We start from the raw sequence: 61,482 nt of genomic DNA on the forward strand, positions 1-61,482 counted from the left end.
AGAATTAAGACATTGAAACGACTGATGAACTTTTTCAGAAATGCAGTTGGGCGGTCCAAGTGCATGGCAACATTGGTGAGTGGATCCTTGTTGTTAAGGCGCTCTAGATAACATAAGCTAGCTGACCAATAGTACAAGATTGTAGTGTTGGTCTTTGGGAATCTGTAAGCCCAGCCATCAGGACGAATAGCACCACGGCGTTTTACAAGACCGTATTTCCGTCCCACGTCTTCAACTTCAGGGCTCTCTTTACCACCAGTGGCCATACACATCAGAGATTGAAATTGTTGCCGGCCCAATGAATCTCCTACAAATGCTATTGTTTTGTCCTGCATTCTAGATTCCGCCTCAAATTAAAGACCAGCAGACCACTCACAACCACAGTCCAAATTCTCCAAAATTTAATGTTCAAAAAGAAAGTCAAACTTTCGCACCAAAGAATCAAAATAACTGGAGAGGCTTAGGAACTCTGACCCCTCATTCTGATTTCAAAGTTTAACTACCTCATTTCAGTGCTTCAAAGTACATATCACCTTCAAAGTTCCTCAGGTTAAGCTCGTCAAAAATTTCTATCACGTGTGATGTAGCTTAACATGAAGTTGATGAGGTCATTAAGTTGACAGAACAACTATGACTAAAACATCCAAAACAAAGCATCATATTTGGTAGCCATGATGCCAACATTATTTTGGTATTCCGTCGTGAAATTTTCCACAATAATTAGGCACTTTATGGCTTTATTAGATTGACAATATACCATATCACCCATCTATCTTGAGACGCTTAATGTGTGGATGAAATTGAAAACGAGATACTTTTTGAAGGATTAGAATGAGAAATTCAAACTTCGGTAGATCAAATCGACACAGTGAATCCTTCAATGACCAAAACTGTCAATTCAGTCCAAAAGGGGGGAAAAAGTCAATTGACAGAGCTGAAGCATATAGAGGATATATATATATATATATATATATATATATAAAATCAATAGGCAACTTATACTGAAGGTCAGTACGTCAGAAAAGATATACATATATATATATATATATATATTATAATGCGAGTTCTGTGCTCTGAGTTTGGAGAAAAACTTCGCTAAACCACAACAAACAAACCAATGAATAATTAAATTATAAGACAACCAAATAATAGTGTTGTAATATACATTCATAACTAGATGAGCCAAAAGATTAAAGGGTTATACCTACTTTCTCAAAAATGCAGACCGGTCAAACTCTGGCATGTCACAATTTTCTGGCTGCCAACGGTATCCCTCATAAGAGAAATCTGGTCGCGGTGTCATTCTACATGACCACATTGGGGATAACCATTTTTTGCAGCCAAATCCAGAATATAATGGTCTTCTCTTGTCTGCAACCCATCTACCCTTTGCATAATTACAGACTGCAAATACAAGAATACATTAGCTCTTACATTAATGAACACAGAGAATCTCCATTTAGATGAAACCAGTAAAATAAATCTGGCTAGTTAGTTCAATTGAAGATAAGAAGTGGAGGATATGCAACCACAGAGAGGAACTTCAAACATAATCAGCAGAATAGTATTCTAGTTTCTTAATGTTCAAACAGGTGTCTCTTGACCGTTGGCCATTTATATTTCTAGTTTTCACAGGATTGCCTGTTACTGTCATAAAAAGGAGAACGGATACAGAAATACCGAACTATAATAATGAACACGTTGCTAAAAAGCATTGACAAGAAGCTTCTCTTATCAAGAGCTTTCCTTTTATTTTCTATCATTTAAAAATATGTCCTGCAAAATCAATACAATTCAGAATGCAAATATCAGACTTGAGGTTGTATAAGAAAGGCTCTCCATATTCAATTCATGCGGGCCATTGACAAAGATGGAAAGAAAGTACACACGGCGGAAGGAATGATACACATTACATGACTTGAGCGAGGGAATGGAAAGGCAAACGATCAAATATTCCAGCAAAATAATGAGTTATGAAATTCAAAGTCAGTAACAATCATGCAACTGTGCAAGAAGAAGAAGAAGAAGCCAACATATGTAATTTCAAATAACAATAATAACAGCAACAGAGACAAATAGATGCAGGAGAAAAAATGTTCCACTACAATTTCTAATTTTGAATAACAATACAAAGAATATACCTTTTCTTCCTGAAGAAGACCTGACACCCTGACCGTGTTGTATTTCGGGAGAATATGAAGGGACAGAATGCACAGGAACTGCATCCGCATAATCAAGTTGCACTTTGGTTTCATTTTCATTGCTAGTATTTAAAGATATCTCCTCGCTTTTTGCCAGCTTTGGACCTCCCACTGAATTATTTGGGGCTTCTACTATCACTCCTAAAAGGAGGGGGGAATCAGCACAATTTGAAACCAACAGGAGCAGGTTTGGAGTAGGATAAAAACAGCAATATGAACATGAAATGATACAGAACCTATTGCGGGTGACAGTAAAATTTAGTTAACAGCCATTGGAATAATGACAATCAAATTCCACAAGAGATGCAAGAACCGCAGATATGATATAATATATTAACAATATCAGCGGGAATCCGTCTGATTTTTCAAGAACCGCATATATAAGTTAACAGCAATACGTCTTCTTGCAGATTTTGTGGATTAAATATCTTATTCCTCTTAAGCACATCTACAGTACTGAATCTGCTTCCGCCTAAAGTTTTTGCTGTCAGTGGTTGAATTGAAACATGAATGGTTTAAATCATATGGCATTCCCGCATCACCCAATCCCAAAGGCACCACATCTGTCGTTTTTTACTTATATACTTTCTAGGGAGACATACCTGATAAAGGTTTGTGATACCACTCTTGAGCTGAATGTAAAGTTATAGCTAGTGGATTTTTCTCCCATGTCCACAGTAATGTGGTCATTAGAACAAGAGAAAGAAGGACTACAAAAAGATGCCACCCTCTCAAGCCATACGTGGGTCCTGCTTTCATCTCTGCTTATATGCTACAGAAGATGCAGATATTTGGCTCGGTCAGTACCTTCAGAAAATATCCAGAAAATAATATAAACTATTCTTCCTACGAAGGCTTATCCGTATTAAGAGAAGATAGGAAGAGCAGGATCAGAAAAACAAATGGAAGCATATAAAAATTAGCAAATATGCTGGAACTGATGAAGCTGCACTCATAACAAAAGCACATTTGTCTTTATTTTTTACGTTATTGTGTCCACATCAGTAAAAGCATGCAGCCATTTTTAAGTACCAATATTTAAAAATAAATAAATAAATTTTAGAAATTAACTTTCTCTTTTTTCCTCATATAAAGCTATAAACCACAAGACTCCAAACAGTTGCCAGACTAAAGATTTAATAAATCCAGACCATGGAAGAAGTGGTGTGAAGTATGATCATAAACTTAGAGCAAATGGAAGCTCAGCAACCACCCCCCCCCCCCAAAAAAAAGAAAAATGTATATCCTGGGGCCTTGCCCACCATGGAAGGGATAAGGATATTAATATAAAATACTACATAGCCCTTTCCTATCAAGCTTGACCTCAGTTTCGTCCTCCCCTTAAGCACGCCCCACCATCATGCTGTCTAATCTATTGAGTTGAATAGAATACACCATACCGCAAGCAAAAATGATTTGATTTGAATTATTGTGCTACACTTACACACTTTGATTCTTGCCAAGGTTCACAGGCATCCACTCGCCAATGTAAATTCAAAAATTGAGTGTCAGCACAATTAGAGGTAGATATATAAATAATCACCATAGTTTAACAGTTCAAACTTCAGAAGTTTTGTTGTCAAAACAATACCTTCGGATGTTCCAAATATCTGACAGACTAATTCAAAATATTCATAGCATTCATAATGCAACATTCATTGCTTCTGATACTGAAGTAATGATAACTTTCGTATGTGTTCTGATGTAAGTTGTAACTGGGACATATCACAGTAACTTTAAAATATAGAAATTCGCTTTGAAAGTAAACTTACAGATCCCAGAGGAGCCGCTGGAAAGGTAATTTTGAATTATTACAGTACCGACACAAGATACCCAAGGAAATTTGAAGCATCAGTTCCAATTCTCCTCAGAAATGACTAGAAACGTTGGGCTTCAATGCACTGAACATCAATGCACTCAGCCGCAATATTCTGGTGATAAAAAAAGCTAAATTTCAAACAAAATTGCGCATAAAAAGAAATCATTGATGTAGAAATGAAACGAGGCACGAACTGTAGACGAGAAAAACCAGAAAAAAAAAATAACAACACAAACCCGCACAGTGGAGTCGCTTCTGAAATTACCTGTGTGACTTTGTTGGGGTGAATCGGCTATCACAGTCGCAGATCCAATTCGTGTTTTGAGAGGAGAAAGAGTTGAGCGAGTGTAAGAGTTGCTTGTTAGCAAGTGCTGTCCTCTCGACGCGGAACTTACTGCCCAGAAGCTCACGGGATGGGGTAGGGGAGAAATATTTGTAAGGTGAGGGATATTTTCGACATATAGCCAAATGAAGGGAGGTTATTTTAGGAATTATGGCTTGCTGAAATGACCAATAATTTTCCCGAGATCTGGTGGCGCGGCGTGGCAATTGATTATTGAAAGGTTTGCGGGGCATGTTCCTACTGACAACATGGTTATTGTTAATTAATAATTTAAATATTGCCCATAAATCAAGAAGAACTGTCCAAAACAAAATATTGCAGATAAATAAGTGGGAGATTGTGAATTTCATTTAATTTATAATCTCATGTTGTTTCTGTTTTTCTAATTAAAAACAAATACCGCAGAGAAAATCACTTGTATAGTTTATTCACTATGCTCTTCTCCAATCTAGGACCAGAAATTAAAGTCATTTTTTTAATCAAAGAAGGGTCAAGTCATTAATTTAATCTTAAAATAAGAAAAATTAATTTGCATATATTTTTGAAATCAAGCTTTGAAAATAAAAATTAAGTACTCCTATAAAAGAAAAGCAACAAACAAATTACATCAAATTTCAATAAGAGTAATTTAAGAAAAAAATTTATTGTACTCCCTTTATTTCTTAATATAAGACCTACTTTATACTATAAAATGAGTTTTATATTAAAGATCAAAAAAATATTATTTCACTGAGCAATTTAAAGGATTCGGAGAAATCTAGTACTATCTCTGGTCCTAATTATAAGAGCCAGTTGACTAATTTGAAGAAATTAAGAAAATAAGTTGAGTTAGTTATCTGTCCTAAATAGGTATTGTCTTTCCTAAAATATCTTTACTAATCAAGCGTATTGACTAGAACTATTATTGTTAGAATGATTACTTTGGAAAAAATGTATAAATATGAGAAACAAAGTGGATTGGGGTTTTATATTTAGGATCAAAATAAAAGTCAAATAGGGTCTTATATTAAGGACCGGAGGTAGTATGTAATATTAGGAATATCCACACATAAATGGATTGCCACCTGAAATCGCCAGCTCATTAGCACTATTGATAATGCGATGGCATCTTATACCTAAAAGATCGAATTTTTAAATAATTTTTCTCTTGAATTTTTATTTACATTTTTAGTGAATATGTTATCATATGAGGTCAATTTACATTTCATTGCATGAAACTCACCCGACAAGCAAATGGATGACTAACTAATTTTGTCATTTTGATGACATGTAAAATAATAAGACCTGAAACAATAAATTACAGGAATAAGATGAAAACCTATCCACATAGTATTTACGCACATGACACCACCTAGTTTCTTTGATTGCAAAAATGTACAAGAAGATTTCAAAATAGTGCAAAAATATGTGTCTGTTAATGTGACCTAACTTTTGTTGCTTTTTGCAGCTGGACAATAGTATGGGCCTCATATGAAAATTAATAATATTAGTATTTTTATATCATTTTGAAATCTTCATATGTATTTTTTACACTTAACAGAGGTTTATAGTGCCAAGTACACATTTCCTTGTCATGCGTAGACTTACACCTTAATTTTAAATTAAATTAAATTATTATATTATATTACCTCAGTTTTAATTTAGATGAGTTTTATCCAATGTCCACCCATTAAAAAATATTGGGTGGTTTACATTTTGAATTTTTTAAAAAAATTTTATCATTATTTAATAGATCACATTAATGAAGTAAAGAAAAGTAATTTCGATATATCCTTGCAACTTGTGAGCATTCTAGTTAAAAGAAATATCCTCGTATTCTTAATATAAAATCATTAAGGATTGGAAAAGTATTAATTATCTCTAACTTTAAGATTAATTGACCAAAACATGTTGACAATTTTTCATTTATAGGAAGAGTAGCGTCTCTTGCTGGTGGACAATTGCTCTTTTTTACCATGGAAGTAATATTGCAATGTTTTTATAATTTGGATATTATCGCGTCAAAAAACATGCTACATCCAATCCTAATTTTAAAACTCCATTTATAATCTACAAACAAAATTTTATAATTAAGACGAAAGGTAGTAGGATATATACACACACTAACTTATTAACTGCTCATACACAAGTAGTCAAGGAACAAAAATGCTTTTTAATTTAATACTCATCCGGTCCTTAATATAGGACCCAATTCTTGAGTTGATTTTGGTCCTAAATATAAGGTCCATTTCTCATATTTATCAATTTTCTCTAAATTACCCCTATGAATACTCCCTCAACCATAATCAAGTAAAAGAGGGAGATGGGGTATTAAGAAAGATGATTATGGTGTTTTAGGAAAGATGTGTCACTTTTCTTATAATTAACTAACTTACCTAACTTCCTTAATCTAATCAAATTAGTTAAATGGGTCTTACATTAAGGATCGGAGGAGTATTATGTTGTTTTCAACTTTAAGTTGATGAATATGCTTCATAATAGGAGCTTTTCCGCCTTGAATAAGCCAATTGAACTTTTATTTTCATCTTCGGTGTGGGAAGCAACTTTCAGTTAAAAGAAAGTTATTCTTTGCTCTTATGAAGACGAGATATACAATCGTTGTCTCACTAAAATTAATTATTATACTCCTTTCGATTTTTAATTAGAGCTTTTCAACCAATTTTAAATAGATTTAAAAAATTATATTAATTAATTAATTTTAATAAATATGCTATGACTTATTTAAAATAGCCATGCGAGACATTAAATTATACTTCTCTGATTCTCAATATAAAAGATAATTGGAGAATTGAATTTGATTTTAAATATAAAACCTTAATTTACTGTGTTTTTTATTTTTTTTAAAATATTTCTATTGATTGTAAGGAATTAATTATCACCAAAAAATAATTCTAATCACCCACTATATATTATTAAAAAAGATATTTGGGAAAACTAACATACATTTATAACAAATAATTAGCTTAACTATTTTTTTTAATACTTTTAAACTAATTATCTAGTTTTTATATTAAGAACTAAAGATAGTATATCAGTCTATATAAACAAATTAATTTTAACCATAATAAATATAAAAGATAAAGTATATTGGATTTTAGATATAACACCAAGTCGTATGTTAACAATGGACTGAGGCCTCATTACGCTGCGTGCTGATATATCCACCCGGAACACATAGGGCGAGGCCGGCACGTCTATGATGTTTCTGCGACGAGGCTGCCACGTGGAATCATAACAAATTAATAAGGCACTCGGGAAATGAAATGTGAGTGAAATTTCTTCTTTTTTTAATTTCAGTACACAACGATTGACTTTGAGGTTGCTTTTTCTGACGACACTTTCAGTTAATTTTGATTTATAAGAGTCTGCAATATTTTAGTGGCCACTTGGAGAATAATACACTGAGGTGAATCCTAACATAGATATATGGTACAGTCTTATTCTTTAATACTTCTCTGGTCTTTAATATATGACTCAATTGTTGAGTTGTTTTTTATCTTAAATATAAAACCTATTTCTTATATTTATCAATTTTCTCTAAATTACCCTTATGGATATTCCCTTAATCATAATTAAGTAGAAGTGGAAAAGGAGGTATTAAGAAAGATGATTATGATATTTTAGGAAAAACGTGTCACATTTCCTATAATTAACTAACTTACCTAACTTCCTTAATGTAATCAAATTAGTTAAATGAGTCATATATTAAGGACTGAAGGAGTACTATTTTTGGTCCTTAATATAAGATTTTCATTTGAATTTTATTTTGGTTCTAAATATAAAATCCTAATCCACTTTATTTCTCATATTTATCCTTTTTTTAGAATAGTCATTTTATTCAGTCCTAATTTTAAGAGCTAGTTGACTAATTTGAGGAGATTAAGAAAAGAAGTTAAATTAGTTATTTGTCATAAATATGTGTTTTCTTTCCTAAAATATCCTTACTAATCAAATGTATTGGTTATAACTATCATTGTTAAAATGATTATCCTAAAAAAAAGAATAAATATGACAGGCAAAATAGATTAAGATCTTATATTTAGGATCAAAATAAAAATTAAATTAGGTCCTATGTTAAGAATTTGGGATAGTATTCAATTTGAACCCAAATACAAAACTTAGCATAGGATATGTCGGTTGTTGGTTGACTTTGCGCCCCTATCCTTAGTCAAAGCACAGGGAGGAAAAGTCAAAACATTCTCGGCTGTTTTCCATAAATCACGCCGCCCGTTGGCCTCTTCGCTATAAACTGGCAGTAATAGAATTTTATTCTGATTATAATGCAGCCAAATTAATTATCATAAATACAGTAAAACTTCCTCGCCATATAAAATTCTTGGTTCTTAGATAATGACAAAAAAAATAGTATTTTCAATTCCATCTGAACTCCATTATTTACTCGTTAGAGGGGCAAGAAAGTGATATTATAACGGAACAAATTTAAATCAAGTTGCTTAGATTTATTACATCCATTGTTTGAATCAGATTCTCTATGTGTCTTAATCTTTTCTATATCAGCATATTTGGGGTTAAATGCTGATTGAAAAAATAATATCATCTCATATCCTTAATAAAAGAGTTAGTCAGAAATTTAAATTGATTTTAAATATAAGATCTCAGTCTACTTTTTTTTTATGTTTATTTATTTCTCCCCAAATAATTTCTATAATAATTACATATGTTAAAGGATTTTTATTAGTAGTAGTTCAAATGCATATGATTAATAAGAACATTTTAAGAAATAAATCACTTATTTATTATAATTAACTAACTTAACTACTCCTCCAGTCCTTAATATAAGACCCATTTAACTAATTTGATTAGATTAAGGAAGTTAGGTAAGTTAGTTAATTATGAGAAATGTGACACATTTTTCCTAAAACACCATAATCATCTTTCTTAATACCTTCTCTCATTCTTTTACTTGATTATGATTGAAGGAGTATCTATAGGGGTAATTTAGAGAAAATAGATAAATATGATAAATGGATCTTATATTTAGGATCAAAACCAACTCAACAATTGGATCATATATTAAGGACCCGAGGAGTATTTTTTCATTTTTATACATTAGTCGTCCAATCCATATATTAAGGATAAGAGGCAGTACAAATGACAAAATTTGATTGAACCAATGGTTGTAACACTTCTATTAGAAATAACATAATAAACTATATTCAAAACTTTTGACTCAAAAAAATTATTTTAAGACCAGATTTTTGTGCATGTGTTTCAAGACCAAATTTAGCTGACCATGCAATTTAAACTAATGGGTCAGCGATTCCCACCTGTGCGCACGCGCCTGTGCACATATGTGTGTGTTTTCTTCGGTTCAAGATTCACCCCTAGATATTCAACTTACGTGAACTAGAATGCATTATTTTATAACCATGATTATTCACCTTTCCTTGTTTGGGAAATTTACATATATGTATAAGTGAAGAAAAAACAATCATGAAAAAAATTAGAAATTGTATTGTTTCCCGTAATAATATTCCTCCTGTCCTAATTACAAAACCTGTCTCATAAAGGAACGACGGGGTAGCTTATTATTACAAGTTCATGTTAATGCTTTTTATAAATACTGCACTTACTTTTAAACATAACAGATCATAAGCGAGGCTGCGTTTCCGTCTCCTTTTTTCCGTTTGACACGTGGTGATGGGCCAAGTATGGTTTTCACGTCTACGGTATCCACACCTCCCAAATCGCGTCCTCACCGACATTTGGTAATACCGTGTATATGCACAAATACATGTACTCCTCTTATCCTATTTATAAGATAAAGAAAGAAATTTTTTTAATCTTAGTTATAAATTACTTTATTAAATTTTTACCATGAATATATCATATTATCCTTCATTTATTATAGTATAGATAATTTTTTTTAAAGAAGTATATATTAAATATGGGTAAAATTGGAAAGTTATTATATTTTAATGAAAAGTTGATACAATTTAACGTTTTTTTTTGTATGTGTGAAACATGTTGGAAGTGCCTTATAAATAGGACCAGATGAGTATATTACTCATCCGATCCTTAATTTAAGACCCATTTAACAAATTTGATTAGATTAAGGAAATTAGGTAAATTAGTTAATTATAAGAAAAGTGACACATTTCTCCTAAAATACAATAATTATCTTTCTTAATACCCCTTCTCTCTCTTTTACTTGATTATGGTTGAGGGAGTATCTATAGGAGTAACTTAGAGACAATTGATAAATATGAGAAACATATCTTGTATTTAGAACTAAAATCAACTCAAGAATTAGATTCTATATCACCATTATTTATATAACGTTAAAGCCATTATAAAATATATTCATAAACATGAACTCCATGCAAACGTACAAATCATGTTGTAGTGTTTATAAAGGGTTGAAAATAATTATTTGATTCTTGGTCCAAAAAAATAATTATTTGATTATATATATGCACATTGAATGTGTTTGGATGAAACCAAACCGTAGTTTGGAAAAGTGATTCTGGAGAATAGATTCTGGAAAGAATAAATGTTATGAAAAAGTGATTTTGAGAAGTGAGAGTGTTTGGATAGTTGTTATCAGAAACACTTTTTATATATATAAATTACTAAAAAAAAGACATAAGTTAATATGATAATTATAGAAAAAATAGATTTTATGATATATTTTAATTTAAAGGAATAAAATTGTTAATAATATATTTTTTATTAACATAATTATATAATTAATAATTAATTAATATGTATATATATTTTTAAAATATAAGATTAAATATGTTTATAAAAAAATATGTTTATAAAAAATAACAAGATACATATCCTATAGGCTCTCCCACTCTCCTTTTTTCTCCAAAAACAAAATTTTTTTTACTTTTTTCAAAACCATGGTTTTGGAGCCAAAACCATGGTTTTAGTTCAAAATCACGGTTTGCCCAAAACCAGTGGGTGTTTGGGTGACTTATCACCCAAACGGTGCCTTAGTTTTGTTCCCCATTTTGTGGATCAAGGGGAAGAAACAAATGTGACGTGACTTCAAAATTACTAATTTCCTACATTTTTTTTTATTATGCTCTCTTGTGCTCCTCTGTGTTTTTTCCCAGATCCCTAGGTGATTGGATCTAAAAGTGCAAGGCACATGATCATTGATTTAAGCACGAAATTATGAGACCCCTCTCTCTTTCCCTGCAGTTCGCTGTTATTTTCACCTTTTGAGCACCTCCTTTATTACGGATCATTACTGGCCACTGCATGTTGGGGCTCATTTAATACGTACACTTCATTTTCATTTTTTTAATTATTTTCTCTTTTTACGATTCCTTGAGTATTAATCAAGACACATTTCCCAAAATATTTTCCAAAATTAATAGACTCTCTTCACCGCCAAGCCTAGCCTTTTTCCTTTTAAATAATTATTCAGTATTTCAATTATTATACTCGTATCCCCCAGCATCCAACGCACACATATTTGAGGAAGAATTACTGTGACATTCTAATAAAAAAGTAACTACAAAAAAATTTAATAATAAGTGAGAAGTTGTTATTTTGTACTATAAAATGTGTTATTATTACAGGCTATTATGTTATTATGAGACTTTTAAATAATTCTATTTTTTAGTCAAAATTTTATGACAATTCTTCTTTAAAGATGCTTTCCAAATTATGCACTGGATTTATCCTAAAGCTAAGTCATTTTTAATTAATTTATAACTCATTAAAGTTTCGGCATCCGAATCGAGTCCTTTGTTTGCATTGTCTCGTTTCACTGCATCAACAGTACAATAGTAGAAATTTAAGGCCAAAAGAGCATGCACCCTAATGCTAGGGAAAATCACTTTTAATGAGTAGAAATTTAGGGGGTGTTTGAATAGAAACTAAATCATGGTTTTAGAAGTGCTTTTACGGTTTATAAAATAAATATATGGAAACGGAATTTGCTTCGTTTTGCGGAAAAGTACTTATAAAACTATGGTTTGAATGTTGCCAAACACCTCTTTAGTTTTGACTCATGCAGATAGTTTTACAATCTCAACATGGTCTTAGCACGAGTAATGCTTCTCATGATCTTAAATACAGGAGTCTCTTAACTAATTCGTGAGGGAAAAAAGAAGGAGGACAAATTGATTACTTTTAATTTATATAAAAATTTATAATATTTTTTCAAAAATACCCATATGAATTAATAATTAAACTTTAATGTGCAGAGATAAAAATACTCCAGATAAACAGGATATCATAAAAAGAAAAAAATTCAATATAAGAAATGAGGGAAAATGTATACCCTATACTTAAGTTTGCCCTAAGTAACTTTAATTTCCTTCTTCTTTTTTTATTTTTTGGGGCCAAAAGACGCAACTTTAATCTCAAGTAGACCTTATCCGTAAGACCGGAAATATACAATACAATAACCTGCCGGAAAGCCTACATAAGAAATTGCCCTGTCACGGTTTTAAATTTTTGAGCTCGATACCAATAAGGATTGATCCAAGTGGTAAACGGTTTGGTACCGTTTAAGCGAGGTCTCGAGTTTGAGTCTCAGAGTATACAGAAATTCCCGTTGGGAGACTCACCCACCACAGTCAAATGCGCGACACGAGTCAAATTCAGATGTAGTTGGAACAAAGCTTTAGTAAATTGGATGGGCAAAAAAAAAAAAAAAGTTTTGAGCTTGACCGCTGATACGCAAAACGGTAATTTACTCATAAGATAACAGGCAAAACGGAAATTAACATACTTACGTCTCAGTGGAATCTGGAAATTGGGATTTTAATGGGTAACCTATCGATATCGTTAATGTTCTTTTGTTTCTTTCAAGCAAGACATTGTCAGCAGCAGATAAAACGAATCAACCTGCACCGGCTCAACCTAAACATGCCACATGCTTTAAGCTTAAATATGGAATGCTTCCCCTAATTATGCGCTTTTTTTAAAAAATGCCTTTTTAAATCGAGTTCTTTCATAATAAATTACGAAATTAATTTTTCAAAACGATCTACGTCATGCATTATGATTTTTGTGGTTACTTTTTTTATACTCATGTAGATATTCTATATGCCATGAGCCAAAGATATACGGTACTATTATATTATTGATTGATGATTTTTCAAAATAATCTCAGAAACAATGTCAATGTCATGATCAATATATTAATATTTAACATTTTAATGTATAAGATAAAATCTATGAAAAAAGTGGTGGGAAGATCATTTCAAAACACAGCCCCTAATTAAATACAAAATAGTTAAATAAACAGTGTAAAACGAAACATCTAGAACAGTATATAATACTGAGATGTGGTTTGTAGTTATCTTGACAGGCTATTAGTAATATTCATGGCACAGCCTCATGCAGTCAATTCTATTGGTTCTTCTGCTAATATCATATAAATAAAAATGATATAATGTAGAATTGATTATTTATTGGTTATTATTATGAATTTTAATTAATTGATGCTGGTTTTACAATTTCTGCAAAAATGTGAAGAGTTAGCCTATTTAATTATGGATCATAGATAGTGTGATTGAAGAGATTTTTCATAAGGAAAATTATAATCAAATTATCAAAAAAGAATGTAATTATAAAAAGTACCACCACAAATGAGGCACATGACAACGTTGTTCTAATTGTTGCAATTTTTTTTTTTGATAATTAGGTTTCTTCCTTATGATTTCATAGGGATTTTCTCTCTTTTATGTTGTTTTTTTACAATTTAGTTGCAATTTTTTTAACACAACTTAATAATTATTTTAATTTTCAACTCAAAATTAATGAAAACCTTTAAAAGATTATTTATATTCTGTTGTTTTTGAATTTGTTGAGCTGGCGAAGCATTTTTATCCGTCACAATTCACAACCGGTTTCACGGCTTTCCCGTGGCGGTAACTCGTCCACCGACTCTCTGTTTTTAGCTACGCCTGTCGTCCTTGGCTCTTTCTCGCTCATCATTTTACCTCTCTCTCTCTCTCATCGTTGGTATTTTATGTTGTTCCTTTCAGCAAATCCTATAGCTACTGAATCGCTAGCGACCAAATTGCCTTATTCCCATGTTCGTCCCTCTTTCCCTCTTCCTCTATATAATCCCTGCCTTCCTACTCCTTCCTCGTCTCACACTCGCGTAACCCAGCTGTCATTTCTCATCCCTCTCTCACCTTTTTGCTAGCACAATGGATTGATCATCTTCCTTTCTCCCACTCAGATCTGCTAACGAGAGGTATGCCGAATCTTTTTTCCGTGTGCTAGATCTAGTTACGCTCTCACCTTCTTCTCGGATTTGTCCGTTTATTTTCCTTGCTCAGTTCAAATATTTCCTTTAAACGCGTGATTTGAGCTTATTTTCTTTCTTTCTTTTTTTCCTTGTGTCATTTTCCGTTTTATTTTGATGCGTGTTGTTCTCGTATTTGAACTATTATTCTTCTTGATCTTCTTGTGAAAATCTGTCAATGATTGTGGATGCTGCTGTATGAATTGTTATTCTTTGTGAATGTGTTTCGGAATGTGTAGATCTGTGTAATCATTGATGATTTCGCCATGCAATTTATTTGTATTCTTTTCTTCTTTTTTCTTTTTTCTTTTCTTTCTGCGAACTGCTTCCGAACCCGTGCCTTCACAGTTTGGTGCATAGCAGTTAACCACAAAGGCGCGGGGGAGCCAGTATTTGTTTGGTTTGAAAGTACTTGCATCTTTATGACATGTCATAATCCCGCAGTGGTGATTTGCGTTGCATTACCCTTCACGAATCTCTGCTGAATTTCAATCGCTGTGATGCAAAATGATCATTGATGGCTTCGGATCCTCTCTTTCTCGTGCATAATATTTCGCCAGTCTAACCTTAGATTTTTATTTTGTTTTATTTTTTTAGAAAAAGTAGATGTGTAGAACTTCTATTAAGTATTAATCGAACGTGGTTTTTACTCAGCCAACATTTGTTAAATATCTGTGTTCAATTTTTATACTATTCTTTGCACATGAAAATTTGGGGGACATTTGAATTCATGTCATGCGCAGGTGCCAACTGATTAGGTAGATAATGGCAACTAAGTTTTTGCATTTTTGATATGCATTGTGAGTTGTATTTCATTGTTGTTATGTTCCTGTCCAGGTCTAAACTATTTGTGAACAGCTGCTGCAGTCGAACAAAATGGCGATTGGGAAATACACTAGAATAGATAATAGGAGATCAGCTTCAAGTTACTGCTCCACAGTGACTATTGTGGTGTTTGTTGCGCTATGCTTGGTTGGGATTTGGATGATGACTTCATCCTCTGTCGTTCCTGTCCAAAACATGGATGTGGCTCAGGAAAATAAGAATGATATCAAAGAACAGGACGTCAAAGAACAGAGTGGGTTGAAAGAACAGGTGAGTGAAAGCAATGAAGGGAATAATCGGCAATTTGAAGATAATCCAGGTGATCTTCCTGAGGATGCAACCAGGGGGGACAGTAATGTCAACTCTGAGAACAATGATAAGTTGTCAGAAAACCAAGATAAGACAGAGGAGAAGTCTTCTGAAGATGCCAGGAAAGAAGATGGAGATCAAAGAGCGGAAAACACAGATTTGAAGACAGAAAATTCAGGATCAAACCCTGAAGTCTCAGAGAAAAATGAAGACAGTAATGAATCTTCCAATAAGGGAGAGGTCGAAGAAAATTTGCCAGAGAAGAAATCTGATGAGAATGAGAGTGAGAAAAAATCTGAGTTAGATGATGACAAAAGCTCTGGTTCAAATGAAATTGAGAAGAAATCAGATGATACAAGTGGAACACAAGATAATAAGATAGAGGAGAAGGTGGAAGGAAATGATAACAACGGCTCTGATGAGGGCACTGGTGAGAAGAATGCCGATGGGGATGCCAAAAACCAGAGTTCCAATGAGGTATACCCTTCTGGAGCTCAGTCAGAGCTTCTAAATGAAACTACCACTCAAACTGGGTCCTTTAAAACTCAGGCAACAGAGTCAAAGGATGAAAAGGAGGCTCAAGAATCCTCTAAACAGCTAGCTGGATACAATTGGAAAGTTTGTGAAGTTACTGCTGGTCCTGATTACATTCCATGTCTTGACAATTTGAAAGCAATTAAGAGTCTTCGGAGCACTAAGCACTATGAACATCGAGAGAGGCACTGTCCTGAAGAACCTCCCACCTGCCTGGTTACTCTTCCCGAAGGATATAAACGCCCTATTGAGTGGCCTAAAAGCAGGGAGAAGGTAGGAATAGACTGATTATGCTTGGAAATTTTCATTTAGTATTTGAAAATTTATTCTTCCATAAAATAAGAAATTTTGTCCTGCAGATATGGTATTACAATGTTCCTCACACTAAGCTTGCTCAAATCAAGGGTCACCAAAACTGGGTGAAAGTTACTGGCGAGTACCTCACTTTTCCAGGTGGTGGAACCCAATTTAAGCACGGGGCACTTCATTACATTGACTTTATACAAGAGGTAAGATGCATTTTCTATTTTGTTGGCATTGACATTTGCGGTTGATGTTGATATCAATACATCTGTAAGTTTATTTGGATGACATTTTGCTTTGCTTTCCAAAAATATATATTGCATGCCCAGTGACAATCGTAGCATCTATTTCCTGTTAGATATCTAAAGCTTTTTTTTTTTTTTTAAAGCCAAATTTAAAACTTTTCATAAGCTAATTGGCTATGACATACTCTGTCAAGTGTTGGCATTTTTTCATCTCCATCTATCTTGTAGACCATGAATGTTCTTGGTCATTTTGATTAATATAAGGCATCTTTGTAATGCAGTCTGTACCTGATATTGCTTGGGGAAAGCGCTCACGTGTGGTACTGGATGTTGGATGTGGTGTTGCCAGCTTCGGAGGCTATCTCTTTGATAGGGATGTACTTACCATGTCTCTTGCACCTAAGGACGAACATGAAGCACAAGTACAATTTGCACTTGAAAGGGGAATTCCTGCTATATCTGCTGTGATGGGTACAAAGAGGCTTCCGTTCCCCGGGAGAGTATTTGATATTGTCCATTGTGCTAGATGCAGAGTTCCTTGGCATATAGAAGGTACTCAATTGCTCTAACCTTTATAGTGCTTATTAGACAAGTTGTATGGCAAGAGAAATGTTTTTGTCTTGCATGTGTGCTTCAAAAAAGTTCATGCCATTTTTTAGGCATTGAGATTTTCAGATAACCTGTATGGATAGTAATGACACGAAGTCAATGTAAAAGACAAGAGGGTTTTGTTTGGGATGCTTATCAATTTGTTCTGCTGCAGGTGGTAAACTTCTTTTAGAGCTGAATCGACTATTGCGACCTGGTGGTTTCTTTGTTTGGTCTGCTACTCCTATTTATCAGAAGCTTGCTGAAGATGTTGAAATTTGGAATGGTAGATAATCTAGAAATTCAGTTACCTCCTTTAACCATTTAAATTTTGGTGTATATTAATTAATAAGTTTTGTGCATTCATTTGCAGCCATGAAGGCACTAACAAAGGCTATGTGCTGGGAAGTTGTGTCAATCACCAAGGATAAAGTTAATGGTGTGGGTATTGCTATCTACAGGAAGCCACTTTCTAATGAGTGCTATGAGAAACGTTCAAAGAATGATCCCCCTATGTGTTCAGATTCGGATGATCCTAATGCAGCATGGTATTTTTGCTTTACTGATATGTCAATGCTATTTTGAAGCAAGGGAAACTTTTAGGAGGCATACTGTGTTCACGTATAAAAATCATTAACTTGAATACATTTGGATTGATGTTTATTGTTTCCGCTGCTAATGAAAACGTTGTTCTACAAGGTTTCATTCAATAAACTTGTAGACTTTTAATATAATGTGAAGGTCTAATCTATTTGGTGTTGACAGGAATATTCCATTGCAAGCTTGCATGCACAAAGTGCCAGTGGATTCTGGTGAACGTGGATCACAATGGCCGGAGCAGTGGCCAGCAAGACTGACCAAAGCACCATACTGGTTGATGAGTTCCCAAACTGGAGTATATGGGAAGCCTGCCCCTGATGATTTTACTACTGACTATAAACACTGGAGTCGTGTAGTGTCTAAGTCTTATCTAAATGGGATGGGAATTGACTGGTCGAAAGTGAGGAATGTCATGGATATGAGATCTGTTTATGGAGGGTGAGCAAAATTCATTGTTTCAGTTGTTGCTCATTTCGAGTTATAATGGCTTGTGATTATCATCTGACATCCTTGCTTGCTATTTCCTTTGGGTATGGTTTGCAGATTTGCCGCTGCTCTGAGGGATTTGAAAATATGGGTCATGAACGTGGTTTCCATAGAGACCGCAGATACTCTTCCCATTATATACGAGCGTGGTCTTTTTGGCATATATCATGATTGGTGTGAATCCTTTAGTACGTACCCTAGGACCTATGATCTCGTCCATGCAGATCATTTGTTTTCAAAGCTTAAGAAGAGGTGTGGCATTAGTTGCTGTCTTTTCACATTCATCGCCAACAGCATTTAATAGTCAGTTTGCTAAAATCTGGATTGATATGGTTACGCAGGTGCAATTTAGTGGCTGTTGTTGCTGAAGTTGATCGGATTCTCAGGCCTGAGGGGAAGCTTATTGTGCGCGACAATGTTGATATTATTACTGAGCTTGAAAGCATGGTGAGGGCAATGAAGTGGGAGGTTCGCATGACTTACTCCAAGGACAAGGAGGGATTGCTCTGTGTCGAGAAGTCCATGTGGCGGCCGACAGAATCGGAAAAACTTGAGTACGCTCTTGCCTAGTCATGGAGGCGCCACAAATGAGAAATTAGTTGATTTTTGGGTTTTGGTTGCTTTAATTTCTCGTGTAACTTTTGATTGCTTTTTGCCAAAAAAAAAAAGGGACAGAAAAATCTTGTGTAACTGGTACTTCCACTCAAGACATGTATCATGTTAGTTAGGCACTTTAGTGTTCCGTCCTCCTTTGGTTTTTTATATTGATATTTATTCAGAGGGTGATGTCTTCTACTGTAATGTTGAATAGTGGGGAAGGAAACCTGATAGCAGCATTCTTGCAAGTGTAAAGGCAATTGGTTTAGAAGCCTAATAGTCTGTTATTCTTGAAATCATACTGGCAGATGTATGCCAGAACTGATGGTATGATACCGTTGATATTTTGAACGTTTGGGTCCTAAAAATATTACTACCTCCGGTCTTAATTATAAGGCCCAGTTGACTTATTTGAGGAGATTAAGAAAGTAAGTTAAATTTGTTATTTGTAATAAATAAGTGTTGTCATTCTTAAATATCCTTACTAATAAGTGTATTGGCTAGAACTATTATTACTAGAAGGACTATCTTGGAAAAAAATGCATAAATATGATAGACAAAATGGATTGGGGTCTTATAATTAGGACCAAACAAAAAGTCAAAGAAGGTTTTATATTAAGGAGCGGAGGTAGTATAAATTTTTTTAATACTCGTGCTTTCTGGCCTACCCTCCTCTTATTTTCATTCATCGTGCCTTTCTTGTATAGGGCACCAGAGATTCTAAGTGGGTTACTGCTTCCTACTCTTGTGGAGTAATTAGGATTTGAAGCTAGGGTCAACTGGTAAGTTTGTTCCCATTTGTCAACTTGTTCGTGAGTTGGATGGGGGAAATCCAAATTCTATTACCGCTTATCAGTTTCAACAAACGGTGGGGACCAGGTTCAAGTTCAACGAACTCTATTAGACGATCAAGTCAGTCTCGGAACAAAGATTCGAAGTGTGCCCAATTTAGTTGAATAAACATGATCTCAGTGCATTCTTGACATCAATTTTATTAATCTATTAATCTATTATATATAAAAGTAGAGTACAAGGCATGAGCACCTAGTAGCATGACATGTGGCATCACCAAAGATCAGATAAATGTTTTTTTTTTCAAAAAAAAAAGGCCACATTTATTCACCCATGTTTCTACCCACGTTTTCAACAGTTGTTTACTATTGGAGAGAATTTTCTGGTCAACATGCTATTTTTTCTAGGATATGCACGATTATTCAATTATATATTCATCGGATAGTTAGTTTATTTTAAACGTTGGGTATAATCACAAAATCCAGATTTTGCGTGGCAGTTTTTATCATTATATATTTAAATGCAATCTTCTACAAGAAATCCGTCATAAAATCATGTAAATGTTCCCTTTAAAGGAAAAAAAATTCCCACCTTTGTTAACTATTTTTCAAAACTATTTTCTGCCCATATTTCTAATAGTCCTGTATATCCGCATTGGTGATCATTTTAGTTTAAACTTACAAACCTAGAATTTCTTCTTTTCTCAAATTATTTTATATTATCTGATTTATAAATTGATAAATTATAGGAAGAGTAATATTCCCAATATCCGGAAACATGGGCAGTTTTTTTATTATATATTTATTAGCAGTTTCGTAACTAAAATTGGTTATGAGGATATTTGGGTGAATTTATCTGATCATGATTTATATGATCATGGCAGTTTTTTATTATATATTTAAATGCAATTTTCCTACAAGAAATCCCTAATAAAATCATATAATTGTACCCAACATTTAAAATAAACTAACTATCTGATAAGTATATAATGAAAAATTGCCACACGTCTCCATATTTTGGGAATATACTTCTTCATATAATTTTTAATTATTAAGTGTCATTTTTAAATTTTAAGTGGCATAACCATATTTTACATTCCAAATATAAAATTTCAAAGTGTCTTTAGATAATTCATAAAGTCGGGATTTTAGATATCTTTTATTAATTATTAATAAACCAAACATAAATCCGGAAACATGTGGGTATAATCACAAAGTCAGGATTTTACATGGCAGTTTTTATCATTATATATTTAAATGCAATCTTCTACAAGAAATCTATCGTAAAATCATATAATTATATCTTTTAACGTATTGTTCAGTTTCATTTGACAGCATGTTTTTCTGAAACCCACGTTCGTGATGTGGTCTCGTGTGCAGATCATGCCCACGTTGTATGATGCTTGCCTTGACAGTTATCTGATGTAGTATCTGCTCATAAAAGCGTGAGCACCATTCCAATGTTCCTTTGTGTTCTTCTCCCATTCTTGATAGTGTTAGTTAGGATTTTGTGATTATAGGTGTTATGGCTCCCTTTTTTGATGCAATTCGTTCCCTTAATCCTAGCAGGCAGAATTGGCGGATTAGAGTTTGTGTAGTTCGTCTGTGGACCATGCCTGGCCGCTATTCCCATGAAGAACTCTCCTCTATTGAGATGCTCCTTCGAGATGAGGATGTGAGTAATGCTTTAGTATCATTCCCTTTCTCAACATGTAATATAAATCAATGCTTCTTGTGTGTGCAGGGTGATAACATACATGCTCAGGTTAAGAGTCCCTTCATTACTCATCATCTGAATAACTTCACAGAAGGGAAGCTTTGTGTTATTTCCTACTTCATGGTTACACCGAATTATGGGTCGTATAGGACAACTGATCACCCATATCGAATGACTTTATGTATTCCAGGGCAGTCCGTCCCCTTCCGGAAGATGACCGTATTCATCAGTTTGGATTTGCCTTCCGTTCGTTTGCACATATCTTGTCAAATCAGTTTGATGATCGCTACTTGACTGGTCTGTGTGTTGTGTTGATGTTTGTCTTATTCTAATCTCATTTATGGGTTATGTTAGGTGAATTAATGCGTTTCCTATTGTGCAGATGTCATCGGGATGTTGTCTGCTATTGGAGAGAAGGAGGAGTGCAATATCAATGGCCAAACTCAGCACAGAGTTAATGTGGAACTGATGGATGATGGGTATGCATGGAAGTTGTATCCCTAATGTGTGGCCACATGTTTTGTGTTATTCATCTTTGTTAGATATACTTCTAATGACATTTGTGTTCTTTATGTTTTTTAGAATGGAGAAGCTTGAGTGCACACTCTGGGGGGATTTTGCAGATGAGATTCTCCAATTCATGGCAGGGGATATATCCAGTCCTGTTGTTGTCATTATCCAACTATGTAAAGTTAGAGAGTTTAAATGTATGGTCAATATATTTTGAATAATCCTATAATTAATTCTATCCTTAATGGTTCTAACGTGTTTGTGTTGTGATTTTAGCCAAGAGGAGAATCTCAAACTCTATGTATTCTTCAAGAATCTTCATCCATCCCTCCATTCCTAAAGTGGAACATTTCATGTCAAAGTATGGTTTTGTGATTCAAATTTTTTTCCTACATTCAATTATGTATTAATTTTATATAGCGTGATGACTAATGCGCACGATTTATGTAAAGCCAATTAATTGCTTTTAATTTTGGAAGCAAGTGGTGACAAACTCGCTTGGTGCAGATTGAAGGCAAAAGGTGTCGATGTGGGCCAAGTTCCGGCTAGGATTGCTCCCCAATCAACAATGAGTGTTGCTGATGAGTTACTGTCTGTTGAATTAAGGCGAAAGATATCTGATCTTCGTTCTTTAACTGGGGTGTGTTATTTCCTACTTCTCTCTACTATTATTCATTGTTCACATAATGCTCTCAATCTTGCCTTTTGCTTCTCAATATTTACATATTTAGTTATTTGTTGTAGGATGGTGTGTGTGTTGTTCTAGCGGATATAGTAGACTTTCGTACTGAGAAGGGTTGGATGTATGTCTCTTGTAAGCATTGCGGAAAAAAAGTGGTGCCCGATGGGGAGGGGTTTTTTTGTGAGAAGTGTGCTTCCATTATTAAGGTGGTTGTACCAAGGTAATGCTTTTAGTACCATATGTTATACTTCCGAATGTTTGAGGGACTTGCATGACACTTTGTTCCTATTGGTTTAAATTGTTATCACAGGTATATGGTTACTTGTGAGGTTATGGATGAGAGTGGATCCTGCAGCGTTGTCATATTTGACAGAGAGTTTTCTAGGATGGTTGGTTGTTCTACAACAGAGATGAGGAACCGCATTCTCAAACAGTTTGGTGATGAAGGGGTATATCTATATTAATATATTTATTCAAGTGTTGATATGTTCTTGTGGGATATTATCTATTAATAGATTTCTTGATGTATGTTCAGGTTGGTGATGGAGATGGAATCACAGCAAGCATCTTAGAGCCCCTCACTTGGAAGAGATACTTATTTAAACTGCGTGTTCCTGAGGATTATGTAAAGACGTATTCAAACACATGTATCGCTGTGCGCTTGACCAGTGATAAGATATAATTCATTCCCATCAAATTTAATAGCAGAGAAGATGCCATCTCAGAATCTTGCTATGGAAGCTGACGTTCAGCATGAGGCTGTTGTTGGGCTCCCATCCAAGGGTGCTATTGGAGAAAATGCTGCTGTATCTTCAAAGATCGAGGTAAATGAGCAAGGTCCAGATGTGGAAGCTGATGGTGAAGGAAACAATAAAGACGATAGCTTGGCGGTTTTACGTCGTCGTGGGAAGGCAAAACGAAAGTTGACCATTGAAGATTAAACATTGGATATTGTGTCTTCTGTCCAGTCTTACATTATGTCTATTTTGTTGTTCTTGATTACTTTAGCCTTTTAATGTTGGTTTAGACTTCGTTTGGTTTTCTATGTTTATGTGCTTGGATTGGCAAGACTATGATTTGTTGCCCATATACTTAATGCATATCCCAGTTCAGTTTTTCCCTCTCTAATTGCCTTGCTCAACACATTTCCCATTTCTCATCCATAAAATGTGGTAATCTTCATTGATATATATGACTCGGTAGTTCTTGAAAATGTTCGGTTTTCATATTACCTGAGTAGAAAATTGATAATTTTATCAACAAACAGAGTTTGTTGTTTGATAAACAAACGGTTTAAATTTAACCAAAAACTAAATGTTACTTAATATAATGTAATTTTGATAATTTTTGGATACATATCCCAGTGCAGTTTTGATAATTATATGAAAACGACGTCAATATAGTACGTCAATGTAATTGGGAATGCAAACAGAAAAAAATATTATTATTATTTTTATGCATGATATATTTGTATGTATATATAACTTGAACTACTGATTGATAGCATGGGGAATTTTTTTTATTGATTATTTTGAATTTTATTCAAAATTATAATTTTTTTATTATTATTCATTAATTTTATATGCGTCATTTACCAAATTAATTTTTCTCGGATTATTTTTAAGACTGATACTTCGATTCAGAATAAATTATTTAATATTGCATTTGAAATACAAATAAAACCCATAGATGTCTTTATTTATTGTTAAATTTTTATTGATACCACATGTTTGGTTTGAAATCCGAATTAGGATATGGGGAATATATTTGTTGCTATTAATACGTCACATAATATTTAAACTATTATATATTCACCTGAAATATAGGAAGAGCTATAATCACAAAATCTGGAAACATGGGCAGTCTTTTATTTCATATTTATCAGCAATTTCGTAAAATAGATTGGTTATGAAGATATTGCGGTATATTTATCCAATCGTGCTTATAACTGTTTACTATATACCAAACAAGTGGTTATGCCACTAAATATTTAAACTACCCACTTATTATTAAAACCAGAGATTTCTTCCTCGTGCAATGCACGGATTAAAATATTTGATTAAATTTTAAATGATAATAAATTGTATTATCTAAGGCAGTTCAAAATTATATTCACTTTTTATAGAAGTGTAATTTTTTTATTCATTCGAATGAGATTTGAATTAGAGATTTGAAAATTAAGAAGACCATATAAAAATTTAAAATTATTTATTTATTTCTCTATTTAAGCCTCCAATTGATGTATTTTAATTATGGTGTTTCCTATTTAATTCAATATATTCAAATCCCAATTAAGATATCATTCAAACTCAAAATTAATTATTAATTCCTTCATTCAACCCTCAAATTGAAATCCCATTTAATAATGATACTCCTCATTTAATTCAATATACATAAATCCCAATCAAAATATTATTCAAATCTCATCAATTAAATAAATTCAGATGTCTTAATGTTATACTCGACCCGCTTTTAAAATGAATTGGGTATTACAAGTTTTCAAGAATATAATGATTGATTTATAAATTGATAAATTATAGAAAGAGATATAATCACAAATCCGGAAACACAAGGCAGTTTTTTTTAATATATTTCACCTGAAATATAGGAAGAGCTATAATCACAAAATCTGGAAACATGGGCAGTTTTTTATTTCATATTTATCAGCAATTTCGTAGAATGGATTGGTTATGAAGATATTGCGGTATATTTATCCAATCGTGCTTATAACTGTTTACTATACACCAAACAAGTGGTTATGCCACTAAATATTTAAACTACCCACTTATTATTAAAATTGATTTATAAATCGATAAATTATAGAAAGAGATATAATCACAAATTCGGAAATGAAAGGCAGTTTTTTTTTTAAATATATTTATCGGTTAATTTGATTTGTAAATTGATAAATTATAGGGAGTGCTATAATTATAAAATCCGGGAGCGTGGGTCAGTTTTTTAATAATAAGTTTATCGGTAATTGAATACAATAAATACCAACGCATTTGTATATCTAGACTAATAAAAAGCTGCCAATTACTATCAAGGGAAAAAAGTCTTTGAGATAAATATTTAAGTTGTATATTAAATAAGAGCAGTATACTTACCAACTAAATATAAAGTATATTCATATTCAGATTATTGGGAAGTTAAGGATGCGGATATATCAGAATCCAAGATACTTTGAAATCCGAATTAGGATATGGGGAATATATTTTATTTGTATTAATATGCCACATAATATTTAAACTATTGTATAAATTGATAAATTATAGGAAGAGCTGTAATCACAAATTCCGGAAACGTCAGCAGTTTTTTAATGCATATTTATCAGCAGTTTAGTACAATAAATATCAATCCATTTGTATATCTAGACTAATAAAAAACTGCCAATTACTATTAAGAAAAAAAAGTCATTGGGATAAATATTATAGTTGTATATTAAATAAGAGCAATATACTTACCAACTAAATATAAGGTATATTCATATTCAAATTATTGGGAAGTCAAGGATGTGGATATATCAGGTTAATGAAATGCTATTTTTTTCAACCAATTACAAGCTGCTCTTTTTTATAAGATAATAAATTTATCAATTTAACTTAAATTAGAATATCAGGATCATGGGAAAAATTAGAGAAAAGAATCATGAGGGAGATTGGGCAGGATAATAAAAATTATAATTACGTGAAACAATCAAACATTTAAATATAGATATACATTATTATCCATATCCATATCTCCTACATTTTCTCCACTGTTCTATCCTCCATTTTATTGTTAAAGCTAATGCATATTTAAAAACCCGTTGAAGAATATATAAACATTGTTGAGTCATGAGAAAAATAAAGTTTTTTAATCTATATAAAAAAATAAATTGTTTTGAACGATCGTATATAATAAAAGTTATATATTTTTAGTAAAAGTTAGCATTATTTTATAAATAATTATTTTGCTTAAAGAAGATTTATATATGGATAAAAAGTAGATGAATTACGGAATTTTAATCCATTTTAAAAGAATTTGTACAAGTTAGTTTTATATTTTAACAGAGGTTTACATAGCTTTTAAAAATAAAAGTTTAGTGTAATGTGAAGTAACTTCCATCACCTTTTGCCCACTTTCTCCACATCCCCATGTTATTCTTAAATTTTTTTCCATTTTTTTCCTGTTAAAGCCACAACTCGGAACTCTATCAGAAAGTCATCATTTTTAAATGAATTTTTAAATTTGAATTTTAAATCATATATGAGAAGTTACAAAACGGGGAATTTGTTGAATGATTCAAATGGCCTTGTGTCAAGCCGCTTCTTCCCAACAATTTTTATCAAATGCTCAAACTTAGTCCTGTGAGCCAAAGCCTACAGGTTCCATTGTCATTATGTCTACACTCGGTTGAATTCTTAAATACAATCACAATATCTGGATTGCCAAATCACAAGCTAAGCCTTAAAGTCGGTGCTCCTATAATGTTGATGCGAAATATTGATAAATCCATAGGTCTTTGTAATGGGACTAGGTTAATTGTCACACGTTTGGAGAAACATGTGATAGGAGCTGAGATTATCACAGGAAGTAATACTGGCATGCATGTCTTGATTCCACGCTTAACCATCACACCATCTGAGACGTCTTTGCCTTTCACTTTATGTAGAAGACAGTTTCCTGTAATGCTATCTTTTGTAATGACTATAAACAAGAGTCAAGGTCAAAGTCTTCTCAATGTAGGGTTATTTCTGCCTCGTCTTGTCTTTACACATGGTCAGTTATACATTGCTATCTCACAAGTGTGGCGACGAGAAGGTTTAAAAATATTGCTCCTTGATGACAAAGGCACTCCCACCAATAAAACTTCAAATGTTGTTTATAAGGAAGTCTTCTGTAACCTTTTGAATTGAGAGACACCTAGGTCAGTATTGAGCCATGCTTGTGCATATACAAAAATATATGTAGTAGGTAACCATTTCATATATGCAATATTTTGTGAATGTGTAGTGATTATGACTTTCTCCCTTTGAGCTGGAAGGTAAATTGAAACTTTAAAAGTGATGATATCTTCATTTTCATATCCATGTTGTTCTTTTGCTATTACTTTGTTTTTTGTACTAATATGATGATATTAACAATGAAAATTTAGATATCATTTGAATGGGGTATTTTCACTTCATATTTTTTATTTAATATGATGCCTAAATATTTGTTCAAATTTCATGGGAACACAAATTTCATTCTATATCATATGTTTGTACTTCCAGTATAAGTAATAATTTCATATAAAGTATGTTGTTGGCCTATACAATTGTTTGATTCGACTAGGGCTAATTATTATATTATTTATAATGGAGTGTTGGGTGATTAATCTCTACATTTACAATGGTTTGTTTCTCTTTTTTTTTTTATCATTTAAAGGAAATAAGTGCGAGGTGATAGGATGGAGAACACAAAGTATTGCATATCTTTCCATTTCCTGTGTTGATGAAAAGTAATCAAACGTTCTTTCATGCATTAGATTTTCTTTGTCTATACATCTTTCCTTGTAATTATTAAATAAGACAAAATCATATCAGACTCAAACATTATATTTTTTCTTTGTAATTATCAACTGTCATATTATCATATGACACTATTGCATCCAATATCTTTCAAATGGCTAGCCATTTTATTTTCATTTGATTTTTTATATGGTAATAGACCATATCACACCCGTGCATCGCACGGGTCTTGTACTAGTTAAATGAAGAAAAGTAGAAAACAATTGAGTACTTGGATTGGAAGCGCATGATGCGGTCCCGCCAACCAACAGTTTCTTAATTTGGCGTGTTAACTGTAAGTTCGGCTCTTTTTACTTAACAGTACTTGAATAAAAATTAAATTATAGTTTTAAAAGTAATTTTACAGTCTGAAATAAATATGTGGATAAATTTATTTCGATTAATAAAAAAGTATTTTTTAAAAGCATTTTTATCTAATACCAATTACCTTTTTAGTTGCGTCACTACAATCCGGTTAAAAGATCAGCATTGGTTCTGGGAAGGATCTTTAGGTATAAAAAGATTATCTTTTTTTTTATAGAAAAAAAGGGATGAATTTCGATAGTATAATCATGTATTTGAACTCGTATCTGCTTTTGACTTCTGGTCCGAGTGTAACCAAATTGACCTCCCCCCCCCCCCCAAAATTTTTTCTTTGTTCTGGATATGACCAAATAGACTTATTTTAGTCCGCCAAGTGATTATTAACCGAAACTCCTAATGCTTAGCCCTAAAGTAATTCGGGCAGCTTGAACTTTCTCAAAACCCCACGCGAGGAACAACAGTAAATATAGAATGTAGTCATGCCTTTCCTTTTCTTGTACACTCTTGTAAGAAGACATTTTAGATAATACTTGATCCGTTCATATAAATATATCATATCATCTGGTGTATCTGCTAGGTTTTAACATCATAGTGAGTAGTGAGAAGTTTAGATGCTTCCAAGGACATTCGTAAGTGAAGACACTGAAGAGAGGGTTCAGGACTTTCAATTATAATGATTAATACGCCCAACAATATATGATTATATTAGTCATTGAAAGTTGGGAATAGCTCCAAAAGTTCCAATGTCTCAGCAGCTGCGTATGTAATTAAGTTTTTCACGTTGTAGCTCAACGACAGAGGACTCAGGATTTGGATCTCCTCAGTAATTCTTCATCCCATCTTCTTCTTTTCATCCCATCCAACACTAAATTAAGGGAAAAAAATGGTTGAGTAAACGCCTTATAAAATTATGATTATAATACTACATAAAAAATTAATAAATTTTAAAAATTAAAATTTGATTTTGATAATTCACAACTGCGAACTATCTAATGAAATGAAAAAAAAATAATGGGTTTATAAAATATTAAATACATTCATTTGTTTTTTTATCCAATAATGGGAATGGGATGATGAGAAGAAAGGAAAAATAATAAAGAGAGGACTGAAATCACAGCAGATATTCTATCCACAAAAATAACTAAATAAGAACGTTATATATATATATATATATATATATATATTATATTCAAGAGCCAAAAACGAACAAAGTATATATGCTATGCCTCTCTTTAGGGAATCATTTTGATTATGAAATAAACAACGTTGGAAGGTCAGCTATACCACTTGGACAGCAAGAGCGAGTCGCTAGGTTTTCAGTGGTGAAAAAATCAACCTCTGCCTATTCCTATTTTCATGCCTCACTTTTCGTTTCTCGTTGCAACCCTTAATTCCCATTTCTCTCGTCTCTCAAAAACCTCATACCATATGTCTCTTTCTTCTCTCTCTTCCCTCTCTCTCTTTCTGTAAAAACAAACAAAAACAGCTAATAATAAAAATAATGAAAGAAGAGAGTCCTAGCACTCCAAATTTGCCAAGCACGGGCAGTCCTGAAAGCCCTTGTTTTAAATCATCATCATCAACAAACAAAGAACAAGATCGGTTTCTTCCCATCGCAAACGTTGGGAGGATCATGAAGAAAGTGATGCCTGCAAATGGAAAAATCTCAAAGGACGCTAAAGAAACTGTTCAAGAATGTGTTTCTGAGTTCATCAGCTTCGTCACCGGCGAGGCCTCCGATAAGTGCCAGAGAGAGAAAAGAAAGACCATTAATGGCGATGACATTATCTGGGCCATTACCACACTTGGCTTTGAGGACTATGTGGATCCTTTGAAATCTTACCTTCAGAAATATAGAGAGATAGAAGGAGAGAAGCTCAATATTCCCAAACAACAACGTTCTGATCATCATCATCAACAAAGGCTACAGAATCATCATCACCATCATCATCAAGAACACAATAATAATGCTAATAGTATTAATTTTAATAATAATAATCTACCTCTAAATAATAGTGTATATTCTTCAACCATTCTCATTCCTCCTCCTCCTCCTCCTCCGCCTCCTTGTGTGACCACCGATCAGACATTTTCCTTACCTTTCTCATCAAATTCAATTCAGAAACAATTACAGCCCCAAGACAAAATGGATTCTTCAGTGGGAAATTGGTAATTCATTCACACTCAAAAATATATATAACATCTTCATGTTCATTTTTCACTACATTGCAATTTTGTTATGTGTAGTTTCGCACGTATATATTGATATACATATTATGTTTACACATATATCTTTACATCTAACAAAATTGGTTTTCCTTTTCTAATGTGAAAGAGAAAACATTGGTAATTCAGACGACCTATATATATATATATATATATATATATATATTCATTTCCAGTTTTCACTTTTAATGTTGCTATATTTAATTAGTGTTGCGGCGTATACGTATATGGATTAATATATCATACATATCTATGCACATATGTGTAAATGACAAAATGAGCTTTATTCATAACATAAATAGATACATATGAATCTGTATGTGTTTCTGCATTTCTTTAACAAAAAGTAACATGGCGCGGTTTGAAATATTATTGGCCTTGGATCAACATTGTGTTACGTTGGTACTTTTTCGACGCTAATATATATATATATATATATATAGAGAGAGAGAGAGAGAGAGAAATAATCTCACACAACAGAAAATAAAACTTTATTGATCATAACTCTTATTACATGATCCCTGGGTAGGAAGGCTGTGAAGTAACAGACACACAGGAACATGAAGAAGATTATTTGGGACCAGAGGCAACATGGGAATACATTATTCATAAGGTTGGCCATCCCAGATAGGAACAGAAAGGACACTAATTAAGCAGCATTAGAAGATGGGATGGACTGATTGGTGGATTTGGAAGAGAGAAACCAATGGACAAAGTTAGGAAGAGTATGAGTATTAGGACGATAATGGTATTGGGTGAAGGTGAAGAAATCGGACCACTTGAAATCAGGGTACTTCCTCTCCTCTTTTTCTTCCAACATGAGCTTCTCAGGTGGCTTCACCGTCTTGTCCTTCTTTGGAACAGTGAAGTACACCAATGACCTCCTTTCCTTCTCCCTGTTCACCAAAGCCCTATGCAGACAACTCTTGTATTTCCCATTTGTCAACGCCTAGTATCACAATGTATGGTCATTAAAACACACACACACACACACACATGTGGGGGAAAAAAGAAGTGGTAGGTGTGTTACCTTGGGTCTAAAATCTTGATCAATAATATAAGTCATTTATTTAGTTTTCTTTATTTTTTTAAATTAATTAACTATATCTTATATTAATAACTGAAAGTAGTGTATTTTTGCAATCCCACCCCCTTATTTATTGGTGGTACACATTGAATATATGTAGAAAAAGAGGAGGGATGGGAGACAGATTTGAATAGGAGTAAAGTCGAAAAATTTCACCCCTTTAAAACAGATTTAATGAATCAACCGCTTTTTCTCGTTTTTGGTAAGTCGATTGAAAGTTGCTTATATTTTAGACCGGAGAGAACACATAATTAAGAGGAACGTACTTGAAAGGTGTCGCCGATGTTGATGACAAAGGCCTCAGGGCGAGGGTGAACGGCGAGCCACTTGTTATCGATGAAGACTTCGAGACCACCAACTTGATCCTGATGAAGAATAGTGACACTGGTCGGATCACTGTGAGGACCAGTGCCCATGGTGAGGTTCGAACTGTTGCATGGTGGGTATAAGTTGCATCTCATTATGCCTCCACCATCTTTGAAATATTCCTTCATGTATGATCTTTCCAATCCCAAACTCATCGCCAATACCTCCATTATCACTTCCGACAGTCCCTTCATCGCGTCGCAGAACCTCTGATACACCTCCCTGTCAACAATCAAACAGTTGCATATGAGCGCCACCCGTCAGATAAGGTCTCAGACTCAAACTTGGCGTTGACATAAATTGATTGTACTCTGATGATGCTTAATATAAAAATTAATTAACTAAGTTGAGTAGATTAAGAAAGTTTGTTAAGTTAGTTAATTGTAATAAATAGGTGTTGTTTTTTTTAGAATACCTTTGCTAATCAAATACATTAGTTAGAATTACTATTACCACAAGGACTATCTTGATAAAAAGTGGATAAATATGAAAGACAAAGTGAGTTGAGTTCTTATAAACGAGCTCTTATATTCGGATATAGTATTTGAAAAAATGAAGCAGTTCTTAGAACACTTTCAGAATTGCTAATCTAGTTCAAACCAAAACAGTTCTTGAACCTTATGTACATACCCAGTATGTTTATTAAGGTTGTCTCCAAAGGCAGACTTGAAATGCTCAGTGATTTGCGAATCAGAACCCTCGTTGCTATATTCAAAAGAGTAGATCTCTTTCCATGGCAAGTTGGTGGAAAACCGATCGGCATGAGCACCAGAATAGCCCTGAACGCTGCCGCGTTGCCGTTTTGCGTTGAGCTTCACGTCGAGAGGAAGCCCAATGATGGAGCCGATCTCGTCGTAAGCGGCTTGGATCAGAAGAGGGTCGACGCCATGGTTGGTGACTTGGAAGAACCCGTGCTTCACGCAGGCCTCTCTCACGAGCTCGCAAGCCCTAGCCATGGCTTCCTCGTCGCCTTTCGAGAAATCGCTCAGGTCTATCAGTGGCTCGTTCAGATCCTCCTTCGCCGTCTCCGTCAGGTCTTCCGCCGACCACACGAACTCGCTTGGCATCTCTTTCTGTTTCAGCAAGCTCGTGTCGAATACCATCATCCCATTCTCGTATTTCATTGTCTCCGCCATTGTTGCTCACCCGAAGCTTCTTTCTGTGATACAACTCAGAAGGTTTGGTTGGGTGAGTTTCGGAGGCTAATGAATCCTTTATATACCCTCAACCTCCTTCTATGGAAAGATATATTAATGGGATTGTTTCTTCTCTTTTATTTTTTTTGCTATTATTGGCATTAATTTGTGTCTGTGGTTGACTACAAGGTGCAATGAAACAGAATTATTGTCTTTAATGTTTTATGTATTTGCTTATTAGTTTCAACTGAATGAGGGGAGAATGACCACCAGATTCAATGTTAAATTCATTAAAGAGGGTGAACCTTTTTTTTTAAAGAAAATTTTTTTAAAAGATTTTTTTAATAAACAATATATAGATTTATTCCCAATTTTTGTTCTTGATAGATATTAACATTGTTGATCAGTTAATTGGATGTTTCATGGATTAATGAAAAATGAAATGGTTCATGATGAATTTCAGCATTTGGAGAGACGTTTTTGGAATAAAATAATTAATAATTGCCGGTTTCTTCTTAATCATTTTTTTTCATTTAACAACATGAATTAAAGCAAGGGAGAATCCTTAAAAAATACTTTAAAATTTTAAAATTTCAAATCAGTCTTGTTTACTATAATTTAATAACGATTAACAACGTTTAAAAAGCAAATAACAACACATTTTTGTAATAATTCTTGATTTGGGATTTTAAAATTTTAAAGGTATTTTTTTGAGATTGTTTCTAAAAGTAATACATATTAACCAATTAATTAATTCAGAAAAATAAATATAGAAGATGTACATTTAGAGAATAATACAAAAAATATAATAAATGAATGTATCAGCATCTATGACATATGCATGTATAAGTCTCTCCAAATACATGAATATGCATAAGCAAAGTAGTGAGAATTCAATTTAATTAATAGGTTCCTCTTCTACAAATCATAAATTCATGCATGTACGTAATAGATAAATATTAATGTACATACTTGCAATTGCAAACTATACGGATGCACGCAGCGCTTATATTGCCTTTTTTTTTTTAAAAAGAAAGAAAGAACCTGAACCTTATATTGCCTTATTCAGCTTCTAAATTGAAACGGGATTGTTGAGTTCTTTATGGTCCCTACACCACATTCCTGCCACATCATATATTCATATTAGGAATGTTCTTTTTGTCAAAATACACATATTTTATTTTGAACTGATAATGTCATACACACACACACGACTATTTATATTATAGATTTTTGTTTTTATTGAAAGTTATGTTTTTAGAAATTAATCTAAAACAGAAGAATTGTATATTAAAAATATTAAATAATTTATATTTTTTTAGCAAACTCTGTTATGTTTATGCAGTTAATATATATCAATATTAAAAATAACTTGTATAGAATCTATATATATTTATTCTCAAATCATCCGAAATTAATATTTATTAGTTACACCCAATACTCTAATTTTATTTATGATGCATCTATATTCGTAATATTATTTTTTTTCCAGCATCCTAATTTTATATATAATGCATTCAGCACCCCAAATTATAAATAAACTTAGGATATTGGATGTAATTAAAAAAATAACATCAAGACTATAAATAAGATTAAAATGCTGGATGCTACTGAAAAATAACATCAAGATGCTTGAACTTCTATTATATATTAAGCTTTTAATTAAGCTTAATTATTGCGTAAATTTTTTTTTTCATATTAAAAAATTAAGAAATATTTATGATATATAGGATGAAATAATTAAATACTACCTCCGGTCTTTGATATAAGAGCTTTTTTTTTTTTTATTTTGATCCTAAATATAATACTCAAAACCACTTTGTTTCTTATATTTATCTATTCTTTCTCAAGATAATCTATATAGTAATGGTAGTTCTAACTAAGAGTTTTGATTAATAAGAATATTTTAGGAAAGACAACATCTATTTATTATAAATAACTAACTTAATTAATTTTCTTATAATCTACTCAAATTAGTTAATTAGCTTTTACATTAAAAACCAGAAGTAGTACTTTTTATGATTAACAAGGAACAAATTAAAATTCACTAATTCTTCGCTTATGCTAGAGGTATAGAGGGCGATTTTGTTCCTCCCTAACCCCACGTTAGTGCCTCATTTTAGAGAGGAAATAATCCTTCGCTAATTTTTCTCACCGAATGTTTGGATTTGATGGGTTAAAATGATTTTAAGTCATATTACATATCTAGATTGAATTTGAACTGTCCAAAATTTTGATTGAATATTATCAATATCTTTATGTTCATTTTCTATCTGCATTGCAATTATGTAGTTTTGCCATGGTATGGTGTACATGAATGCATGTGGGGGCGGATAATGCTGATGCACATCCTCACATCTAACAAAGTGGTCTTTCCTTCTTTTTGTAGTGTAAAAAGAAAGTACTGATAATTCATCAGAAATATCCTCTTATAATTAATTGGGTTTGTCTCTTCAGTTTGCGTGAATTATTGACTTTGACTCTTAAGTTTTAAATGATGGGTTTTGATTCAGATTTTTATTAAATTATAAGGATTAATAATTTAGACCAAAAAAACTTGATGAACTAACCTAGATTAAAATATGATGGACCAAAACTAAAATGATGACAAATTTAAAAGACCAAAATTTGTATTAACCCAAATTAATTTTGTTGCATGTAGCATTGCGTAGCCCCCCCCCCCAAAAAAAAAAAAAAAAGCCTATGGTGTATACTGCTAGTAATAGTAACTTATCTTTCCCACGAGACTTATCGAGGAGACTCTAGTATTGGCAACGAGGTAAAAAAATGAGCTTTACTTCTTTTGTTATATCATATCAGCAAAACCGCTGGCCATACGCTATGATATTAACTAATTATTAGTTCTTTAATTTCCAATTTGTAATGGTCACTATGTTCAACTTAAAAGTAATTACATCTATAGAGAAATATGAATATATCCTCTCGCACGAGGGAAAATAAAAATTTATTCATTATTATAACTCTAACATCACCCCATGTAACAGACACACGGGAACACAGGATAATTCTGACCAGACACCAAGTACAACATATATAAGTAACTTGGATTATTCCGAGCACATATTGCCATTGATAAAAGTAAAGAGTACGATCGTTATTGATATAGGAGGAAGGCAAAGTAGTAACTAAGCATCTTCAGCAGCAGGAACAGAATCCTTGTTGGGAAGCCATGCGATGAAGCGGTTAAGAGTCTCGGTATCAGCCGTATAATAGATTTGGGTGAAGGTGAACATATCAGACCACTGGAAATCCGGATACTTCCTTTCCTCTTTCTCTCCGAAGATTAACTCAGGTGGTTTCACTGTCTTGTCCCTATTTGGAACCACAAAATAAGCCAACGATCTCCTCTCATGCTCCTTCAGCACCATTGCCCTATGCACACAACCCCTGTACTTGCCATTCGACAGCGCCTATAGTACATACAAACACAAAAAACAATTGACATGTATCGGAAGATATGATAAATCTTTACTATCACTTGCTTGTTACAAATGAAGTTATTAGCTATTAGAGCTCTTAACATGGGCCAATCTATATTACCAGTTCTATTGGGTATTCGTACCTGGAAAGTGTCGCCGAGGTTGACGACAAAGGCCTCGGGACGGCGTTGGCAGACGAGCCACTTGCCATCCATGAGAACTTCGAGACCACCATCTTGATCTTGATGAAGGATCGTGATGCAGACTGGGTCACTGTGAGGACCTTTGGCTATGGACAGGTTTGAGTTGTCGCAGGGTCTGTACAAGCTGCATCTCAATATGCCTCCACCGTCTTTGAAATACTCCTTGAAGTGTGATCGATCCACTCCCAGACTCATTGCAATCACCTCCATTACCACTCCACACAGCTCCTTCATTGCCTCACAGTACCTCTCATACACCTTCCTGTGTACAATAATCAATCAAATCACCTTCAATCAAACTGTTCAAAATTACAACTATCAAAAGTTATGTGAACACAGGTCAAAGACAAAGACCAATCTCAAACAAACTAATCTATTAAGTGGAATAGCCTCTTGAAATTATAACTTGGAATAATGCACCCCTTTTAAAAACCAACATTAATTATTACCTCTCAATAAAAGCACATTTATTATGAACTTAAGTCCAAAAGGAAACCCAATCCTAAAAAAACTAACCTATTGGAAAACTACCCTTAAAAATTTATGAACCTTTCTTCGATTGTGAGGGTCCAGAGACATATAACATCAAGTTTTATGCATACATACATACATATATATATGTATGTATAAAAGAACCTTACGTACCCAGTACGATCAGGGAGGAGATCTCCATAGGCAGACTTGAAATGGTCGGTGACCTGAGAGTCAGATCCCACGTTGCTGTAATGAAGAGAGTAGATCTCCTTGAACGGTACTTTGGATGAAAAATTCTCATCGAAAGTCCCTAAATAGCCCTTCACGGCGCCGCGCTTCCTCGCCGCCACCATCTTCTTCTCATAAGGCATTCCGAAGATGGAGTCAACCTCTTCGTAGGCCTCTCGAATCAGAAGTGGGTCGACGCCATGGCTGGTCACTTGGAATAGCCCGTGCTTCATGCACGCGTCCCTCACCAGCTCGCAAGCCCTAGCCCTGGTTTCGTCGTCGCCGTTCATGAACTCAGCCAAGTCGATGAATGGCTCGTTCAGATACTCCTTCGTCTCCGTCGAGTCTCCTCCGTTCTCCATCGCCTTCACCGCTCCGTTCTCATGCTTTGCTGTCGCCATTGTTGCACACTCTAAGCTTTGTTCTGTAACTGCAGGTTTGGTTGTGTGGTTTCCACAGGCTAGTGAGTCCTTTATATACACTCATCGTCCTCCTTTCATGGAAAAAAACATTTATTGACATTAATTTGTTCTGTCCAATCTAATTAATCTCTGTATACAGTCATTAGTGCTAGGTGCAATGAAACAAAATTAGTTTCAGGATTATTTTTGGATGAACTGACCAGATTCAAAGTTATATTCATTAAAGAGGGTCGATTTCTTTAATGAAAATACCTATTTTCTTTTTTTTAATAGCTAAATACATTTATTTTCCAATTTCAGTGGATATATTAAGAAAATAAATTTCCCATATGTATGATGTCTTAACTCCCAAACAATAAATACATGAATGAATATGAGCAGAGAAAATCTGATTTAATTAATTAATAATAGCTTCCTGCCGATGTTTAATTTGTTACAAAATCTTCAATTCATGCATGTAATGATGTAATAGATAAAGACCAATGTATTTGCAAATGATACAATTCACAAATTTAATGCTGCTGGGAGTGTATTTTAGAGATACACGTGCGTTCCTAAATCCTAAGGATATGAGTCCAGTCGGTGCCTATATATGTAACTTGTTTTAATATCCTGCACCAAGTTGATGAGTCGACCAGGTCGTTGCGAGTTTAATTTGAACACGTCATACCGAGTGAGACCAAGTCTTCAGGGGATAAATCCACGGAGTCAGCATGTTTTCTTCCCTTGAAGTCGTTAATCTTGTTGGTAAATAAAAAAATGGTTAATCTTTAATAATAATAATAATAATAATAATAATAATAATAATAATAATAATAAGAAGAAGAAGAAGAAGAAGAAGACTTAATTAAGATTGGCCACAATGGTTCGATTTGTAACTAAATCTATAAATGTATCGTTTACTATGAGATCCCGTTGCTTGATAACTTAAATACCCTTCATTGTCTTTTCCTACCCTTTTTCACAAATCTCAAAATTGTAAGCTTAGCTTCATTTTAGTGGCATTTATTATACATGTGGAAGCCACCTTTTGATTAATCTGTTTGCCATATAATATTAATTTTTTTCTGGTATATAATATTTTAAAGAAATTTTTTTTAAAAAAGACACATAAATAACCTAAATTTTTTATTTGAGTTATCAAATTTATTAAATTCCTAATTAGGTTACATGACTCAAAAAAATTTAAAATTTCATGAACTGATTCTACTATTGTTTTTATTGGAAATAAAACGAGAATTCTAAATTAACAACATTCTATAACTAAAACACATTTATAATAAGTCTTTGAATACTTAATCATAATACAACATTAAAAATTAACATGTTTCATTTCACAGTTAACATATTTTACTTCTAAATTCACAATTTTTTGTCTTAATAACACATTTACGACAAGTTTTTAGATAAAACTTTATTACAATACAACCACAATCTTAAAAATTAACATATTTCATTTAATAATTAAACATGTTTTTCAATTCAAAATTACTAACTTTCTGTCTCCATAATATACTTATAATAAGTTTTTGAACAAAACTTTATCACAATACAATTTTAAAAATTAACACATTTTATTTTGTAGTTAACATGTTTTAATTCTAAATTAATAATTTTCTGTCAAAATAAAACTATCAAAAGTAAAGGAGAAAGATTTAACATAAAAACTAACTCACTATTACCTCCTTGATCGATTTTCTAACTTTTTAACGATAGACGTCAAGTTTCTCCCATTCAAAACTCTTACACAATGCAGGAATTATAGAAAATTCCCAGTTCTCAATGTTTCTAATAAAAGTGGCATTAGAGTCAGTTGATAAAATTTTAAAATTCTTCTTGAGGCCATACAACCTTATTAATTAGGGTTTTGACAAATTCAATGATTTCAATAAGAATTTTTCTTATTTAAGTGTTTTTTTAAGTGACTATTCCTATTTTATATCTTGTATTTTTTTTTCCTTAGTATGATTACAGATTCATTTTAACATTCTTATGTCCGTTACCCTTTTTTTTTTTTTTGTCCTCTCAGCACCCAACATATAAAACCATACTTCGTCCTATCATTTTATAGAATGTCTTCTGGAAGATATTTTTAGTTATTTTTATTAGACGCTTTGATTGTTTCACCAAGTATTAAATATTTTTTATATATACCCGTACTTAATAAGAGTAGTGAGAGAGTAAAAATTAATATGATGGAGTTTAACGCAATTAATAAGAGTAATATCAAAAATCATTAAATTTAATGCTTTGAATTTTTTTTATCAATATGTGTGAATTAGTTAGAAATGTCTTATAAAATATGGCAGAGAAAGTATAATATTAAAAGTCTAAAAAAAAACTCCTTTTTATGTTCAAGAGTTATTTTACTATTTTATTATCACTTTATCACAAATGACTTTTAGTGCGTTCGTCCCTTTTAATTATTCAACTTGTATTCTATGCATAAAAGTTCCTTCAATTTCATTGTTATTTTAAAATTTCCAATTAAATGATTGAACTTTGAAATTAATGATATGAACTGCAAGTTTTAACTTCAAATTATTCCAAACCTGACGTCTTTAGTGACCTTAACACACACACGCGCGCGGTATTAACTTTTTGCTCGTATATAATCATTTTTTATTTTGATTTTTTTTTCTTTTTCGTATGATAACACATTCATCTTAATAATTTCCTTTTCCTGGAGGTACCACTTGCGAACTACACTAAGCCTCTTTATTTATGTGAGCTCAGATCTCCTAAACCGAATTATTTTTTTGTTTGTCCATTAAACCGAATTATTTTGTTTTTGACCCATTTGTCATTAGCTCATAATCCCAACCCATGTTATTATTAAGCCCATTACTTACACAAGTGAAGTCAAACTTTTTGTGCATATTCTTATTAAGCCCATTCAGGGGGTGTTTGGCTTTTTTGCCAAACACCCCCATGTTTTTTAAAACCAAGGTTTTGGGCAAAACCAAGGTTTTGCCCAACAAAACCTCGGTTTCCAGATAAGCAGGCGGGGGTTCACAATTCAGCTCCACGGTTTCCAGATAAGGGAATAATTGGCTTCAATTATTGGCTCTCCCCAACAAAGGCTCAACGGTCAGCTCCACGGTGAAGGGAACAAGCACGCGGGGTTCCTTCAGCTCACGGTCAAGACCCATTCTTCGGCCTCTTCTCTCCCATTCCGTCGCCCCTTCTCTCACTGCTCTGAAGATCTCCCTTCTCCTGTGCCGTCGCCCCTGCTGAAGAAATCGGTTCTCCTGTGCCATCGCCTCTTCATCCCATCGGTGAGATCGTGAACCGCTGAGGAATTTCAGTGCCGACGAGGTGTTTCTCGGCCTCCGAGAAGAAGATCGCGTATTGGGTTGCCTAATCCAAGCCTTCCATTTCCGGTATCGTCGCTGGTCAGTTCATCTAAAGTCAGTTCATTCTTCCACCGTCGCCCCTTCCAAAGCTCTGGTCGCCGTGTCTTCTTCCGTCGGTCAGATCCAACTCCTTCCGGTAAGCTGTCTTCTTCCGTCGGTCATTGTGGCTGGAGATCTGGTGCATTAGAAATTCTGTGAAGCGTCAATTTTTTCCCCGAAACAGAGGTTCCGTCAGCATCGTTTTTTTCTTCCGAATCAGATGTTGGTTTCACTGGTTGCCTATGCTATGTTCACTTGTAGAGGCTGATTTTGTTTGATGGTAATCATGTGTGTGTGTATACGATGGGAAAGATCTCGGTTGTGACTGGTTGTGCTTCATGTGTGTGTATGAGAGACAGAGCATTTGGTGGGTGTTGATCAAATTTTCCGTTTGGTCGATTTTATTTCGGAGACAGGACGGTCGAATTTTTTTCTTTTGTGCTTGATGGTTGCTTTTGCAGTGTTATATGTATGGGATTTTGATCGTTGGTTGTAGCCAAATTAGGTCAGTTAACCGAAATGAATTCTCCTGGATGCTGGGAAAAAAAATAATTATTAATGTGTATGTATACCGTTGGATTATAGAACACGCCGCTATACTTGTTAAATACTATCCTGTTATATCATATCTCCTGAACTGAATGGTATGCTTTTTGGGTTAAATTTGTGATAACTGAACTGTTGTAATTGGTTTATAGCACAATGAATAAAAAAAATAGCAAAGCTTTGTGGGATATAAGAGCTACAAAGGTCTTTATTGACCTGTGTATTGAAGAAGTTGAAAAGGGGGGAAGAAGAGGAACTAGCTTGACAAAGCCTGCTTGGACAAGTATTGAGGAGAACTTTGCTGCAAAGACTGGGAGAGTTTATACAAAAATCCAATTAAAGAACAAATATGATACCTTGCGAAAGGAGTGGCAGTTATGGGATAGGCTGCTCCGTGAGACAGGTTTAGGGTGGGATGCCGAAAGGAATACTGTTAGTGCCCCTGATGATTGGTGGGAGAAGAAAATAGTGGTAATCATTTAATTTTATTTGAGCTTGTATTTTCTCCCATGTTAACGTTTTTTGTATAATGTATAATATTTTTGGTGTTGAATGCGCAGGAAGTTCCAGGCTATGAGAAATTTAGAGAAAGAGGGCTTCAATTTCGAGCTGAATTGACTCAACTCTTTGGGTCTGTAGCTGCCACTGGACCACAGTCATGGGCACCTTCTTCCATGACACTTCCAAGCGAAGGAGTTCCTGAAAATGATATGGAAGAAGGATCTGGAGATAGTGATGAAATTTTGGGGGCACCAACTGGCATAAGCGGGGAGTTTAATTCAGTCACATTCAATGACAATAGTGGAGGAAGTGGAGGCAACACTGGAATGAGACAGGAAACCATTCGTGGGGGTAGAAGCACAGGTGGCAATCGACCTAGTAGCTCATTAGGAGTTAGAAAAAAGGGTGAATCCATGAAGAAGAAATCTACTACCACTATGAAAATAGCGGATGCACTAAGCAGGATAGCTCAGGCAAATGAAAATGATTCTCAGCGTGAACATGAAGAGATTTCAGAAGCACGTGCTTATGAGACGTCAATTGCGGGAGTCATGGAGCACCTTAATGAAGTTGATGAAATTGTTGATGATCCTGATCTGTTTGGCCGGTGCACAACACTTCTTATGGATAAGCCAGCTGCAAGGGAGATGTATGTGGCTCTGAAGAACAAGAGGGAAAAACTACTGATCTTCTTGAAGCATGCAACTAAGGATTGAGACTTCATTTATGTTGCTTAGAAGATGACTGTGATAATTTGTATCTATTTTTATGTGACTTAGAAGATGACTGTGATCGTTTGTATCTATTTTTATGTATTATGTGACTACTTAATTTCTGTAGGAATTAAACAACTTATTTTCTTGTTAAATGTTAAGTAATTTCTTATCAGAGTTTCTGAATTTTATGTCTATGTGCACAGGACAAGACAAAAAATGGCTAATGAAATTAAAATTGCAGAAAAGTATCGTAAACGACGGAACAAACGGGTTAATCAAGTTGCAGTAGCGGTTGGTGGATATGCTTCTCTTCATTTGTGTAAAGAGTCCCAGCATACAAGTATTTATACAGGCAAGGCATGGGTAAGGGACGTTTTACAAGGCCATTCCAATCGTTGTTATAACATGTTTAGGATGGAAAGGGAAGTGTTCTTTAGTCTTTGCACAGAATTGCAACAACACGGTCTAAGAGAAACTAGAAATGTTGGGATACATGAAATGGTTGCAATGTTTTTAAATACCGTTGGCCATGCGCTTAGTAGTAGGATGCAGCAAGAAAGATTTCAGCATTCAGGGGAGACAATTAGTAGACATTTTCATAATGTCTTACTGGCTTGCTGTAGACTTGCTATTACCAACATCAAACCAAAAGATCCAACGTTTCAGCATTTGCATACAAAAATACGGCCCGGTGGTCGATACTGGCCCTTTTTCAAACATGCTATTGGAGCAATTGATGGAACACATATTTCATGCATTGTTGATGCAACTGAGCAAACAAAATTTATTAACCGGAAAGGAAGAGTGACGCAAAATGTAATGGCGGTTTGCGATTGGGACATGTACTTCACTTTTGTATTAGCCAGATAGGAAGGTAGTGCGCATGATGCTCGTATATTTGACCACGCCCTCACAACTCCTTCCATGAACTTTCGCCATCCGCCTCAAGGTATATTTTAAATTCCTACAATTTATTTATGCTTCACTGTCAGAAAACAAATTTTATTGACACCAATCATATATTTCATGTATGCAAATATTATTTGGTGGATGCTGGCTATCCGACACCCATGGGATACCTTGGTCCCTACAGACGTGAACGCTACCATCTTCCTGATTTCTGAAGGTCATCTGCACTTGAAAATGATAATGAGGCGTTCAATTATTTGCACTCAAGTCTACGGAACACTATCGAAAGAACTTTTAGAGTTTGGAAAAGTAAGTTTGCAATTTTAGGAAACATGCCGAGCTATGACTTTTCAACACAAGTTCAAATTGTTTGTGCAACGATGGCCATACATAACTGTTGTAATATTTTTGGTTGTGTCAAAGAAAGGATCTTACATTAATTGAGAATTGGGAAGATAAAAACAAATTGAGTAATAATTGTGAACAGATTTTCTTATTATTATTATGAATAGGAAAATCAATCAAATGTAGAAGAGTTTTAAATGGATTTCCAAGATTTAAAAGTGGCCCATTAAAATCCTTTAATGCTGAAGCATTGAAATTATTCAACGGAAATTTTCTATGATTATCCAACGCCTTGAAACGCTTGATATCCAGGTGCTTTAAACATGTTTTAATGATGGCCATGAATTTCAAAATGGAGTAACGTCTGAAATGTTTAAAGCGTTGGTGTGGTTTTATTCCTTTTAATATATTAAACAATGACTATGAAACACAAAACGGAAGTGTTATCCCTTTGCCTCCAACCGTTCACATTATGCAATTAAATCATTTAATGTGCAACATTCAAAACTGAAATTTGATTAGCTTTAAGAGGCAAGCAATATTCAGATCATGGAGGCCTATAAAAGGGTGCTCTGGTCTAAGGTTCAGAATACACAGCTCTAGAGTTTTCGAGCTCCTCTCTTCCCCTCTTGTGTGCTCTCTTACTTGCTGAGTTTACTACTATCTTCTGCTGTTCTGCTCACCCTGTTTTACAGGAAGGATCCGTTTAATCCTGGGGAGTGCCGCATCCTTATCTACGGTGGTTGCGGAATAGCTTTAAGAACAGCGTCCTTAGGACGTGACTCGGATTAACTATTTTTTGCAGGTGCTGCCGCCTACAATAACTCATTAGATCAAATCCATTTCTGATCCTGGTTTCATTGAGTTTGAACAAGAAGGTTCTTATGTAGAAGAAAATGATGATGATGGAGTTGGATCTTCACATATACCTTCATCAGTAGATTCTTCATCTCACATGGCTCGGCTTCGTAACTCTATAAGAGATCAAATTGTTCACTACATACAAGAATAGTTATGTCCTTTTTATTTTCTTTTTTCTTTTCAGATAATTTAATGTGTTGTTAAAAAAATCTACTTGAACAAATATATTTCGTTGCAACCTTTATTATTAAGACAATTAATATGAATTTTTTTTTGTGTGGTTATTTAATTTTGTGAAATAATAATATTTTCTTTAGCAAAATAAATCATTTTCCTAAAAACATATTTATTTATTTTATTAATATATACACACTAATTTCTTATTATTTATATTATTTATGCCATATTTATTATGTTGCCAAAATATATATTATTAATAAATTTATTACTTCAAATAAACATATATTATGAAATATATCTTATATGTAATTATCATTTAAACTTATGTCCTTTTTAGTAATTTCTACATATCAAAAAGCACTTCTGACAATAATTATCCAAACACTCTCACTTTATCAGAATCACTTTTCCAGAAAATCTATTCTTTCAAAATCTATTCTCTCCAGAATCTATTCTCCAGAAGCTATTCTGCAAACCATGGTTTTGCTTCATCCAAACACCCCCTCAGTAATTGAGTTGGGCTCAGAAATCAGTTGGGGCGTCGACTTTAATTGTGGGGACTCCTAAAATCGCAGCTCCCAATAATTATAAAATTGTTAATTGTTTGGAATATAAATGTTGAGAGAGATAGCTAGGGGTGGTAATACTTGCGGATTGGCCCGTGACGAATTGAGCATGTGACAGGTCGGGCTGAAAAGGCTCGTTTGAAGGCAGGTTGGCTTTTAGCCAACTCTAACCCGTCAAAGTGGATTGGTGGATTGGTCGCCAACCCGCCAACACTTACCCTTTTTTTTGAAATATTTTTTTTTTACTTTTTAGTAAATTTTTGTTTTTTCTTAAAATATTTGATTAAAAGCACCAAATAAATTATATAGGTATTCTTTTTTATTTTTTAGATAGAATATAATATATAATAATATAATCATAATAATTTAAAATTTTTAAAAAAATAAATGCAGGTTAACCCGCGAGTTGGCAGGCTAACCCACAATGAGTTGCGGGTCTGGCAATACGGGTTAAAAAGACTCGTTTACTGGTAGGTTGATTTTTGTCCAACCCTAACTTGCTATTTTTTACGGGTTGGACCTGCATATTATCAACTCTTAGCTATAGTCATAAAAAATATATATATAATTTATAATGATCATGTGAATTTATAATGATAATGTATAAGGAAGAATTGGAGTAGCACCTGTTGAAAAAAATGGTTAAAAAAAATATTTGAAGTGATTTGGACGCATGTATAAAAGGCTATTATGTGCTAGTGAAGAGACTAGATCAAACATTTTAAAATGTTATGAAAAAGGATGGAAGAAGAGAAAAAAAAAAAAAAACCCAACGAGGTTATTGAGTGAGACATCTTGCCTAATAAGTTATTTACAAATTTAATTGATGATAGAAATTCAATAGTATGTTGTTATTATATACTTAATCATATCGAGTGGAATAAAGTTTATTGCTGTTTTTTTTTTTGAGCAAAAAATTTTATTGTTGTTAATGTTTGGAAGAACACAGTAATTATGAAAATTGATCATGCATAACTTCAATTTTTTTGTTATTTTGTATGCATGTAATATTAACTAAGATTAAAACAATTATTTCTTCCACAGTCTATATCCTGTGTATATATATATATATATATAGATTTATTTTTATAAAAAATTAAAATGGAAAATCATCCTACCTTTTCAGCTTTTCTTTTCAAAATTTACAGCAGATTAATATATAGTGAAAATACGAGGAAGAAGCATAAATATTATTGATTAGGAGCATATTGAGCATATTGGGCCAACATTGCATTCTTTTAGTGAAGTTTACATTACCTTGGGCCTGTGATGAAAAGGAAAAAAAATGTAAAAATGCCAGTACCAAAACCTTTCACGAAAATTCCGAGTATCACCATCATCGAGATTCAGATGGTATTGAAACAAGATTCAATGCAATTCGAGTTCGTATCGAAAGTGAAATGGCAATCGGCGAAACAAATTTCGCATCGGCGTCGTCATCAACACTGAATTAGAACTAGGTGACATAACAGAACACTTAATGAGGCAAATCATTGAAAAACCACTTTTAATTCTTACTGAAAGTGAAACAGCACAACGCCTCCCATGACAGATCGCCCAAAGCCTAAAACAGAATTCTAATTCTTTTTCACTGAAAGGAGAATTGCAACAATTTTACAATCACCGGCGCAAACCAAAAAGAGGGAATCACTGAATTCTAAGCAAAGCAATCGAAGCGAATGACCTGTAGAACGGAGAAGAAACCAGAGAGTCCAATTCTCAGTCCATAGGTTCCCTTTTGAACAGATAGCCAAGTACTTCGAAACAGTGAAAGAGGGAATCACTGAAGGAACCACTCGGAAGGCGGAGGAGAACCAAATCCGACGATCTGCCGCCGCCTGTTCCCCCAGACGAGTTCCGATTGAAGATCGCAGCAAGAATTTCGCCTTTCACTCTGCTCCGGGAAGGGGTTGCGTCTCTGAAAGAGCCAGTCCGGCGGCGGAGGACCAGCATCTGCTCCGATTCTGGACAGCCGGCAGCGTCGACGGGCTTGTCCCAGTTGAACACATGGGCAAATATCTTCTCTTTGATTCTGCGTCGGTTGCCGGTGACGTCGCTGAATGTGCCTACAGGGTGGAGGACGATCGCATCACCGGTGGCTCTCATGGTTCCTGGGGTCGACTTGAACTCGGTGAGTATCTTTTAGGATAACAAGAATGGTGTGTGCGCGGGTGTATATATAAGATTCCATGGAAGAAGAAGGAATAAACGGCAGTGAGGTACGAAGTTTCCTTGACGGTGACGCCTGCTTTAGGAGCTTCCGTTTTCTCCTCGGAAGGCAAGGAAGCAGCCAAGAAAAATCATTTACGGGCACAGTTCATCTCAGCTCTCCCTAGCATGTATTTTAACATGTCTTAATATTCTATTTAGTATAACATGTATTACTTTAAATTAGTATAACATGTTTTATTTAAAGTAATAATTTTCCCCCATATAGTATCTTTAATAAATTACAAGTTTTTGTAACTAATTAACATTTTTTTAAATAATAATTTTTCCTGAAAATAATTTTATTACTTTATAATAAATAATTAATTTTAACTAATTTCATTAATTTACATAAAATTGTTAATAATTATTTATAATTTATAACTAATACTAAAACAAAGCATTTAATATTTTTTTAAAAAATTGTTAAAACTTTGATTCAGAGATTTTTTTTTTTTTAAAAAAAAGAAAGTAAAAGAAGGGGAGCAGAGGCCTCCCCTTCCATCTCCTTTTATGCAGTGAAGGTGATCTTAAACAGCATTTTAGATCAACCAAAACATTATCATGTTATATATACACAAAATACTACTATTCCGATTTTAAATATAAGACCCTTATACACACTAGTATAAAAATTTTATATTAGTATAAGGGTCTTATATTTAGAATTAGAGGAATATTTAATATTCAAATATTATTATGTTAAAATAAAAATAACCATTTCAATATAATTTTCCGCCGTCCTTTACCTTATTGAATACTGATTAGAATCATCTTTAATATGTTGCATAATAAAACAAGTTTTATATAAGATAATTTAAAATATTACTATCTTCAATTCTAAATATAAGATCTTATAGTACAAATTATATTATAAATTAAATGTTATACATCTTTTACTAAATATAAAATTTTCTTTAACTAATTAACTAAATTCCACTTTTATAAAAGATGATTTTAATATTTTATAGAAGGAATAACTAATTTTACCTAGATTTATTAACTTATATAAATTTGAAATTATTCCGCACAAGAACAGGAGACGATAACCATTAAGTTTTTTCTTCACCTAACTTAATCACCATTTGTTTATTACCCTATGCTCTTAACCATGCCACGCAACCGTCAATAATCTTGGGGCCTAAGGCAGTTGGATAATGTCATGACCATTTGTCACTGACATTTGGGGGTTAGTGCAAAACAACAGCTGGCGCGTCAAAGGAAAAAGGATGCCGGGAGTTTGTGCGGAAATGCGAAGAATGGAAAAGGCGGGAACCTTATCAAAAAAGAAAAAGAAAAAGGGGAATAAATTACTAAATAAATTACCCAAATTGCGAACCAATCTATCGGATTCACACCCGATTTTTCGTTTTGTTTATTGCGTTTGTATTTTTTCAATAAAAAATCTTAAAATATTTTGTGATGCGACTAACACCTTAAAATATTTTTTTAAATGCATTCAAGTATTTTCATGTGCATATAGTATTTTAAAATATTTTTTTATTTTTTGTTACATTTAATACTAAGACAAAAAAAAAATCAAGATGCTGAATGAATTTAAAAATATTTGAAGGTATTAGATGTATCTAAAAGTTTTTTTTAACTCTTATTTATTTAGAGAAGTGGATAAAACATTAAGGGAAAAAAAATACTAAATGCTACAGCCTCAGAAATATTTTCTCAAATGCCACGCCTAACCTTATCCAGAGCTTGAACGAGTTCACATTTGTACACCTTGACAAGACCGACTGTCACCGGATAACTACTACTTAAAACATCATGGTTAGTACGATGTCTACTAATTTAGAAGATCATTATAGTTATTTAGTTTATATATAATTTAAATTCAAGTTATTTGGTTTATATGTTTTTCAGATTATTATAGTTTAAAACCAATTATTTCATAAAAATATTTTTAAGATAAAAATAAAAAATATTGAAAGAAAGTCTAAGCAAGCACAAGAAGAAGAACAATAATGAAAATCTTGTTTCCTTTCTCAAATCTCTCCATATGTTAAGATGTTGAGAGAAAATTTTTTGGGGGAGGGGACATAACAGTTTTTCTCCCTCCTCATTCTCTCTCCCTCCAAATAGTTGAAGGTATTAGATATACTTAAAAAATATTTTTAACCCTTACTTACTTAGAGAAGTGGATAAAACATTAAGATAAAAAAAAAAAAAACCAAATGCGACCGTCTCAGAAATATTTTCTCGAATGCCCTGCCTAACCTTGTCCAAAGCGTGAACGAGTTCACATTTGTGCGCCTTGACAAGAACGACTGTCCCCAGATGACTGCTACTTAAAAAGAGCAAAACAAGGGAAGAAAATGGGAAGGCAAACTCGTTCACGTCGTCACTTTCTCTGCTCGTCTCGCGTGCCTCCATGAACAAGTGAGAGGATAAAAATGAGAGACTTTACCAACAGCCAACAAGAAAGACCACCATTTTTTCTTCACTTTTTTGCTTAACTTACACGCTCATTATTTTTCATTATTTCTTTTAATAGAAACGAAAACTCAACTTCCCACAAAAGCTTGTATCAGTTAGATTCAAGGACCTAATTGTTGATGACATGACTCACATTAAATTTCATGTAAAATACAATCTATCCGCTATTATAAATGCTACTCCTCCGATCCTTAATATAAGACCCATTTTACTAATTTGATTAGATTAAGGAAGTTAGGTAAGTTAGTTAATTATAAGAAAAGTGACACATTTTCTCTAAAACACCGTAATCATCTTTCTTAATACCATCTCTCCTTCTTCTACTTGATTATGGTTAAGGGAGTATCCATAGGGGTAATTTAGAAAAAATGGATAAATATGATAAATGGGTCTTATACTTAGAATCAAAACTAACTCAATAATTAGGTCTTATATTTTGGATCGGAGAAGTATTACTTTCGATCATTAATATAAGAAATTAAGAAATACGCAGAGTACAAATTAAGAAGAAAAAAAAAAGCGGATTCATTATCTTCTACATTCTGCACTATATCATGAGATTATGTAGCAATACAGGTAAATTAATTATTAGACTGACCTCAAACCTTTTTCTGGGTTCCTACGTATAACCTGTTCAAAATTTCTATCCAATAAGATACCGGATGATTCGTGAAATCCGAAATAAACAATAATTTATACTCTCATCCATCTGATCTCTGGATAGAACTAGTAATATCAACACATGACAAGTAAATTTATGGATAACTAAGTTACTATTATTATTGGCATCTCTTATATATCTACCTGCAAAAGCTGAAGATACCTTTAGATTATTACCATTTTTGTCACAAACTTTCATTTTGCGTTTTTCATGACCAAACAAACACTGAAAACGAACATCATAGTTAGTACGATGTCCATTAATTTAGAAGATCATTATAGTTACTTAGTTTACATATACTCCTCCGGTCCTAAATGTAAGACCCTTATACACACTAGTATAAGGGTCTTATATTTAGGACCGGAGGAGTAATTTAAAATCAAGTTATTTGGTTTATATATATTCAGATTATTATAGTTTAAAACCAATTATTTCATAAAAATATTTTTAAGATAAAAAATAAAAAGTGAATAATTTTAAAATTTTTTTAAATGTAATAAAAGAAAATAAATATTAGCAAATCGGTCGAACCAATTTCGCATTGGCGTCGTCATCAACGTTAAATTAAACACAGGCGACATAAGGCAACACGTAATAATGAACCAAATCACTGAAACCACTTTCAATTCCTAGTTGATGCTTACAGTGACATCAACAATTCAACATTGAAAGTGAAATCGCACAACGCCTCCCATAACAAACGGCTCAAAGCCTGAAACACGGAGTTCCAATTCTTTTTGACTGAAAGGATAATTACAACAATTTTACAATGAAGGATCCTAATCAAAACCATCGAAACTAGTAACCTGTGGATCGGAGAAGAAACCAGAGATTTCCAATTCTTAATCCGCAGGCTCCCTTTTGAACAGATAGCGAAGCACTTCGAAACAATGAAGGAGGGAATCACCGAAGGAACCGTTTGGGAAGCGGAGGAGAACCAGATCCGACGATCTCCCGCCGGACGAATTCCGATTGAAGATCGCAGCAAGAATTTCCCTTTTCACTCTGCTTCGGGAAGGGGTTGCGTCTCTGAAAGAACCAGTCCGGCGGCGGACGAGCAGCCTCTCCTCCGGTTCTGGCTCGCCGGCAGCATCGACGGGCTTGTCCCGGTTGAACACATCGGCAAATATCTTCTCTTTGATTCTGCGTCGGTTGCCGGTGACGTTGCTGAAGTTGCCTACAGGGTGGAGGACGATCGCATCACCGGCGGCCCTCATGATTGTTGACGGCTACTTCTACTTCGATGAGTATCTTAGTCTAGAAGTAGAATCATGCTCGTGGATATATAAAGAAGAATCATGGACACTAAGCCACGAGCCGCCTTCACTCTCGGAAGCCGGAAGCTTCTTAAACAGCATTTTGTATTGCCCAAAACATCAATATTTTCTTTATGTATATAATTATTCAATTACTGTCTAAACTCCACCGTTACCGAATTAATATTCAGATTATTATATTAAAATGAAAACGAATTTTTTAATATGATTTTATTTATTCACCGAGTCAGAATTAATAACTAAATATATGAGCTAAATAAATAACTCATGAATATTAAAAAAAATTAGTTAGATTAATTATTTATAATAAATATATATTTATTTAAAATAAAATTATTTAATTATTATTCTTATTGATTGAAAACTCTTTTTAATTTATGCAATAAAAAATGACTTAAAAATTTATAAATTTAAGATATGTGAATTCATTATTGAAGTTTTATGCTTAAAATCAACATGAACCTTTCAATTAGCTATTGTATTTGGAAAAAAAAATACTCCTTTTTTTTTTAATAAGAAACAACTATAGCCCATGGCTTGTTTTTATTTATATAAAATATTTAGATGATGTCTCAATTTTCAGCTAAAAAAAGATGATGTCTTAATTTTTTTTATTAGTTCTCATTAATTATTCATTTTAATATTAAGGAAAATGTTAAAAAAATATACCTCTAAAATTTAATGACAACAAAAATGTATGGTCATTTACTTTTTAAATTTTATTAATTGTTATTAAAGAGCAATAAATAAAACCGATTTAAAATTTTAAAATTCAAAAGTATTTTTTTTTAGAATTCTCTCTTAATATTAATACATTTATTATCACACCTGAAATTTTTTTAACATCACATATTTACTTTCTTCTAAAATATTTTTTATTAATGAAATTTTTTATTCTCTTCTTTATAATCTCTCACATAAAAATAAGAATATTTTTGAAAAAAAACTACTCTAATTTTTACATATTCATTGGTTTTAACCAATTTTTTATTTAAGAGATTTAGTTAGTCATTTCTTATAAAAAGAAACGAGAGAGTACTAAATTTTTTTCTTCATTTAATTTAATCACTGCAAGTTTATATCTATTCTTAACATTCCGCCATCTAGATATTGGATAGGGTTTTCACTTGTAAAACAAGTTTGTGTTGTCACCATCCCGCGCTTCCATGACGTCATGATCACGCAACATTTGTGGGTTCTACCGTTCTAGCAGCTAAACAAGACAGCTGGCACATGAGGAAAAAAGGTTGCGAGGATACTACGCGTAAATAATTTTGCTCTCTCTCTTCTTTTGTTTTTGTTTTCGTTTTCGTTTTTGAGGGCAGTCCATTATACCATTGACTTCCCCCTGCAATATTCATGTGAGGCATAATCTGTTACCTTTTGCAAAAATTTAGCTGTTTTTTTCCTCCAAAATTTACACACTAATTATATAAAAAAAATTAAGAGAGATGCTTAATGTTAATTGAAGTAAAAGACCCTGATTTTTTGTAACATGACTCACATTAATTAATGTCATATTTCTCCATCATTTAGTCCAGAATTAATGGAAAAACCAAAAGAATCAGTAGCATGTTTCTGCTTTTGGTTCCCAAGTAGAACCTGCCAAAGAATCAACTGTGAAATCAAAATGTATTCTATCTTTAGTATCTTTCAAAAACTGGTCACAAATTCATCAAAGGGGGAACCTGTTACAATGCAGACAACAACATTTGACCAATCAAACAGAGGCCTATCAATGATGAACACAAAAAAATCAGAATGAAGGAAAGAGCTTGCAGATATAATCATCAGTGTTGAACATCAATATTTTCCATCATTAGTCTTCTTTTCTATTTGTTTTTTTTTTCCCCGGGGACTGACACACATAAACATGTCAGAGTAAATTTTTAGTTAAATACACTTTTGATGTATATACTTCTCTGATCTTTAATCTAAAACTTATTTAACTAACTTGATTATATTTAAAAAGTTAGACAAATTAATTAACTATAATAAATATGACATGTTTTTCTTAAAATATCTTAATCATCTTCATTATATTCTCCCTTCCTCTCATACTTGATTATGGCTGAGAGAGTATCACTAAGTGTGATTTGAAAAAAATTAATAGATATAAAAAATAGATTTTATATTTAGAATCAAAATCAACTCCATAATTAGATCTTATGTTAAAGACTGAAAGAGTATTGTTTATTCATTGTGGGTTTTAGTCGTGGTAAAATATCTTAGAAGCTCAAAAGGCACAACTTAATCCATAAAGTTAAAGGATGTAATTAATTACATTTACAGCAAGATCTGTAAAGTTTCTGATCATTGATATACAACTCCCGTCCTGCACTACCGGGCAAAAGAATATGCAAGGTATCGACTTCCCTGTGCTAGTCAGTAACCTAGAGCCTCAGATGAAATACAGGAGCAATTCCAAAGGCTCTACCAAAAAAACAAAAAACAAAAAAAAAAGTATTCCCCACAACATTTTCTACTCATAAGACTAAGTTCAAACTTTACCAAAAGACAAAAAATATTCAGATATTTTCATGTCATATTTCTATAACTAATTGGAAAACATATGAGAAATCATCTTTGCTATATCACCAGGGAGTTTTAGCCAGATCTTGAAACTCAGCTTCTAATCTCTCAAGGTTCTGATTTTGGGAGTCAAGCTCACCATCAAGTCTCCTTATGGTCTTTTTCACTTCCTCAATTTTTTGTTCAAGAACTTTCTTTTCCTCCTCGGCTTGATCTCGTTTAATTCTCGTCTCTGTGTACCTCTTGGATTTTGAAGCTAAACTCATGAGTTGTTCTAGCCTAGCAAGCAAGAAACTAACATTCATGCCGAACATTTCAAGGGCTTTTAAAGATTTATACCACACCTCAAAACTATCCGAAGAGGTTGTGATCTTGCTGGCTCTAATGGCATCGGCAATATTAATGGTCTCGCAGATCATTCCAACAACAAGTTTACAGTTCTGACCTTCAAGAAGATGCTCATGAAGAAACATTCCCTGACTGCAACAAAGTTCATAGTACTTGGTCTTGAGGTGTTTGGATAGTTCTGAGTCAAGTACCAGACCATCAACCACAATGCTGAAATTCTCAATACTTGTGACTTGTTGGAAAGTGATTGTAGATCCTGATAATCTTATCCCATTCAAAACTTCATAGCCAAGATTTTGATCTAGATCACTAGTATTTTCAGGTTGTTCTAATGACGGCATGTTAGCATCACATATCATCGTGCTATCGCTTGGATCGTTTTCTTGAGAAACATCTAGAGAGATAAGAACTTAAGAAGCAATTAGAAACAGAGGAATCTCAAAAAGTAAGAAAAGAAATGAGAATCATAGGAAACTTACTAGAATCATGTTGTTTCACGCAACCATCTAAATGTAGAAGGCTAAGCGCAACATCCACCTCGTTTGCCCCATGAGATCGTATGATGTATACCTTTGGGCATGAAAGACACTAAAGATTACTAAAATGACTCAAACAATGAAGTATTATGACAAGGTCTCACTTATTAATTTCCTCATAATTCTGAAGCTATTACCTTGAACTTGCAAGGATGGATTAAATGGAAAACCAAAACATCTCCCTTACGTAAATTGTGAGCCGTGGAGAAGCCTCTCCATCCACCACTTAAGCCCACCTTGTCGGCAAGATATTTTGTTTCGTATTCTCTTCCACTCTCATCTTCCAAAACAATTGTAGTATCAACCTTCGGCAAATGCGTTTTACAGAAAGGTTTAGGAAGACCCTGCCATAACAAAATTTAGTTCCAAGTGCATCATTCTTGTACTTCCCATGTTGTTTGTTATCAAAATTTTCAATAAGAACATATAACATGTGAAAATAGTTTTGAAGGACCCCTTATTTAGCTGTAAAATACACCTATCCCTTGACACTCTCTATAGTCCTAAATATAGTAGCTAGATAACTAATTCATAAAGATTAAAGACATTCAAAGAGTTAGTTATTTGTAAAACATGTGTGTCAGTTTTTCTAAAACATTCCCTTTGATCATTTACTTATATTGATATAAACAAACCTTTTAATATATGTAATTAATAGAGATAGTTTGGAAGAAATTATAAATTCAGGAGACTCAGAATCAAAGCAATCATGCTCAACTTGCTCCTACATTTAAGACCAGAATGACTATTTTCAATGGTGAACCTAGTAACAAACACTAAAAAGCAATGCTTAGGTTTCATGTTAAGGAATTTTACTAGCCAAAATCCACCAGAAACATGTGATGGGAGCATGAACTTGATAAGGCTTGGAAATTGAATGGATAGATTTGCTTGAACTTCTTTTGCTCGCTCAAAAGCAAGAGACTCAGATTCAATGGTTGATCGCTTTGGCCTGCGTAAATACAGAGTAAAAATTAAAAAAAGGGGGGTTCATTATCTTCTACACTCTGCAATATATCATGAGATTATGTAGCAATACAGGTAAATTAATTATTAGACTGACCTCAAACCTTTTTCTGGCTTCCCACGTATAACCTGTTCAAAATTTCTATCCAATAAGACACCGGATGATTCGTGAAATCCGAAACAAACAATAATTTACACTCTCATCTATCTGACCTCTGGATAGAGCTAGTAATATGTGCATATGACAAGTAAATTAGTATCATTATTTACTTGTCCACATAATCGCAAAAATTCCAAGAAAAACTAGAACTTTAATTTATGGATAAGTAAATTACTATCATTATTGGCACCTCTTATATATCTACCCGCAAAGGCTCAAGATACATTAGATTATTACAATTTTTGTCACAAACTGCATAATAATAGTAAATCACACATTTCATTTTGCCTTTTTCATGGCCAAACAAACACTAAAAACGAACATCAGAGTCAGTACAATGCCTACTAATTTAGAAGATCATTATAGTGTTTGTGTCTTTACCTTCTTTCGCACTCTGCCTCTCTTTACCTGAAATGCAATATATTGTATTCTTTTAGTATTCCAAACGTACCAAAGATCTGGAAATTAGAAAAGAACACCACAGGGATAGAGAGACCTCTGGAAAAGTGGCTGAATATCTTGGCTTCATATTGGAATTTTCAATAGCGCCCATGGATGAACAAGTTCCTCTGTGGGGAAGAAAAGGACAAAAGAGCGTTGTTTTACATTAAACAACAGTCAAAATTGGAGCCAAAATTCAAAATACGTTCTTTGTCATATTTGTTTCCCAATACCAAATGTCAACACAGAGACCAACCAAACAACACATCTAAACTAACGTATCAATCATCAATCAAGATCAACACTTGATATAAAATTTATAATAGGTGACTATTCTTAAATAATGAATAGCTTAATTTTTAGTATTATATTCATAATTAATCACACTATATACAAATCCTAAACAACTCATGTTTTGCTGGTAAAAACCAAAAAAAAAAAAACTCATGTTTGAAATTTTACACAACACACGACACATCCAGTCATCTAATTAATACTACCTCCAATCCTTAATATAAGATCTAACTGACTAATTAGAAAAGATTAAGAAAGTTATTAAATTACTTAATTATAGCATATATTAAATGATCTCTATAAAATACTTATGTGTTATTAGATTAGATATCAATTTATAAGTAAGACAACTAGGTCTTAGGACCAATAGTGTATTAATAATGGATATACAGCAAAATCTAGGACAACAACATTATAACTCATTTAATTGTGTACATGGAAAAACAAATTTGTGGTTCAATATGTAAGTGCTCTTTAGTGAAGTCTTATAACCCAAGTCACTTGAACTTTCCTTCGGGGGAGTTAAAAAAAAAAAAAAACTCTACAGTCAACCCATTTTTACACCTGGTCTAAACCAATCAAACTGGTAGGTTCACCAGTTCCATCGGTTTGGGATGTGTTTGGATTTATATTGGGCAAAACTAACTTCTGGTCCAACTGACCTTTGTAACTGAAGTTAAAGTAAAAATCAGTTAGTGTAATGTGATTTATATTTGGATAGGTGCTTATAAAAAATTAGTTGAAAAAGTTAAAAGTCGTTTAAATGATTAAATAGAAAAATAAGTTCAGCTATAAAAATCTATGAGAAAGCGTGAAACTACAGTTTGAAATGGAAAAGTCATATTTTCCTCCATTAAGTTCAACTGAGATTGAAGGTCAAAAGTTGGTTGGGTTTTTAGCCCCAGCCAAACAACCATTTGTGTCCAACTCAGCTGCAAACTTCAGTTTCGCATTTTCCTAGGAGCTTTTACTGTTTCCACCTGCAATCCAAACATAGCCTTGGTAATTAGCAAATTACATACACACACATATATATTTTTGTCCCTGATAAACGCAGAGAAAAAGGAAGATATCCATATACCTGGGGAAGATGAATAAGAAGATATGATTTTATAAATAAAAGCTGGCTAAGTGAGGAAGAAAACGCAGGATGCCTCAGCGAAGAGTGGAAAAACAGAGACCATGGAGATGGAGTGATATCATAACAGAGGCACAACCTGTTTTCTTGTTGACAAGTGTGAGTGAATCACTTTTACTTGTCACCATGGGCAAACCAATGGCTGAGACTGCTGGCATTTTCTACATCCCACTTAATACCAAAAACCAGAAATAACTATTATTAAAGACTTTTTATCTTTAATATAGAATAATCAAAATTAATAAAAATATATTCATTTATTTAGAATTGATTTCACCATTAATTTTCTTTTTTCAATTAAAGGATAGGCACTAATAACTCAAGTTCTAAGTGGAATCAAATTTATGACTTCTTATGCCACTGGATAACATATTTGACGTGTCAGCTACCTCTTCTTCTGTTGTTGATTAATTTTGTGTTTCTTTTTAATATTAGATTCCACTTCATGAGTCACATTTAAATATATTATAAGCAAAAAAATATATAGTTCAAATTTTTGATATAAAATATTACTCATTTAAAAATAAATAGGAAAAACGTTTCAGAAGGGGAGAGAAAAGACACCCAAAATGCTAATAAGGCTATTAGCATTTGATAAATTCTGCCAAGTGCCAACATATTTACATATCAATCAAATCAAGCTACCTCAAACATGCGAAACATTCATGCATCACCCAAAAGAAATACCTTCCTTATCTTCCTCGTGTAACAAGTATCAATAACAAACAAAGCAGGGCAGGGTTAGATGTAAAAGCAACGATGTTCAGTAGTTCACGAGCAGAGGGATGATCATATTCAAAATCACCTCTTTGCCATTGTCGAACCAATTGCTGCCCTTCTTCTCAGTATCATAAAAGCTTGTCATTTCCTGAGTTACTCTGGAAACCCAAAAATATTTAACCACTTTATTCTAAAATCTCTAAAATTGCAGAATCATCGTTGGATGCCATGAAAAATGCATAAGCTTCAAGACGCAGAGAAAGAACAGAAAGAAGAAGAAGAAGAAGAACGTACCATTTCGTATGATGGAATGTGAAAACTTTCCCAAACCTTGAGCACCCGCACATAAGGAGTAGAGAAAGAAAGAGTCAGAATACGCTGATGAAGAAATGGAAGTTATAAAAAGAAAAACAAAGTTGATGTAAGGAGGGATTCTAATTTCATTACCCTGAGACGGTAAAAAAAACTACTCATTTATTTAACTAGTCTGATTAGATTAAAAAAATTAAATAAGTTAGTTAATTATAAAAAAATGATATATTTTTTTAAAACACCATAATTATCTTTCTATATTAATATCTCTTTTATTTTTTTTACTTAATTATAATTGAAAGAGATCTATAAAATAATTTAAAAAATTATTAAATATAAAAAATGAATCTTATATTTAGAAATAAAATCAATTTAAAAATTAGATTCTATACTGAAAAAATAAATAAAAAAAGAGTTAACCCAGAAATTTGAAATTTGAATGGAGAGCCAAAACGAGAAATATGAATATATTTTGATGTGACAGAATTGTTCTGACAATATGAAGTCATGAATCACCGTGTCTAGGAGACAACAAGGATGGTGAAAAAGTGCAGAACCAGGCTTGGATGAGAGATAAGTGGCGTTTGGCAGCCCTATAACCACTTAAAAAAAAGTTTTTATATAAACTGGGATAATTTTTTTTCCTCATATAAACGAGAAATCTTGAATTTTTTAAAATTACTGTTGAAAAGCTAAAATAGTGCAAAACGAGGCGGGGATCCACTGGGAAGAGGCTTCAAATTCATTTTCTATTCGGTTTCTGAGCCAATAAGAAGGAAAGAAACGTTGTTAACTCCTATTCGGTTTTTGAGCTCACAAGTACCGTATGGAACAGTTTATAAGTAGTTTTTTTATAGTAATTTATAAAATACAAGACAAGTATGTGATAGGAGTTTTGTCTCGACTTATGTAAAACATGCTTATAAAGAATTTCTTAAATCTTCCCAAACAGGTCCAAGAAGTAAGAAACGTTGGATGGTGAAAGAAAGAGAATGTACAGTAAAGAAAGATTGTAAGTAGAGGCTTGAGCTGTGAGATCATGAATGCATTTAATATTAAAATAAATAATTAAATAGAAGTAAAATAAGAAATTAAGAAAAAAAATTTGAAACATCCTCTAAATATCTTTTATAAAGAAAATAATAATAACTACATAACTACAGTCATTTTCAACTTTTGATTATGGAAGTAC

At 33.2% G+C, this 61,482-nt stretch overlaps 8 protein-coding genes across 9 annotated transcripts in view; 4 read left to right on the forward strand and 4 right to left on the reverse strand.

Annotated features, from left to right (window-relative positions):
• Positions 1-4,404, reverse strand: part of LOC114751150 (protein trichome birefringence-like 14) — a 5,436-nt gene extending 1,032 nt beyond the window's left edge. Inside the window, exons 1-6 of one of the 2 annotated variants that reach the window (XM_028939809.1) lie at positions 4,257-4,404; positions 3,974-4,132; positions 2,804-2,973; positions 2,142-2,342; positions 1,209-1,404; positions 1-336 (exon numbers count right to left, since the gene is read on the reverse strand). The exon at positions 1-336 is cut by the window's left edge and continues 1,032 nt beyond it. In XM_028939809.1, the coding sequence (XP_028795642.1) occupies positions 1-336; positions 1,209-1,404; positions 2,142-2,342; positions 2,804-2,960 (890 nt within the window). In that variant the 5' untranslated portion in view covers positions 2,961-2,973; positions 3,974-4,132; positions 4,257-4,404. The remainder of the gene's footprint in view (positions 337-1,208; positions 1,405-2,141; positions 2,343-2,803; positions 2,974-3,973; positions 4,133-4,256) is intronic. The other variant, XM_028939807.1, reaches the window with a different exon arrangement.
• Positions 4,405-14,380: 9,976 nt separating this feature from the next.
• On the forward strand, positions 14,381-19,341 carry LOC114751149 (probable methyltransferase PMT26). Its single transcript, XM_028939806.1, has 9 exons — positions 14,381-14,555; positions 15,444-16,547; positions 16,634-16,783; positions 17,104-17,374; positions 17,586-17,696; positions 17,784-17,958; positions 18,176-18,448; positions 18,554-18,748; positions 18,838-19,341. The coding sequence occupies exons 2-9, from the start codon at positions 15,483-15,485 to the stop codon at positions 19,064-19,066; spliced, it is 2,469 nt and encodes an 822-aa protein (XP_028795639.1). The 5' UTR covers positions 14,381-14,555; positions 15,444-15,482; the 3' UTR covers positions 19,067-19,341.
• A 2,068-nt stretch (positions 19,342-21,409) lies between these two features.
• On the forward strand, positions 21,410-23,475 carry LOC114751152 (uncharacterized). Its single transcript, XM_028939810.1, has 9 exons — positions 21,410-21,559; positions 21,629-21,851; positions 21,984-22,080; positions 22,184-22,287; positions 22,388-22,472; positions 22,619-22,751; positions 22,856-23,013; positions 23,104-23,242; positions 23,329-23,475. The coding sequence occupies exons 1-9, from the start codon at positions 21,410-21,412 to the stop codon at positions 23,473-23,475; spliced, it is 1,236 nt and encodes a 411-aa protein (XP_028795643.1).
• Positions 23,476-30,149: 6,674 nt separating this feature from the next.
• On the forward strand, positions 30,150-30,821 carry LOC114751153 (nuclear transcription factor Y subunit B-7-like). Its single transcript, XM_028939811.1, has one exon. The coding sequence runs from the start codon at positions 30,150-30,152 to the stop codon at positions 30,819-30,821; it is 672 nt and encodes a 223-aa protein (XP_028795644.1).
• A 702-nt stretch (positions 30,822-31,523) lies between these two features.
• Positions 31,524-33,463, reverse strand: LOC114751154 (gibberellin 20 oxidase 2-like). Its single transcript, XM_028939812.1, has 3 exons — positions 32,958-33,463; positions 32,228-32,549; positions 31,524-31,823 (listed from the first exon to the last, which is right to left on the reverse strand). Exons 1-3 carry the CDS (start codon positions 33,461-33,463, stop codon positions 31,524-31,526), a joined length of 1,128 nt encoding a protein of 375 aa, XP_028795645.1.
• A 3,146-nt stretch (positions 33,464-36,609) lies between these two features.
• On the reverse strand, positions 36,610-38,209 carry LOC114751155 (gibberellin 20 oxidase 3-like). Its single transcript, XM_028939813.1, has 3 exons — positions 37,752-38,209; positions 37,047-37,368; positions 36,610-36,894 (listed from the first exon to the last, which is right to left on the reverse strand). Exons 1-3 carry the CDS (start codon positions 38,207-38,209, stop codon positions 36,610-36,612), a joined length of 1,065 nt encoding a protein of 354 aa, XP_028795646.1.
• Positions 38,210-42,845: 4,636 nt separating this feature from the next.
• On the forward strand, positions 42,846-43,388 carry LOC114751156 (uncharacterized). The gene has a single exon (XM_028939814.1). It carries the CDS (start codon positions 42,846-42,848, stop codon positions 43,386-43,388), a length of 543 nt encoding a protein of 180 aa, XP_028795647.1.
• Positions 43,389-55,437: 12,049 nt separating this feature from the next.
• LOC114751159 (B3 domain-containing protein Os01g0234100-like) lies at positions 55,438-60,123 on the reverse strand. Its single transcript, XM_028939815.1, has 6 exons — positions 60,064-60,123; positions 57,323-57,354; positions 57,076-57,211; positions 56,397-56,603; positions 56,203-56,293; positions 55,438-56,117 (listed from the first exon to the last, which is right to left on the reverse strand). Exons 1-6 carry the CDS (start codon positions 60,121-60,123, stop codon positions 55,438-55,440), a joined length of 1,206 nt encoding a protein of 401 aa, XP_028795648.1.
• Between the last annotated feature and the right edge of the window lie 1,359 nt (positions 60,124-61,482).

The sequence above is a fragment of the Neltuma alba genome, unplaced genomic scaffold (assembly GCF_004799145.2).
Source record: "Neltuma alba isolate B1F8T4 unplaced genomic scaffold, ASM479914v2 tig00006773_pilon, whole genome shotgun sequence".
Classification (NCBI taxonomy): Eukaryota; Viridiplantae; Streptophyta; class Magnoliopsida; order Fabales; family Fabaceae; genus Neltuma; species Neltuma alba.

Bases quoted from the DNA above. Each gene is read 5' to 3' on its own strand.
- LOC114751149 (XM_028939806.1), top strand. From the start codon at position 15,483: ATGGCGATTGGGAAATACACTAGAATAGATAATAGGAGATCAGCTTCA. The intron at 17,375-17,585 runs GTACTCAATTGC...GTTCTGCTGCAG, and splicing joins AGTTCCTTGGCATATAGAAG to GTGGTAAACTTCTTTTAGAG. The intron at 17,959-18,175 runs GTATTTTTGCTT...TGGTGTTGACAG, and splicing joins GATGATCCTAATGCAGCATG to GAATATTCCATTGCAAGCTT.
- LOC114751152 (XM_028939810.1), top strand. From the start codon at position 21,410: ATGGCTCCCTTTTTTGATGCAATTCGTTCCCTTAATCCTAGCAGGCAG. The intron at 21,560-21,628 runs GTGAGTAATGCT...TTGTGTGTGCAG, and splicing joins TGCTCCTTCGAGATGAGGAT to GGTGATAACATACATGCTCA. The intron at 22,752-22,855 runs GTGTGTTATTTC...TATTTGTTGTAG, and splicing joins ATCTTCGTTCTTTAACTGGG to GATGGTGTGTGTGTTGTTCT.
- LOC114751153 (XM_028939811.1), top strand. From the start codon at position 30,150: ATGAAAGAAGAGAGTCCTAGCACTCCAAATTTGCCAAGCACGGGCAGT.
- LOC114751154 (XM_028939812.1), bottom strand. From the start codon at position 33,463: ATGGCGGAGACAATGAAATACGAGAATGGGATGATGGTATTCGACACG. The intron at 32,550-32,957 runs GTATGTACATAA...GATTGTTGACAG, and splicing joins AACCTTAATAAACATACTGG to GGAGGTGTATCAGAGGTTCT. The intron at 31,824-32,227 runs GTACGTTCCTCT...TTGTGATACTAG, and splicing joins ACATCGGCGACACCTTTCAA to GCGTTGACAAATGGGAAATA.
- LOC114751155 (XM_028939813.1), bottom strand. From the start codon at position 38,209: ATGGCGACAGCAAAGCATGAGAACGGAGCGGTGAAGGCGATGGAGAAC. The intron at 37,369-37,751 runs GTACGTAAGGTT...TATTGTACACAG, and splicing joins CTCCTCCCTGATCGTACTGG to GAAGGTGTATGAGAGGTACT. The intron at 36,895-37,046 runs GTACGAATACCC...TATGTACTATAG, and splicing joins ACCTCGGCGACACTTTCCAG to GCGCTGTCGAATGGCAAGTA.
- LOC114751156 (XM_028939814.1), top strand. From the start codon at position 42,846: ATGACACTTCCAAGCGAAGGAGTTCCTGAAAATGATATGGAAGAAGGA.
- LOC114751159 (XM_028939815.1), bottom strand. From the start codon at position 60,123: ATGACAAGCTTTTATGATACTGAGAAGAAGGGCAGCAATTGGTTCGAC. The intron at 56,294-56,396 runs GTAATAGCTTCA...TCATGCCCAAAG, and splicing joins TCCATCCTTGCAAGTTCAAG to GTATACATCATACGATCTCA. The intron at 56,118-56,202 runs GTAAGTTTCCTA...TTATCTCTCTAG, and splicing joins CGTGAAACAACATGATTCTA to ATGTTTCTCAAGAAAACGAT.